The sequence below is a fragment of the Pistacia vera genome, unplaced genomic scaffold (assembly GCF_008641045.1).
Source record: "Pistacia vera cultivar Batoury unplaced genomic scaffold, PisVer_v2 Contig351, whole genome shotgun sequence".
Classification (NCBI taxonomy): domain Eukaryota; kingdom Viridiplantae; phylum Streptophyta; class Magnoliopsida; order Sapindales; family Anacardiaceae; genus Pistacia; species Pistacia vera.
Window position 1 is genome coordinate 846149 of NW_022196170.1, and position 72089 is coordinate 918237.

General features: G+C 34.6%; 3 protein-coding genes and 2 pseudogenes across 3 annotated transcripts; 3 read left to right on the forward strand and 2 right to left on the reverse strand.

Moving 5' to 3' along the window:
• The first annotated feature begins 6360 nt into the window (after positions 1-6360).
• Positions 6361-17245, forward strand: LOC116139482 (annotated as a pseudogene).
• Positions 17246-19416: 2171 nt separating this feature from the next.
• LOC116139518 (IAA-amino acid hydrolase ILR1-like 3) lies at positions 19417-21655 on the forward strand. The gene is made up of 5 exons (XM_031425180.1): positions 19417-19933; positions 20271-20396; positions 20482-20796; positions 20900-21028; positions 21153-21655. Exons 1-5 carry the CDS (start codon positions 19595-19597, stop codon positions 21528-21530), a joined length of 1287 nt encoding a protein of 428 aa, XP_031281040.1. The 5' UTR covers positions 19417-19594; the 3' UTR covers positions 21531-21655.
• Positions 21656-37115: 15460 nt separating this feature from the next.
• LOC116139524 lies at positions 37116-42358 on the forward strand. The gene is made up of 3 exons (XM_031425188.1): positions 37116-37521; positions 37614-37779; positions 41979-42358. Exons 1-3 carry the CDS (start codon positions 37369-37371, stop codon positions 42176-42178), a joined length of 519 nt encoding a protein of 172 aa, XP_031281048.1. The 5' UTR covers positions 37116-37368; the 3' UTR covers positions 42179-42358.
• A 1746-nt stretch (positions 42359-44104) lies between these two features.
• LOC116139484 lies at positions 44105-49385 on the reverse strand (annotated as a pseudogene).
• Positions 49386-55900: 6515 nt separating this feature from the next.
• On the reverse strand, positions 55901-60179 carry LOC116139485 (lysosomal Pro-X carboxypeptidase-like). The gene is made up of 8 exons (XM_031425147.1): positions 60024-60179; positions 59393-59505; positions 59196-59319; positions 58720-58875; positions 56459-56614; positions 56297-56376; positions 56166-56215; positions 55901-56079 (listed from the first exon to the last, which is right to left on the reverse strand). The coding sequence occupies exons 1-8, from the start codon at positions 60177-60179 to the stop codon at positions 55949-55951; spliced, it is 966 nt and encodes a 321-aa protein (XP_031281007.1). The 3' UTR covers positions 55901-55948.
• Between the last annotated feature and the right edge of the window lie 11910 nt (positions 60180-72089).

Sequence of the window (72089 nt, forward strand, 5' to 3'; positions counted from 1 at the left end):
TTGTCTTCCTTTCCCAGTCGAAATCCAGTAGCCGTAAGAGTGTTATAAGACTTAGATTCATGCATACCAGCTTTCACTAACAACTCTTGAGCATATTTGCTTTGTGTTAAAAACAATCCATTACTATTTGTATTGACCTCAAAACCAAGAAAATAGTTTACAGGACCAAGTGTTTTCAAGGCAAACTGATTATTCAAATCTGTCACCACTTGATCAATCAATTGCTTATTGTTCCCTGTCACCAAGATATCATCTACATAGACTAGTAGATAGACTATATGAGATTCTTTTCTATGAAAGAACAAGCTAACGTCAGAGATAGAGTTATAAAATCCCCAACTAATTAGAGCAGTTTTTAATTTCTCAAACCAAGCTCTTGGAGCTTGTTTAAGACCATATAAGTCCTTATGTAACTGACACACCTACCTAGGCTTAGACAAATCAAGGAAGCCTTCTTGTGGAGTTATAAAAACTTGTTCAGTCAATTCCCCATTAAGAAATGCATTATTAACATCAAGTTGTTGTATTTCCCATTCATTATACACAACTAGAGAAAAGATAATGCGGATGGTAGTTGCCTTAACTACAAGTGAAAAAATCTCAAAATAGTCAAGGCTAAGGGTTTTTTGAAACACCTTGGCCACTAACCTAGCCTTATACTTGGATAGGACGTCATCTGAGTGGAGTTTTGTTTTGAACACCCATTTGCAGTCAACAACATTCATTCCAGCTTTATAAGGTACTAGGGTCTAGGTTTGGTTCTTTAATAAGGCTTGATATTTAGCCTCCATAGCTGCCTTCCATTTAGGAGTTTGTAAGGCTTCAGCAATGGATTTTGGCTCAAACAATATATTATTTGTAGAGATAAGAGCTTGGGGTGTATTGGTAAGAGTACAACTCTTAGACCTGGTGATCATTGGGTAAAAATTTTCAGTTCTGATAAGAGCTGAAACCGAAGATGTAGAAGGTGTTATGGGAAGCACTACTTCAAGTTGAATTCCAAGGTTATTTTTTGCTGTAACAAAAACTTCAGAGATGCTCACAGGAGAATGACTGCTAGAAGAATTACTATTAGGAGAGACTACTTATGGAGAAGACAAGTTGCAATCCTAAACAGATGTTGTAAAGGGATTTGTTGATCTGAGAGCTGTGTTTGGATACAAAGCAGAATCTGGAGGATTGGGGTAATGGCCAGGTCTGGGAAATGATATTAAAATCAGGAGGTACAGTAGTGGAAGTGGTAGACACCGTAGGTTGAAATCCTGATTTAAAAGGGAAATCCGCCTCTTGAAACTTCACTTGTTTTACTATAAACACTCGGCCAGAGGAATTCATACACATATAACATTTATGATCAAGGTTGTATCCCAGGAACACATACTTCTTAGTATGAAAGGATAGCTTATGCTTTTAGTAAGGCTTAAGAAATGGATAGTACGAGTAGCCAAAGACTTTCAAATTTGTATAGCTTGGTGACTGTTTGAATAATGTTTCATAAGGTGAAACAAACTTTATAGCAGTTGAAGGAATCCTATTTAGTACTAAAGGTTGGCCACCAGAATTTCAAGGGCATGGCAGCATGAGCCAGCAGAGGCAACCCAAATTCAGTAATAGTTCTATGTTTTCTTTTCACTCTTTCATTCTGTTGATGAAGATATAGATAGGGATGCCTAAATCTAATGTCATATTTATGTAAGTAACCAAAAAAAGGTCTGAATTCTCCTCCCCAATCCATTTGCAAACACTTTAGTTTTGCATCCAATTGTTTCTCAACAAAACAGTGAAACTGACTACATGCACTAAATGCTTCAGATTTGAGCTTTAAACGGCAAAACCAAGTATATCTACTAAAATAATCAACAAATATAATATAATACTTATTGCGTTCAGTGGATAGGAGAGGTGTATGCCCCCATAGGTTAGAATAGACTATTTCTAATGGTCTAAGAGCTCTGGAAGTAGATGCTAGAAACTTACACTACTGTAGTTTCCCATATTGACAAGCTTCACAAAAAAAAAAAATAAAATAAAATAAAATAAAATAAAATTATTTCCAGTAATAGACTGCCTTGCATGCAGTATTTCAAGTACATTATGAAGAATATTATGACTAGGATGACCTAACCTCGCATGCCAAAGAAAAACATCATTCAATGACTCATCAAGTGTTGAATTATTAGGTGAAAGACATTCAACATCAGAGTTGTGACCACTGTCTGAGGAATGCTCTTTATTAGTCATAGGTGAAGTAACTGCATGAGAAGTAAAGGCTATGGAACTAGAATATCCAGGTTGTAATGTAGAACTAGCGGTGGAGCTATCAATTGTTGGCAAAGTAATTTGGTAGAGGCCATCCTTCACTATCCCTTGTAGAAGAACAACCTTGCTATGTTTATCCTTTATTAAACAACAATAAGCATGACACTCAACTATCACATGGTTATCCTTAGTGATTTGAGATATGGTTAATAGATTTTTTGCAATATGTGCCACACACAAAATGTTGTGAAGCTATAAAATCTTATTTGAATTAGTATAGGGCAGTAACAGCATACATGTGTGCGTGATAGGGATAGACTAACCATTGCCAACTTGGACTTGAGATCCTCCCTGATAATTGGACTTTAACAGCATGTTAGAGGCATCTGCAATCATGCAATTTGATGCCCCAGAGTCCATGTACTAGGACTTATCAGTTACTGTTTGTGGTGTAGCAATAGCCTGAGAATTAATGGTTGACATCACAGGTGCAGTGGGAAACTGTCCCACGGTTGAGTTGTTGGTAGAACCCATGTTGACAGGATGAGTTAAGGATTGAGATTCAGGTGCATGTGATTGATATCCTAGAGTAATGTAACTCAGTGAGGAACCTCTAGTAACACTAGCGGCTGAAAAATCATGAAATCCTTCATAGGAATTAAGAGCAAACTTTGGTTGTAGAAAGTTTGCTGCATAAAGGGCTTGAGCTTGAGTAGCAAGATCATGAGAGCTTCCAGGGCATGTCTAAGTGTTGGTAACGGGAGAAGATATAGGTGTGGTAAATAGCTGAGTTGAGGAGGAGTTATGAGTTTGAAAACCATGGTAATCATAGTCAAACCGATGGTAGCACTGCAAAATTGAATGGCCAGGTTTGCCACACACTTGACAAACTAGTCTAGGCCTACAATAACCTCTACCTCGACCTCTGCCTCTCATTCCACTATTATTAAACTGAAAAACACCAGTAGGAGGGTAATGAGTAGTGGCAGGGTGAGGTGATGCAGTAGTGTACATGGCTACATTAGGAAGTTGTTGAGGATACCCTTCATTATGTGCATAGTTCACCATATTTGGTTGAATCAAAGGAGCAAATCCAGTATTCTGAAAAGTGCCTCCTCTATGACCAGAATTCTATATTTTTGATATACTATTGAAATTCTAAATTTGTGACACATAATTGGGTCAATTGAGACTTGCTTAGCAGCCAGTAGTGTAGAGGTCATTTGCTCAAGGAAGTTAGACATTGCACTATTCTATTTTTCAATGCGTATCTCGTGCTTATGTAAAAGCAATTGAACTTCCTGAAGAGTGGTATTACTACTGTTGGCAATAAGATTTGCCACCATAGCATCAAATTCTGGACCTAAACCATCCAGAATATATAACAGCAATTCTTCTTCTTCAATTTGAACCCCACTAGTTACCAACTCATCACCTATTTCTTTCATTCTTAAAATGTTTTCATTAACACTCATGGACTCCTTTTTAGTATTTTGCAACAAAATTTGTAAATGCAATGTCCTAGCCTTGGAGAAAGATCGAAAATACAGTTCTAATGCATTCCAAATCTCATATGCACTTGTGCATTTGGCTACATGCCTAAACATGGATTTAGAAATAGAAGAAACCAACCAGCTTACTAAAAATTGATTTGTTTTCTTCCAATCAAAGTATTTTGGATTAGGTTTCTTAACAACTTGTTTAGAATCTATTATCTTCTCAATTATAAACATAGAGGTATATGTATTCATACTTGTTACAAAGCCCTCAAGCTCATATGAGGTCAGAGTAGGTAGAATTTGAGACCTCCTAGATAGAGACTAAAGCATATTACAAAATGGTGCATTTAAGCACTTACTTGCAAACTTTACAAAACACACCCTAAGCGCTACTTACAAACTTTACAAAAACACCCTTACTAACTCTTATTCCTAATGAGAAGGTGAGCTTGGAAAGTTGAATGATTTATTTTATATTTCTGATTGATAATGTAAAGAGAATGGCATATTAACAAACCATAGCTGTACTCTTATGTATTAAATTAATATGAATGAGAATTCCCATAAAAAATAAAATGATATATTAGCAGTGCCAAACAAATGAATTGATCACCTAATTCCACATGAAAGTGGGTTGTTTTATAATATGATAGTAGCACTCACTGATTATTCAGTACATAGTTTGTTGGGTGAATGCTCGAATCTAGGTCAAACTAGAACAGCTAATGGCGCTCCATGTGATCGATACGAACACTATTTGTCTCATATTAATAACAAGATTTATCATGTGGCCAGAATATCATAATAGTTTTATAAATGTGTCTATGTTTTTATAGTATTTTGATGCAGAGACAAAACACAAGATAAAGAATCACTTGTATTTGGTAGAGGGTATATTATTTGCTCGATTTAGACTCGATACGCACACAACAAACTTTGAATCCATCGTGGATTTGGGCATCTTTAAGGCGGTTTTTCAAGAGTGTTACTTAGATTGTTTAAATAATTTATCAAAATATGTAAAAGAAAAATTAGAAGTAAAGATAGAATGGTAAACATCCTCCTATGCGAACCTAATGGTAGGACACAAAAGTTAAATGTGATCAACCCATGTTGAGGTTCTTAATGCCACACACGTGTACTAATGAGTCTTAGGTGAAATATTGTTTTCAAATGTATGTTAATATAAAATCTTATTGTGTATACATTCATTTAAATATTCATCAAGAGTTATTAAATATATATTACACAATGAAATCTTATTGTAAAGTAAATTTGTTGGGAATTATTACTTTTAACAGATTATTATACTAGATAAGTTAGTAGAGTGTAATCAAAGAGATTGACATATTTGTAATGAATAAATGTCTAAAACATAAGGATTAATTATGTCTTCATGCATGTTTATTGTTAAATTTATAAAGACTTTGTTAATCCAAATTCATCACTCTTATTTTATCTCTATAATTTTTCGAATGAGGTCTACGTCCATATCATGAGGATCATATTTCTTTCAGCAGGAAATTGAGCTAATAAAAATTTCCTTCCAAGTTGACTAGCCCTCTCTTTATAAATTTCAATTAGAACATAAAAATTAATAGGATTGAAAAAAAAAAAAAAAAAGCCCAGCCCGACCCGATCGGGGCATATATAACACCCGGGCCTGGGTTCTGCCAGGAAAGCCCAGGCCTGGCCTGGCTGTGATATGCTATAGAAGTTTTGTAAAATTATTAACCGTACATAAATTATTGAAACCCCCTAATAGTCCCCTGAAAAACTTTTAAAAGCCCCCTTAAAGAATTCAGATACTTGTATAATACAACCTGCCAATAACCCCTTACAGAATTATAAAATACAAAAAATCTGTTCTTCATATCAATAGAAGCCGAGCCTGAAGCCCGGGTGCCTGGCCCGCGCTTGGATTTAATAAAAAGAAAAAATCGGGCCGAGCCCAAAGTTCTTACATCCTTAAGCATTAGTGTCAACAAAAGAGTAGATAATAAGTAATTCCACAAAGTAATTGCTTGGTACAGTAAAACCTCTCTATAATTATAATATTGGGATCAAACTAATTTATTACTATAAAGAGGTTATAACTTAATAGAGGTATAGTTACAAAAAAACTATTTTGATTTCTTATTTTATATTTCATGTTTTACTAGTATGTATTAGGACTTTAATTAATTGTTTTAGTAGTATTAGGATTTCTTATTTACTTTTAATATTACTTGTTTCTTATTTTATAATTTATGTTTTGGTAGTATTAGGATTTCCTATTTACTTCTAATATTACTTGATTTCCTATTTTAAAATTCATGTTTTGGTAGTACTAGGATTTTAATTCATGTTTTAGTATTAGTAGGATTTCAATTCATTGTTTTAGTAGTAGTATTAGAATTTCTTATTTACTTATCCTAGTAGAATTATGATTAGCCTGCTATAAATAGGGTTGTTATGTTTCAACTTATTCAATCAAGTTTTCAATAAAATCTTCCACCAATTCAAGTGATACATTTCTTCTTCCTCTAGCAAATCAATCATGTCATCCAAAGTTAATACACGAGCTCAATTGACTAAAAGTATTCATGTTGAATTGTGCAACATGAAAGAATCAAACCCTAGTTGGAAGCAGAAAGATCTTGTGAAGTGGTTAGAGGATACTCATGGTCTTAAGGTATCACAAGCAGCAATATCTAAGACACTCAAACGATCAGCTGACCTCCTTCAAGAAGAAGGATTGTTGAACCCAAACACAAAACATTCAAAGATGGTAAAGTACCCAGCAATAGAGTCTACCCTCTATGAATGGTTTGTATGCCATCAAGAGCATGTCGATATGAATGGTGAATTGTTAAAAGAGAAGGGAAATATTTTTCTAAGGAAACTTTATCCCGAAGCTACCTCGTTTGGATTTTCAAATGGATGGTTGGAAAAGTTCAAGCAACGACATGCAATTCATTCCTTTCGTCGTTTTGATGAAAGTGGTTTAGTTATTATGGAGAAAATTGAATCTAGTTTTCCATCAATAAGAGAGGAATTAGACAAATGGGCTTGGAAGGACATTTATAATATGGATGAAATTGGCTTATTTTATCGAATGCAAGCCGATAACTCTCTTGCAACAAAGCAATTGGAGGGTCGAAAGCAAAACAAAGAGAGGATTACAATTGTTATTTGTTGCAATGGCGATGGCTCTGACAAATTTCCGCTTTGGGTCATCGGTAAGTTTCTTAATCCAAGATGCTTTAATAATGTCAGCCGTGATAATCTCAATTGCAAGTATCGAGCGAATTCAAATGCATGGATGACATCTTTGTTTTTTATGGAATGGCTTAAGTGGTTTGATAGCCGTTTGGATAGAAATGTCTTGCTTATATTAGATAATTGTACCGCACATGGCAAAAAGGAGAATCTACCCCTAATTCCTCACACAACTGTTCTGTTCCTACCACCAGATAGCACTTCCAAAATCCAACCATGTGATGCAAGCATTATTAGAAATTTCAAATGTTATTATCGGCTGCGCTTTAATCGCTTACTTTTGAAACGGATAGAAGATCATGTATTGAAATCAGAAAAGATAAGTATCCTTGATGGAATTGTAAATGCAGTTGCTGCATGGTCAATTGATGTGAAGCCACAGACAATTATCAATTATTGCAAAGCCACAGACAATTATCAATTGTTTTAAGCATTGCAAAATTAGGACCTCCGATGTTGATGAATTGCAAGTTACAAATAAAGTGGATGAAGAGAATAGAAAAGTCATTGCAGAATTGAGTGATCAAATTCGATAACTTTACTACACTAATCGAATAGATATTAATGTCTTCCTCGATCATCCAAATGAGCAACAAGTCGTATATGCTTTAACTGAAGAAGAAATCATTGATGCAATTAGACAAGAAGAGAAAGGAAATAATCCTGAGGATGATAGTATGGAAATGCAAAAAGTTTCGTGTCATGAAGCTCTAAAGATGCTTGAGAAGCTAGAAATATTTTGGCTTCAACAAGAAGGTATTCATGCTAGTAAGTTATTATATACCTGCAAGTTAGAAGATTTGTTAACAACTCTAAAGCATAAATCATTGTCCCAAACAACTTTAAATAAATATTTTATTTCATCATAAACCTTTAATGTAACATAGCATATTATTTTTTTTGCAATATACAAATAATTATTACTATGTGGAGGCAATTTTCCTTAAGACGGGAATTAAAAAAATGATAACTTATTACAATGTGGAATTTATTCTTATTTATAACTATCCCAAATTGGGAATATAATTTTTTATGACTATGTAGAGTTTATTCCTATATAGAGTATCACTATATAGAGGTTTTACTGTACTTATTATAATAATGCTACGGACATTGATTATTGTCACCAACTTTTTATACCGACATACATAACATCCGGTCAGATGCAACCACGTTAAAAATATAACACTTCTTTCGTGAATGAACAGGCGTCCAACAATTATAGACGTTTGTTCATATTTGATAGATGGTCGTTTACTACGAATGGACGAGCGTCCACAAAAATAACAATAAACTCTCATCTTTATAATATGAACGAGAATCCATTTCCTCTGGATGGACGTCCACCTCATATGGATGCTTGTCTATAAATTTTTAAAAATAAAATAATGGATGATTGTCCGTATTATATGGACAGGCATCCATTTGAAATAGATCGCTGTCCATCTAAAATTGCCACAAATTAAAAAACTTTTTTGAAAAGAATTTTTTTTCTTAAGTTGAAACCACTTGAACACTCACGGCCAGAAAAAGAAGTCGAAGCTAGAATAAAACAATTTGTTTTAAAAGCACTATTTCTAAAGTCTACTTCTCCTCGAATAAAGGCATCCTGCCTTGGAAGTAACAACACCATTTCAACTGTTTCAGCAACTACTACACGCAACAATAATGGTGGTAAGCAAAACAGAAGATAAAGAAGAGGCAGCGATACACCCATTTACTTATTTTATTTAATATATATATATATATTTTTTGGTTTTTTCCTCCATTCATCAGGTTATTTCAGCCCACCATGGCACGTTATTGTCAATATGGATGGCCGTCCATTTTAGATGGATGAAAATCTATTGTTATTTTTATGGACGTTCATCCATTTGTAATGAATGGTCATCCATCAAATATAGACGAATGTCAATAATTGTTAAACGACCGTTCATTCACGGAAGATAGTGTTATATTTTTAACGTGACCGCATGTGACTTGATGTCACATACGTCGGTACAAAAATTTAGTGGCAATAATCGGTGTCCGTAGTATTATTGTAATAAGTAATTCCACAAAGTAATTACTTGGTACTTGCATGTTGTTTTAATTAGAATTCTATCTTTTCTATATATTATTTATAAACCTATAATTGTCTCTCCCAAAACTTGAAATATCCCGTACTTTTACGAAAAAAACATTTAATCTACCGCCTCAACAAGATAAGGGGGCAAATTTCCCCCTAAAATTTAAAAACTCCCAAAGAAACCTTATTCTTACATAATTGTATTGTGCCCCCTCAAAATTATTTTTTTTTATATAAATTTCACCTTTTAAAATATCATGCTTCTTAACTTTTGAATTTTATTTAGTTATTTTATTTCATTAAACTACTCCTATTTCTAAATTTTTTAGTAAAAATTTAATATGTCAATTTGATTATGATAAATCTTGTTAAAGCCCTGAAAACTTTTTATAATTATAAATAATTTATTTTTCTCTTTCTTATCTTCATTTTTTATTTCCTTGCTCATACTTGAGATTATTGATTATACTCAAAAGTTACTAGAACAATAAATATTATATATCTATATATATATTCTAGTATAAAATTTCAAATATAACATTTTGTAATATTAATAAAGAAAAAAAAATTATATCATTAATATTATTATATGATGGTACCTCCTCTCACATAATTTTTGGATCCGCTATATATAATTATATTTTTTTAACTCTAGGGGCAATTCAGGCTAGACCATAAATGATGAATCTCTTCTTGAACCTATTTGATTTGGCTACATCTGCTAGAAATAATACGCTCATCTATTATGGAGGTGTACTTTATCAATTAATTATGATTAGCCATATGTCATTCGTTTATCAAGCATAAATCCGTAATACCTAATTTAATCAAACTGATAAGATTAAATCCAACCCATCAATTCGGTTACATAGAAGTTGCCCTTTTCTATGTTGTTGGAGTATAATTATCTTTTCCGTTGGTTGTAAGTACAAATAATCCAAAATTCTAAAAGTAACAAAACCACTCCAAATTTATAATTGTTGTGAAATCCATCATGTCTTCTCTCTATCTTTTGTTCATCATATCGACAATCTTTTCAAGCCATGCAAGAATATGGGGCGGCTATGGCGACTCCAACTCGGGGGACGTCGGAGCAGCTGACTTCACTGACTGGGAGCTGATAAACGCCGCGAGGAGCGGAGTTCTTCCAGTGGTTAAAGAGGGTTAGGAGGAGAATACACGAGTATCCAGAGGTGGCTTTGAGGGTTCAAGACGAGTGAACTCATAAGATCAGAGCTTGACTCACTTGGATTGAGTACAGGTGGCCGGTAGCGAAGACTGGGGTGTGGCTTCCGTTGGGTCAGGGGTGCAGCCATGGTTCGGTCGGGCTGAGCATGGATGCTCTTCAAGTCAGTTCAAAACTTCAAATTCTTTCTTTTATTGTTTACGTAGTCAAAAGACTCAAAACCTAAATTGCCAATTTCATTATTTGTTATTTTATTATTATTTATTATAACTGGGTCATTATAGATCCGAAACTCTCTCTCCAAGAGGACAAAATCATATGAATAGGTTAAGATTATGTTTTTAAATTGCAGTTTCGAAGTAAGCTGAACTATAGTTTTAACGAAAACGAAGAATCTGTCAATTACATAAATGTAAAACTATCTCTTTATTACTTCTAAAATGGTTATTACGATAATGATATCGTAACAACAAAAGACATGCCGATGATAAATATAACATAATATAATTAATATCAAATAAGTTATTGTATAAAACATAAATCTTTATTACGACCTATGGGTGACTTAGTGGTTTGATAGAGACTTTTTGATATATTTTCAAGATTTTTTAAGTTGTCATCTCTCTTTCTAGGTGTTATAGGATAGCATTGGAGTTCTTACCGACCATAATCTAAATTCTCAAGGGATTAATTGAGCTATACATAAGTGTACCTGACACCCTCCGTAATTAAAAAAAAAAAAAAAAAAAAAAAAAAAATTCTTTATAAGAATATAGATATCTTTATATTTCAATAATATCCATTAATCTTCTTGCGTCACTTCTGTTTGAGTTGTATTTTGATATACTGATTAAGTTAACTCTATTGTTTTTGTCGAAAACCAAAGAAATAAATTAATGTACTTCACCTATAGGAATTGGTACAGTGGGAACATAAGAGCAAGGTCAAGGTAAGATGCATGCTTGTGGCCACATGTTCATGTCACAATGCTACTTGGAGCAGCTAAATTACTTCAATTGAGGAGACTAAATTAAAGGTAATTAATATTAAATTCATAATGAAATTTATAACTAATTCTTCTTATTTGTTTGTTTCTTGATATTTCATTTCAAAGGGCACGGTTAAGCTTGTCTTCCAACCTGCAGAGAGGGTTATGGTGGTGCATACCATATGATAAAAGAGGTGCTGTTGATAATTTCAGGGCATTTTTGGGTTACATATTAACAGAAATGTCCACCGGACAAATGGTTCGAGACCAGGTTCTATGCTTGCTTCTTCTGGGAGATTTGTCCATAATTAAAGAAAGGTGGACATGCGGCACGGCCTCAAGATACTAGAGATCCACTTCTTGCTGCATCTTTTGCCATTCTTGCACTCCAACAAATAATTCTCGAGAGACGATCCTCTTGCTGCAAGGGTAAAAACTTAAACAAGTTTCATACAAAAGCTGATATGGTTTATGAGCTCTTACTTCATGTGCTTTGAAGAGTGAAAAACGGCTCGAGTTTAAACACATATACAAATACTATCTTTGAGGACATCCCGAAATTAATTTTGCCATAATCATGTTTAAACTGTTTTAATCTCATCAGATTGAAATGATATGTTATGACTCGGATCCTGGTATAAATGTAGGATCCTGATAAAATTATATCTGAATGTTCTGATTAGAATTTTCTGTTTAACATTACTCATACATGTAAATGATAATGTTATATAGGTATCACGGTCGGACTCATTGAGGCAAGCCAGCAACAAATGTAATCCCAGAAACCGTGAGATTTGGAGGTACTCTCCGGAGCATGACTACAGAAGGTCTTTTTACCTTCAGAAAAGAATCAAAGAGGTAAAAAATCAGCAAACTTTTGTGCCAGTCTCTGAATAATGTTCTACATAGAAGGAGGGAGGGCATCAAGGGTGGTCGCTTGACCCCGTTAACTTTGGAAATCATCAAAATATATATAAATTAACTTATAAAATTTGAAATTTCAAACAACTCAATCATCAATATATCAAATAAATTCTTATTTTTTTACAAAATACCTCACAATACATTTAATAATTATATTATATATATTATATAAATCTTATATATCTAATAAATATATAAAATTTATTTGTCGCAAAAAGACACAAATGAATAAATTGTATACTTTTATATACTCTGTAAATAGATCATTTCTAATTAAAATTTGTTTGCAATAAACTACTGTAAATTGTTTTATTCTTAGTAATTCTTACTAAAAAAAAACTATCATAACGTTAAATGAGAAAAGAAAGATAAATATCAAGAACATCATGAATACCAAATTGTTAACAATTCAAAAATGTATTTGTGAATTTTATAGGTTGAATAATGAAGAATTAACACAGACAAAAGCATACAATAATGAAAAGTGAAAACTAGATAAATGGTTGAACTATTTTATAAAAATGTTAATGTATTTTATTTAGAGATGTTTGTATTTGTGTTGCTTAATAATTATCCATTACTTAATTTTCTTGATTTTGTTTTACCACTGTGAGCATTGAAGTTTTATTTATATGTAAACATAATTAAAATATATTTTAAAAGAACGCTATAAATATTTTCATATTTTAGTATATGTTTACCCAGTTATAGTCTTATTCAAATTTTTTTACAACTGTATTGTTAATTCACTAACGCTTGACCCGCTAGAATGAGTGTCTGACTATGTTCGGTGTTATATGGTAATTTTATTTTTGGTAATAACAGATCATAGAACTCAAGCAGCAGTTCATCGGTGTAGTGCTACAGTAATTATCATGAGGAGAAAATAGGCTTACCCCCCTTGTTAACGATGAAGAAATGTATGAACATGCAAAAGAGGTTGGGAGTCTTTGCGGGAACCAAGTGAATTAATTCCAATAGTAATGGGAGCAGAAGATTTCAGCTTCTATGCAGAGAAGATGGCAGCTGCATTTTTCATAATCGATCAAGAATGAAACAATTGAAGTGGATAACCATGCACTACCTACCTACTTGTTTTAATGAAGGAGTTCTTCCCATTGGCAGCTCTCCATGCTGCGGTGCCATCTCTTACTTGGATAACACGATGTTGAAACACAAGGAACATAGTAGAATCGATTGTGTGATGGAATCATAGAGAAAGGCGCACAAGATGCATCTAAATGTATTTATGATAAGACAGTTCGCGAAAACTATGGCGAATTGTGATATGTAGCAGTTTGATTCTTCCAAGCCAGAAAGCTTTGCAGAGCTAACTTTGAAAATGAAGTTATAGAAATAAGTTAAATGTGTTTGGTAAAATATTATATTAAAATATTGTGAATTTTGAATTTCAATATCGTTGTTTGGTTAATTAGATTTTTATATTGTTGCATGTATTGCACAAAAAAAAAAAAATCTAATTTATCTATATTATAATATATAATTGCCTTTTATAATTAATAATGTATTAAACTAAATTAATAATTTTATGTAAAGGGAATTTAAAAATAATATACTGTCACATTGTTGTCAAACCCTCCATCAACAGCAATAGCTGACCTCCATACTGAGTTCTGCAATACGACATTAGAATGATCACTGCAGATGATCTACAGATACAAGTTAATCTTCAGCTGCTATGAGACAGAAATATTCAATTTTAGTTTATTTAGCTTCTAAATAAAAACTCCACCGTAGTATAGTAATACTCAATTAATGATATTAATAAAGTCTTTACTCGAGAGCAGTACTTAACTTGCAAAGTGGGTGCACAGCCGAGGTGACTCTGCATTCTCATTCTTTTTAAATGGAAGTGGCTTCCCACATCTACTCTCGTCGGCTGGGAGCTGGTGATAATGGAGGGTCCTCCCAATCTTGATATGAGTTAACCTTTTATCCATACTTAAGCCAAATAATTATAGCCATACAATTTACCTCAAGCTGATGAGCTATAGTTAGTCACTTATTGACTTGGTTAAACGATTGGTGACACAAATCTGACGGTCCAGAATCAGGCACAGCAATATCCAACCAAATCAACTCTGTTGTGAATTCCTAAACAATAAACAACACAACTCCCACAATGCATCTATCCTATTTTGTTTGCTGGATAAGTTTTTTTCCCTTGTTTCAAAAAGCCACAAGGACACCCAAATTTTGAAAATCGTTTTGAAAGTGAGGGCGTTGAATTTTTTATTTTTTATCGCTCGTTATTCGATGATTTCCCTTCCATTTAAAACTTTCACTGACATTACATCTGTCATGAATTAAAACACCAATTTCACATTAATTAAATTAATTACAAACATCTCCTTCTCATTGTGTAGTGCCAATCCATCATGTCTTCTTATCTCTATCTTTTGATCATCATATGGGCACTATGGCGACTCCAACTCGGACGGGATCGGAGCAGCTAACTTCACTGACTCGGGAGCTGTTAAACTTAGCGAGGGAGCCGCAGTTCTTCGAGTGGTTAAGGTAAGGAGGAGATACACGAGTACCCAGCTGGCTTTTGAAGAGTTCAGACGAGTGAACTGATACGATCGGAGCTGACTCACTTGGGATTAAATACAGGTGGCCGGTGGCCAGACTGGCGTCGTGGCGCGGTTGGTCAGGGTGGAGCCGTGTGTTCGGTCTAGGGCTGACATGGATGCTCTTCCCATCAGTTCGAAAGTTCAACTTTCTTTCTTTCTCGTGTCGTGGTTACATGGTCAAACCAAATCCCATTTTATTTTTTATTTTATCGGGAATCTGCCAGTCAGATTTGCCTTTTTTCTTTTAATACCTGGTTCATTTTATGATTTGAATGCAGAAAACACCTTCTATAAAAGAAATGGTATAAAATAGGTAAATAGTTTTTGGTTTTTTATAGTTGTAGTTAAAGTTGGCTGAATTATATTTTTTTAATGAAAAAATAGGAATGTTGCTTTATATATATAATGTTGAATTATTTTATTTTAAATGTAGTTTGATAATTAATAATATGGTATATGAAGTAAACCATGTTTTAAACCCTTTTATTCTTTTTTTTTTTTTTTTATCGGAGTATTCAGCACTAATTTGCACGTACCTTAAAAATCCCCCGAGGTCTTAAAATTAACAACCGAGTAAATCCCCTCAGTGATTACCCCTATTAACAATCCAGGTACATCTAATTCAAAGCTTTGAGTTTATACCAAGAGTCCTTTTGTTACTGGGTCACCCAATGGTTGTTAATCCTTTTATTCTTTCCTTGCCCACACGGTAATGGAATTTCTTAGCTTGGGACAAGTATCTTAACTGATTAAAAGTGTAAATTATTCAAATTCAACCTTGTTATTTTGAAGGAATTGGTAGAATGGGAGCATAAGAAGAGAAACAAGGGAAAGATGCATGCTTGTGGCCCGATGCTCATGTCACAATGCTACTTGGGCTGCAAATTACTTCAATTAGGAGACATAAATTAAAGTACTCAATAACCAAATTCATCTTAAAAAATTCAGAATTATATAATCGATCTAATCTTTTCTATTTGTTTGTTCAATGAAATTTAATTTCAAAGGGCACAGTTAAGCTTGTCTTCCAACCTGCAGAAGAGGTTATAGCGGCGCATACCATAGTTAAAGAGGGTGCTCTTGAGATTTCAGGCGATTTTTGGTTACATATTTCACCAGAAATGTCCACTGGACAATTGTTCGAACCAGGTACTATTTTTGCTGCTTCGGGAGATTTGTGGCCATATTAAAGGAAAAGGTGGACATGCTGCATGCCTCAAGATTCTAGAGAGCCAGTTCTTGCTGCATCTTTTGCCATCCTTGCACTCCAACAAATAATTTCTCGAGAGACAAATCCTCTCGTGGCTAGAGTAATACTTCAACTAAGTCTCATACACAAAAGTTCAAAGAACAATTGTTTTATGTCCTCTATTGTGTGTTTGAGAGTTAAAGAGTCTCAAAAAGCATCAAACCCAATTTTAAGTACACATACAAATATCTATTTAGACGTTAAAATTTTGTCTTTTAACATTAATGGTAGATATATGTTACAATAATATTATACAGTACTCTTGGGTTCACTAGGCAGGAAAATCACTAAAGTAATTCCTGAGACTGTGAGATTTGGAGGCTCTCTTCGCAGCACAACTAAAGAGGTTTTTATTTCCTTCAACAAAGATCAAAGAGGTAAGAAATCAGAAATTTTTGAAGTCTCTAGATTTTCATGAAATCAGGAATGTACAATTAGAGCTTGTTTGGTTGATTTATTAACTGGTCAAAGAGCTTATTTGAAGCCATAATTACTATTAAAAGTTTTTCAGGCTGTTTGATTGCATTCAAAAGCGATTATAGGATTAAAATAAGTTATTTACAACTTATTTCTATAAGCTCTTTTGAGCTTATATAAAGTGTTAGAATTTTAAAAATGTCCTATTTTTATATTTGATTTGATTTATTTCTGTATATTAAACCTGCTTTTGGTAAATAAGCACTAGAAATTTCTTTTACATTTTCCTAACCGAACAACTAATTTTTTTTATAAAAGCTATATTTTCATAAGCTCTTTTTCGATAAACTCTATTCAAATAATCATACAAACGACCCTCACGTATCTGAAGAGTAAATGGTAATATTTTTTTGGTAAATAACAGATCATAGAAACTCAAGCAGGTTCATAAGTGTAGTGGCTACAGTGGATTTTAGGGAGGGAAAAATGAGACCCTATCCAGCACTTGTTAATGAGAATGACATGTATGACTGAAAGAGAGGGTCGGAGAGTCTTTGCTTGGAGAACCAAATGTGCATCTTGTTCCAGTGGCGATGTTAGCAGAAGATTTCAGCTTCTATTCAGAGAAGATGGCAGCTGCATTTTTCTATATCGGAACAAAGAATGAAACGATTGAAGAGGTTCACCGATTGCACTCACCCTATTTGGTTATTAATGAAGATGTTCTTCCCATTGGAGCAGCTCTCCATGCTGCGGTAGCCATCTCTTACTTGGATAACAATGTCGTTGAAACTCAGTAGGAACATGGTAGATGCTCATGAAAATTTTATACAAAAGACACACAAGATGCATTATAGTATTCGATTTGGCATCCTACATAAGAGGAATATTGTAGGGTATAACTGAGATTTTAAATGATAACCCGATTAGGGAAGATATCTCCAACTTTCCTAAGTATCCTACCGGCATCCTATCTTATCATGTGCTAATGAGAGAAGGAAATTGAGCATCCTATTGAGATCCTGACATATAATTAATTCAAATAAGCCTTAATTCCAAATTTCCATATAATCCTTTTACCTTTTACTGTTTTTTACTTTCTTCTGGCATTCTCCTGTTAATTAGAATTTAGACCTATCAAACACGTTGAAATTAACTCATCATATTTTAACATCTATTAGAATAAATTACAAAAGATCAACTAATTAATAAATAAAAATTGATTATAAAAAAAATGTTTTTAGCTATTTATTAAATATTTTTGCCCCTGTTTGTTTTACTCTTCTTAATCATTTTTATGTTATCCTATTTAGATTAAAAAACAAAATATGTGTTTGTTTACTTACTAAGATCATTATTATGAAAATTAATCCGAATCAAATAACATTTTTTCTATTGAAAATGAAAAGAGGGAGACTTGTTTCTATTATCATATTCCATTCAACTCAAAACATTTAGATTATTTTAACCCTCTATATTTGTTAATTTAGCTAAACACCGCCTACAATAAAAATTTAAAAATTAACTAAAGCACCTCAGCCAGCAATCACTATCTGTCGTCGGCTACTACCGCCGGTGGCCGACGTCGATCTTGTCATTTCCTACCAAATCCACCATAGATTTAGCCAAAAACTATCAGATCTACTGCCAAAGATTCGACCATTGACGGTCAAATCGCCATTGACAACAACTTCATTTTTGGGGAGGCGTTTTTGTTAATTTTTAAAGTTTTTTATTTATTTATTTTGGGGTGTGTGCGTGTGCGTGTTGTTGTGGGGGGTGGTGGTCGTGGCCGTGGCCGGGGGGTTTTGTGGGGTTAACAAATGTAAAATGTAGGGAGTTAAAAATAGTTTAAATATTTTTAGGAGTTAAAAATAGTCTAAATATTTTCAGAAAATATTTACAAAAAAATGTACCAAACAACAATTCAACATTTTATCTAACTCTGATATAATTTTCAAATATTATACTAAATACATTGTCAGAGTCATATGATATTATATTTAATCTATCTTAACTCAACTTAAAATAGTTTTTCAAAATATCATATTTCAAATAATCTACTAAACAGACCATTTATTATTATCAATCAATTTCTTATTATACTTGTCAAATGTCACCTTCTTAAATCTTTGGATAAGTAAACAACCTTTTCCCATCCAAGGTTTGCCTTGATGACCATTTTCCACTCAAAAAATTTCAAAATATCACTTTCCCACCCAACATTTATATTTTATTAATACCCAAAATTCACTTCACTTTCTCAGCCGGCCTTCAGCAAGTTACCAGGAGCCAAGGTGAGAGAGTTTTTATAGAGTAGAGATCAGTGGATCGAATAGTGGTAATCAATTGAATATTTATTGCCGGAATCAACCGAAAATCATCTAAAAACAGGAAACCTTAGCTTTGCAATAGTCGATAATTGATGAGAAATCAAGTACGGTTTTGTAGAGAGGAGACCAGAGATTCAAATGGTAGTGATGGAGAGAACTTTTGCTGCCAAAATCAGCTTTAGGAAGTAACAAAATATTAACTTTGAGCGGGAAAGTGGTATTTTGAAACTTTTTTAGTGGAAAATTGTCATTAAAGCAAACCTTGGGTGGAAAAAAGTCGTTTACTCAGCTTTAGACGCATTTGTAGGGGTGTTTAAAACTAGTTATCCATTTTTTGAACCGAACCGGTTTTTCGATTCAGGAATTTTTCTGAACCGAAATCGAACTGGTTTAGAAGAAAACCGGCTAACCGGCCCCTTAAGGCTTAAACTAATTTTTTTTTTTTTAATTTTTTCTGATTTAAATTGTAAACATCATCGATACAAATCCAAACAAAAATTAAATATTTATACATATATAAAGCGGATTTAAGTTTAGGGTTTTTTTATATTTTAATTTAATATATATATTATAAACCGGTTAATAAAATCGGTTTCGCTTAACCCGTTTGCATTTCCTCACAAACTGGGAAGTGGTAACTGAATCGAAAATGTGATTTTTCAATTTCTATTAACAGAACCGAACCGGTTACGCATTTGTTCTTTTCATAATACGGCCAAATCGCAATCGTCACACTTTCACCTTTAAGCACCAAAATTTCTCATGAATTAAAATCCAGGCAAACATCTCCTTCTCCTTTTGTTGTGCCAATCAGTCATGTCTTATCTCTATCTTGTGGTCATCATATGGGCAGCTATGGCGACTCCGACCCGGACGGAATCGGAGCAGCTGAGTTCGCTGACTCGGGAGCTGCTAAACTCAGCTAGGGAGCCACAGTTCTTCGAGTGGTTGAAGAGGGTCAGGAGGAGAGTACACGAGTACCCAGAGCTAGCTTTTGAAGAGTTCAACACGAGTGAACTGATAAGATCGGAGCTTGACTCACTTGGAATTGAGTACAGGTGGCCGGTGGCCAAGACTGGCATCGTGGCGTCGGTTGGGTCAGGGGTGGAGCCGTGGTTCGGTCTAAGGGCTGACATGGATGCTCTTCCCATTCAGGTTTGAAACTGCAACTTTCTTTCTTGTTGCTTTCGTGGTCAACTTTATTTGTCGTTTTATGACATGTCAGCTCCATGAAGTTCGATTGTAACTGGATCATTTTATTGAATTTGGGATTGCAGAAAAAAGAGATTATATAAAATATGGATAATAGTTTATTGTTTTATAAAATGAAATTGAAGAATATGTTACTTATACAACTTTTTAATGTAGTTTTAATTTCTAAAAATAAATTGTATATGGCATGTTTCTATAAGAAAATAGGTCTTTTTATTTATCTTGTAAATTTATTTGATTAAACTGTACATTTAATGAAATTCAACCTTGGTATTTGAAGGAATTGGTAGAGTGGGAGCATAAGAGCAAGCACAAGGGAAAGATGCATGCTTGTGGCCACGATGTTCATACCACAATGCTACTTGGAGCAGCTAAATTACTTCAGTACAGAAGACATAAATTAAAGGTAATTAATAATTAAATTCATAATGAGAAATTATATAAATCTAATCTCTTTTTATTTATTTGTTCTATGAATTTTCATTTCAAAGGGCACAGTTAAGCTTGTCTTCCAACCTGCAGAAGAGGGTTATGGTGGCGCATACCATATGTTAAAAGAGGGCGGTTTTCACAAGTTTCAGGGCATTTTTGGGTTACATATTTCACCGGCAATGCCCACTGGTGAAATTGGTTCAAGACCAGGTCCTATTCTAGCTGCTGCTGGGAGGTTTATAGCCATTATTAAAGGAAAATGTGGAGATGCTGCATTGCCTCAACATACTAGAGATCCAGTTGTTGCTGCATCTTCTGCCATCCTTGCTCTTCAACAGATAATTTCTCGAGAGACAGATCCTCTTGTTGCCAGGGTAAAACTTTTGCAAGTTTCTTACAAAAATTTGAGATGGTTCCAAGACCTTCTAAATATCTAGACTTAGAAAGTTGGATCCATTTTAATGTAATCCTGTATAGGTCATCTCACTCGGGTTCATTGAGACGGGCCAAGCACTAAATGTAATCCCAGAGACCGTGAGATTTGGAGGCACTCTTCGGAGCATGACTACAGAAGGTTTAATTTACCTTCAGCAAAGAATCAAAGAGGTAAGTGATAAAACTTTCTGTAGAGTTTCTTGATAATGTCCAAGCTGAATTCCTTGACCAATCAAGCCCGTAGAATTAGATATCTGAAAGAGTATATGGTAATATTTTTTTGGTTAAATAACAGATCATAGAAACTCAAGCGGTAGTTCATCGATGTAGTGCCACAATAGATTTCATGGAGGAAAAAATGAGGCCTTATCCAGCAGTTGTTAATGATGAAGTATTGTATGAACATGCAAAGAGGGTTGGGGAGTCTTTGCTTGGAAAACCAAATGTGCATTTAGTTCCAGTGGCAATGGGAGCAGAAGATTTCAGCTTCTATTCAGAGAAGATGGCAGCTGCATTTTTCAGTATCGGAACAAAAAATGAAACGAATGAAGCGGTGAACCGATTGCATTCACCCTACTTGGTTATTGATGAAGATGTTCTTCCCATTGGAGCTGCTCTCCATGCTGCGGTAGCCATCTCTTACTTGGACAACAATGTTGTTGAAACACAATAGAAATCTTCATCAATAACCATAGATTCAATTGTTCTGATGAAATTCGTAGGGAAAAGGCACACAAGAAACATCTCAAATAATGAGACAGTTGTTGATTTTGTTCTTTAAGTGTATGCACAGTGCAATTGAATCTTCCCCTTTTCAATAGAAATCTTGCATGATATACCTCATCAGGTATTCCAAAGAAAATAAAATGGGAAACGAGGGAGTTTATGAGGTGAGAGTGGATTTTTTGGAGATGAGTTTGAAGTTTGGAGGATTTCAAGAGGGTTATGATGGAAGGAAGAGAAAAAGGCTTGAAGTTCCTCTGATGAGGTGAAAATGTTCTCCGAAATTATAGCTTGTAAATGTGGATCATCCCACCATTCTATGTACTTCTCATACTTCTCTTTTCTTCTATTACTTTGTTTAATAATTAATTTACTTAAGATTAAAATTACATAACATTACTTAAATTATATTTGTGCACTATTATATTTGACATAATGCACTAGACCGAGCATATCTTTCTCGGCAAATTTGTTAGCCTAATTTAGCTCCGCACCCAACTCATCGACATTAGAATAGAATCAAGCATATATTTTGTTACTTGTGTGGAACTAAAAATTTGGAATTATTCTATTCTATTGAATCCCCTCTAAATCCTGGTTTAATTGGACATGCAAATGTTGGTTATCTCTCTTACCCTCATAAAGCCGGCTCGCAGATGACATATGTCTTTACTTACTATGATATGACAATATCATGGCAATCCACAAAACAAACTCTAGTCGTTACATCTTCCAAACACTCAAAAATACTTGCACTCCACGAAGGCAGTAAAAAATTGCATATGGTTGCACTCTGTCATATACCATATCTAGAACACATGTAAACTATCATCCACTATAAAATCACCAACCATTATATTTAAAGATAATGTTGTGCGTTTTGCCAAGTGACAGTAGGATATAACAAGGGAGACATAACCAAATATATCTCACCAAAGTTTTTCTACACACATGAACTTCAATAGAGTTAAAAAATTGATGTCAAACAGATACGTTCAAGTGACAACCTTGTTGATTATTTACTAAAACCTTGCTGACATTAACGTTTGAGAAATTGGTGTATGACATTTGTTATGCCTAAAAAATCAGAGTTGGCATAAGCTTACATCAGTAAGCACCAACCAGAGTTCAAGAAGGCTTTGCACTATCCAAAATCTGCCACATCGCCCCAAGACAGAGGAATGCGACTGTCACCAATCTAGCAGATTCAGGTTTTTGTCTACATGTAAATGGGGACTGCACACCTGTCCAAGCCCCATATAATTTGAGGATATGTCCTAAATTATCAGCTAATGAGAGGCAAGGAAGGACTTGTCCGGCACCTACCCACTTGCAGACTTGTAATCATCACCTTGAATTTAGCAACTATAAATAGAGGGCTCCCTCTCACGAATTTGAGATCGATCTCTGATTTCATAACAATCAAAAGCAAAGACAACCTACGAGATAGAGACTAGCTTAATATTCTCTCTAAATATACAGTCTTGTACATTTGTTCGCTGTTCGCTATACGCGACCTCTTGTAATACCTTTATATAAAAGAAACAGTGGATGTAGGAATTGCTTTAAGCATCCAAACCACTATAAAGTTCTCACCATCTTGTTTATTATTAAGTCTTTGCATTCAACTATGTTTATAATCTGTTCATAACTCACAAATCATATCACGTGTAATTTCTAAGACATGCTTAGCACTTTGCACGTACGAGGTCGTTGGTGTCAAAATTAAGCATCAACAGTTTGACGGTAGAAGGAGGGCAGAGTTTCACATCAACTCTTCATCTAGTATTTCTAACTGATCAGTTAGTTCTACCTATAAACTTATGGCTCGAGGTCTTAAAACCAAGTGTGCTAACACCAACAACGAGGAGACCCCCTGAGTTCAGGAGATTACTCCTCCCGAAGTAACTCTACCTCCCCAAAGTACTATGGTGGGCATCCCCTCGACCTCTTAGCCAGACTCTGCTATATTGGATTATCTGAAAAAGTTTAACAACACCTTCCAAACAATGAGCCAAAGGCTAGATTGTTTGGATCAGCTCATGCCGCCTAATTATGATAAGGCGGTGCCACCTCCGAAAACGCCTATAGGTCGTGCTAAAGTGCAGAAACGAGCAATAGGGCGTAAAGATAAGAGAAAGCAGGTGGCTGAGCATGGGCCAAAAGGCTCTAAAGGGCCAGCGAATACTGGTCGCAAAACAGGAAGAATACTTGTAGCTTTGCGACTTGGCAATATGTCGCATCCTGAGCCATCTCACACCACATCGCAGAGGCACTCCCACAAGAGTGCTCGGTAGGGAGATTCCCACTATTGTCGGAATTATGGTCCCGACCATCACCGCGGGAGAAAAACCCACCGTCCGCGGGTCGGTTTTGACCACCGCGAAGGTAGGGAGAACTCCTTAAGCCATTCAATACCTTCACATGGCTCCAACTAGCATGTGTCAAGGTATGTCAAAGGCTCCGGCCAAGGCAGGGAAGATTTCGACCTGCGGTCCTTCCTTGATCACAATCGTAAGGAGTGTACCTACATTGCGGAAAGCGATCCCCAGAGGGCTTCACTTCCTCAAATAGAGGAGTTACAACGAGCTTTGGATCAGCTTAGAGCTTAACAAAATGAGCAGGGGCAAGTCGATGAGGTGTCTCCCTTTTCTCCAACAGTTCTGATTGCTCCTCTCCCGTCAAGATTTAGAAGGCCCGACATGAGAGCATTTGATGGGAATTCTGATATGTAGGATCTTCTCTATGAGTTTAATGACCTTATGGAGCTTCACTAAGTTTCCAACTTAGCAAAATGTCGCTGCTTAGTAGTGACTCTAACTGCCCACGCCAAACATTAGTTTAGATCGCTTCCACCAATGTCTATCAACTCGTGGCAACAGATGAGTTCATTATTTTTGAAACACTTATAGGCCAATCAAAAGTTCTCAATGCCATTAAGCTACCTCAACAACATAAGACAGGAAACGAATGAATCTCTCCAATCCTATATTGATAGGTTTTACAAGGAGCTGAATAAAGTGGCTAATACACCCAAAGATTCAGTTCAAACTCTAATTATTGCTGGAGTTCACCCACAAATCGACCTGTGGAAGAAACTGTAATTTGAGGACGATATTTCCCCACTCGCTTTCACAACCTCATAGAAAAATATCTAAAAATAGAGAATTCAGTGCCAACTTTAAATCACCACGACCCTTGACCTTCGACTAGCGCTCCTAATCAAAGGGAGGAAAACCGAGGAGAGAGTAGTAAAAGATCTGATCACAAATGGGCTAATGACGATCAGAGAATAGGAAAGAAACAGCAGTTTGAGCCCAAGAAATCCTATGCCCAAGTTCCGCGTCATGATTGCAACCGAGATCTATTTACTTCACTCAATGCATCAGTTTCAGCTATTCTGGACAATTCAGAAGAAGCTAATCTGTTGGAAGAGCCAAAGCCTATGAAAAATCCCGCTTCTAAAAGAAACAACAAGAAGTATTGCCGTTATCATCGGGATAATGGGCACCATATTGATAAATGTCGAGCTCTTAAGCAGGCAATTGAAGACCTTATTCAAAAGGGGTACTTCAAGAGTATGTTAATGGTCTAACTCCCACTAGGGAGAAGGATCAAAAGGGTAATGGAAAGAAGCGCCAAGTCGTAAGTGTCTCTATGTGGTAAGGACTATCTTTGGAGGACCACACATCACGGGAAACTCTCGAGGTGCTCATGAGAAGTACGCTTGAAAGGCTCGGCATGAGCCTGTGAATATCCTAAGCATAGCACCGTGACCTAGCAAGGTATGCAAAGAATAAGAGATTACTTTCTCTGAAAGAGACGCGGTACGATTGCATCACCTTCATCAAGATGCCCTCATCATTGCAGCTGAGATAGGAAGGTACGAAGTCCACAGAATGTTGGTGGATAATGAGAGCACTGTGAATATCCTATTTCAGCGAGCATTCGAGGAAATACAGTTAGAGAAGAAAAACTAAAACCAGTCTCCATTCCTCTTTATGGCTTTACCGGGGATCATCTGATTCCCAGAGGAACAATTGCACATTCGATCACTTTGGGAGAGACCTACAAAATGACCAAGACGACAGAATTTCTTGTAGTGGATTGTCTGTCAGCTTTCAATGGCATCTTGGGACGACCTCTACTATGGAACTTTAAAGATGTCACCTCCATTTACCATCTGAAGATGAAGTTTTCCACTCTGATAGGATGTGGAGAAGTCAAGGGGTCTCAGCGTCAATCTCGCGACTACTATGTTAAAGCAGTGCAAATGGCATGCAAAGGGAAAGGGAAGCCTGTGGGCATTCCCGAATAGACAATGGTGATAAGCAAGATCGAACCATAGCTTGGTCCAATGGAAGTCAATATTGATCCTCGTGTTCAGGAGGAGTATTCCCACAGTGGGCTGGTTGAGACTTTATCTGAGGTTTCCATCGACTAGAATGAGTCAACTCATATGTTGAGAATTGGAAACAATCTCAGCCCTCAACTCGCAACTGATTTAATGAGCTTCCTTAGACATAATATAGATGTTTTTACATGGACTCATGCCGACATAATCGGGATCAGCCCGAATTTTATACGTCATGCACTTAACATCGATAGTGAATTCAGACCAGTTTGCCAAAAGAGAAGAGCTATGGACCTCAAGCGCTATATGGCTCTTATGGTTGAGGTGGACAAGCTCCTCTCAATAGGGTTCATTCGAGAAGCTTATTATCCTAGTTGGGTCATCAATCCTATTTTGGTGAAAAAGCCCAACGGTAAGTGGCGAACTTGTACTGATTTCATAGATCTCAACAAAGCCTATCCAAAAGACAATTTCCTTCTACCAAGAATTGATCAGCTCGTTGATGCTACTTCCGGGTACGAGCTATTAAGCTTCATAAATGCCTATTCGAGGGATAATCAGATCTCGATGTTCATGTCTAACGAGGAGCATACCTTATTTTTCATAGATCGAGGACTATACTATTACAAAGTTATGCCCTTTGATCTGAAGAACACTAGAGCTACCTACCAGCATTTGGTTAACCGTATGTTTTCTGAGCAGATTGGAAAATCAATGGAAGTCTATGTTGATGATATATTGGTCAAGTCGCATGTCACTTTAGATTACATGGATAACTTGGCAGAAATGTTTGATATATTCCAAAGATATAGAATGAAACTTAATCGTCTTAAGTGTTCATTCGGAGTATCCTTAGGAAAATTCCTAGGGTATATGGTTAACCATCGGGGAATTGAAGTCAACTCTGAGAAGATCCAAACTTTTCTAGATATGAAAAGTCCCGACAATCGTAAACAAGTCCAAAGCTTGATGGGAGAATAGAGGCTTTCAGTCGCTTCATATCAAAAGCAACCAATCATTGTTTGCCATTCTTCAATATACTCAAAGCCAATAAGAGATTTGAATGGACTCTGGAGTGTGAGCAAGCCTTCCAGAGCGTAAAAGAGCATCTTGAAAAATTACCTCTTTTGTCCAAGCCTCTTCCTAAGGAAAATTTATTTCTTTACCTGTTCGTCTCTCAGTATGCAGTCAGTGCAGCTCTCATTCAGGAAGTGAACAAAATTCAATGGTCAGTGCATTACACAAGAAAACGACTACTGGATGTCGAGTCAAGGTATCTAGAAATGGAACGATTAGTTTATGCCTTGCTGATCGCTTCCAAGAAACTACAACCTTACTTTCATGCCCACACCATTCATGTTTTGACAAATTATCCACTCAAGCAAGTCCTTCAAAAGCTAGAGGCTTTGGGTAAATTGCTCATGTAGATTATGGAACTGAGTCAGTTCGATCTACATTATAGACCGAAAGTAGCTATCAAAGGGCAAGTTGTTGCTAATTTTATTTTGAAGTTTTCTTATCAGCCAGATAAAGAACCCGAACAGCTAACTAGTAAAGTCATCTAAGAAACTATTCAAAACTTGTCAACTTGGAGTCTCTATGTTGATAGGTCTTCTAACAAAAGAAGAACCAGAGTTGGTCTTCTGCTTATTAGTCCTAAGGGAACTCGTATTTATAGAGTCCTTAAGTTTGGATTCAAAGCTACTAATAATGAGGTCAAGTATGAAACGTTATTTGCTAGTCTATGACTAGCAAGAGATATGGGGTCAGATATGATCGACATCAATAGCGACTCTCAGTTGGTAGTTAATCAGATATTGGGAGAGTATCAAGTCAAAGAAGAGAATATGATCAATTACTTAAAGAAAGCCAAGGCCTCAGTCGAGCCCTTCAAGCATTATATGATCAGGCAAATTCTGAGAAATAGTAATTCAATTGCAGATGCTTTGGCAAAGATAGCCTCATCACCAGACTCTGATACGCCGAATAGTATCCCGATCAAATACATCGAAGTTTCCAACATCAACTCACCCGACCAGGTAGTAGCTACAATGAATTCGTGTCTTGGATGACTCAAATCATTTAGTATCTCAAAGATGGGGTTCTTCCTAACAGCAAGACTGAGGCAAGACTCCTACAGACTAGAGCTACTCGTTACACTCTCATTGAAGACCAATTGTATAAATGAGGGTTTAGCACTTCCCTCCTCCGATGTGTAACAAATGAAGAAGCAGATTATATCATGAGAGAGATACATAAAAGGATCTGTGGTAATCACACTGCTACAAGATCTCTCGCCAATAAAATTATCCGCCAAGGATATTATTGGTCTCTGCTTCATGAAGATACTTACAACTTTGTGAAAAAGTGTGACAAATGCCAGACATTCGTGAACATCCTGCGAGTTCCTCATACACTCATCTCTGATAATAGGAAAGAGTTCGACAATGAGGATTGCAAGCAGTTTTGCAAAGAGTTGGGGATTCATAAGAAATTCGCCTCAGTAGCAAGACCACGAGCTAATGGTCAAGTTGAAGTTGTCAACAAAACTATCAAGCACACACTGAAGTCCAAGCTTGGTGCAACCAAGGGCAATTGGGTTGATGACCTCCCAGAAGTTCTATGGGCATATAGAAAAACTCTAAGGACCTATACTTCAAAAACACTTTTCTCGCTAGCATATGACTGCAAGGCAATGGTCCCAGTGGAAATAGGAACTGGTTCACTTCGAAGAGAATTCTACAATGAAACACTTCTGCATGCAAGTCTAGACTTAGTTGAAGAACACCACAACAAAGTTCGATTAAGGATAACTTCCTACCAGCAACGAGCAAAAAGATTCTTCAACTCTAAAGTCAAGAAAAGCGACTTCCAGATTGGTGACCTGGTTCCAAAAAAAGTCCTTCTCGGTACCAAAGAACCGAGTGCAAAGGTATTGGGACCTAACTGGGAAAGCCCATATCGTGTCGTTAAGGTGATACGACCTGAAACGTATCATATTAAGAGGCTTAATGATTTTGAAGTACCGTAAGCTTGGAATGCTGAGCATCTAAGCTTTTATTATCAATAATTCCAAACTCTTGTATAGTTTAAACGATCAGTTTTACTTGTAATTTTTCTTGTTATAAAGGCCATGAATAAGATTATCTTATTTCTTCTTCAAGAATTACTTGTGTCGTAATCTCAAGTTTTAATAATCTTATTATTTACAATGTTTTACAAGTTTTATGATCAGAAAAGCTATATTAGTCTTGTGAAGTACTTAAATTATAAAAGTGCTATCACAAATGGTCAAAAGTCTATTTATATATTGCAACAATATGTACAATGGACAACCAAGAGCTACAATTAAAAGCAAAAATAGAAAAGACTCTTTGCGAGCAGACAAATGAACAACTAAAAAAGAGGTCGATCATTTGTCTTGGGCCTTAGAATCCCTGACTCCGGGCATTACAACCTCGGGGTCATTTGCTTGATCTTCAAGGACTTCTGTTTCTTGTTGATCTTCCTCTGGGCTGATTCCTAATCTTCTTGCTCTTCAGCAGACAACATTGAAGTAAGAGTTACTTGATACTGCTCAGGGAGGTTGGAAATGTCTAAGTTGGGATTGTTCGATCGCAAGTTGTGAATGACTTGCAGCGCCCAATGAGCAACCTTCCTTTCCACCTTGAGATTCAGTTGCTTAATCTGCTCTGTCAACGAAGTGATCCGCCTATGAGCTATCTCAAGATCTATTTCTCTTGCCCTTCTGTCTCTTTCCGAGTTTTCCCACAACTCAACTCGGGTCTTTTCTATCGCCTTTTCTCGCTGTATGCTCTCTTGCAACTCTTTTTCTCTTTGACCTAGCTCTTTATTGAGCTTCGTTATTGTTATCTGAAGCTCTTTGGTATTGTATTCCTTTTTCTGAAGCTCATTCTTCTGAAATTCTACTGTTCACAGAGCACAATTCCTTTCTATCAAGTATATGTTCGCTTGAACCTGAGCATTATTTGCAGCTTCATTCGAAGTTGCAAGAGCTTGATTCAACTTGGCAACCTCCTCCTTCATTTCATGAAGCTTTCCAGAGGAGTTGTTCTTCATTTTATTGTGAGCAACATTCAAAGCGAGCAAAGACTATAAGGAAATGGATAAAGGGTTAGTTTTTTAAACTAAGGAATTGACTTGTATCTAAAAGTTCGCAAAGAGAAAGAGTTGTCTTACCTGACTTTGCATTTGAAGAGTAGTGGCCACCAGGTCGGAAAGTCGCAAGGCCACGTACCTCTCAAAGGTTAATGCCAGTTGGCATTCCAGAAGGGTAAAGACCACCAGCATTAGATGGTTTGACATTTGCCCTAGGAGGTCCAATACGGACTGGTTGTGCTCCCTGTGGTAGGGACCTCTTTGGCTTGTTCTTCGCCAATTCCCTCCTGAGAGGTCACACCCTCATTTCCTTACAAAGACCCTAAGGTGTGCGAAGTCCCTGGAGCATCCTTTGAGGTGGCCCTCGAAGTGGAAATTGGGTAGGGCTGTAGCCTACCTGGTAGTATCCCAAAGCCTTCTGACTCAGAATCAGATGCTTCGGTCGTCAATGTTTTCCTCTTTTTCGAGGCCGTGGTTTTCTTCCTTGTCAGATAAGTAGTAGAGGCTGGGGACCTTCTTCATGTCACTCTGTAGTTGGTTACCTTTTGGCACTAGCTTGTGTCCCCTTTACAAGGACACCGCTGGAGGTCACTTTAGCAATTCCAATCGGATTTAGTCTTGGAAAAGTGAATCCCGTAGACTTCTTCGATGACTTTGACTTCTTTGGTTGCATGGCTATTACATGGCATACGAACACATCAGCAAAAAGAGTCTAATTTTATAAAAAAGACTTGGGTTTTTATGTTTAAGAAATACTTACGAGCTGAATTGTCTAAGTATGCGTTGTGAGGAAAAAATCTATAGTTCTGGAGATTTCTAGTTGTCATAAGTAGTCTTTTATCGCGACTTTGGTCGGGCAGTCGACCAAATGTTTCGATATGACTACAATTAGCTAGCACTGACAACCTAGTCATTTTGTTTTCTGCAAAGAAAAAAGAGTTCGTTAGCTTATTGTCTAAAAAAGAATTAAAGTTAAAGGGCAAATGGCCTGAAAGTTAAAAGGAAGACCTACCCAGTTCTTTACATTTACAGACATCGTCATAGTTGAAGAAAAAATATTTGGTTTTGTAAGCCCCCACGTTGCTAGGATAACCAATTATCCCTCCCTCGATCGTTGATTATTTGGAGAGGTAGTACGAGTCATTGTCCTTACTCTTCTTTAGAATGTAGGCACAAGCGAGCTCCTGCGCCGTTGGCTCCCCGAGGTTGTGCTCATCAAATGTTGTTATATACATGGCAATAGCTATCATATACGCATTCGGTGTCAGTTAGAATAGCGCAACTTGAAAGTGGTCGACAATCAACCTGATGTAGGGATGGAGAGGTATCTCACTTCACATTTGAAAATGACTTCCGAGATTGTAGTCATTCCCTCAGGAGGATCTTGAGCAGTGTGAGACCTATGTTGATACACATCCATGTTGATTGCGTATTGATCTATTGCACTCTGGATCTCATTTGCTGTGGCGGTAGATCGTATCACCTTTTCGGGACCTGTCGAGGTGCCCAGTGGTTGTGAGCTCCCCTCTCCAGTTGTTCTTGTCTTAAGGACCTCCATTGCCCTTTGAGTCTATAAAGGTGTGACATGTAGGGGTGACTCAAACCCTAAATAATCTACCTCGTACGATGACTCAGAAGAGTAAAAGAACCCTGGTTTCTCTTCCATAGTCGTCAAAGCTCCTAAAAACCCTAAAAACTCTTAAGAATGATCTTCTAAGGCTTTTTACCTTAAGTTTTAAATCTTCAACGTGTTTCTTTTGAACACAACCCATAAATGCTCACCATTTAAACCCACTAGACGCTTATAGTGTTAGTGTATGCCCTAGGAACCAATCGTGTCTTCGGTTCCAAGGCATTATGTTTTGTATATATATGTGAATGTATATAGTTTGTATATACATTTTATCTTATCAATAGAAGAAAGTGTTCTTATTTCACATGTGGTTTATTGCTTCATTTATATATATGTATTACATGTGAAATGTCCGGATGATACAAATCTTTAGAAAATCAAAATCATCAAAGTATTCCCTACATAGGTAATATTAATTGGGCAATAATATTACATAGTAGGCATGCTGAATGCCTCCGTAGAATATCATGTGATGGTATTGGTGTGGGTGATTATAAAAGTTATATCACTAGGGCATTAGCATGGATACGCGGTTAGTGAACTGTTTATCGAATATGGCCATTTATGATGAATCACATGGACATTTAAAATGTAGTCAATGATTTATCATAAGATCATACTAGGGTATTTTTAATCCTTAGACCTGAGATATCACGGTTGGATTCTGCATAAACGCATATGGTTCATATGGTGTATAAACATGAGGCTAATCATGCCATGTGTTAATAAGCCGATTTGGCCATGTGTTGTTTATGTGTGAGGACAAGTGATAGTCAAGATGGGATCCGTTGACTTGGTATAGATTGATATCAAGTTCCAAGACAAATGTCAAGATACATTGGAAAAGGGAAATCTCCGGCCGGGGTATATAAAATGTTACATGAAAGGTTGTTTCATGGTGACACGTTCCGTATGTATTGAATTAAAATTAAGATAAGGATTTTGACATACCATGAATCCATTCTTAATTGGGATTAGACAACGGAAGGATTTGATTATACAACATGTATGATTGTAAAAGGTTCGTTGGAGTATATCTTCATTGTGACTTAGGGGTTATGGAGCATTGCTAGATGCCTACCATAATCAGTGGGAGTTTTGTTCATAAAGAGTTATGACAAAACATATCGAAATAGTCTGTGATATTGGGCCCACGGCTAGGCCACAGTGAACCTAAGAGGTCACACATAAAAACTAAGGAGAATGAAGAAATAGCCAAAGAGAGTTGATTATCCAAGGTTGGCTAGCACCTACCAAAGGTAATAAAGTTATTTATATTAATCATTTTCTTTATATTAAATTGGATTTTACAAGGGGTTGTAATTGTAAACAATTTAAGGGTTAAATTGTTATGTAAACAATTTAAGAGTTAAATTGTTAATTGTGATTAAATGTTAATCCAATGTTATCATTTAAAGAAGTTTAACAACTTCATAACAATTATGGAATTGTTTAAGGAAGTCCAAAACAATTATTGAATTGTTTACAAGGATTCCTATATAAAGAAAATGATATATCAATTTTTGTGTAGAGAAAAAAAATCTCTAAGAACCCTAAACCTTTCTCTTGGTCAAATTTCTTCTTCCCTTGGTGTGGATACTCTTTTGCTTAATTTCTCTTGAAATTAAGAAGCTCCAAGGTTGCTAAGGGCTTAAGGTAACATGTTCTACCTTACTTATTTCAATTTGATTGAATTTTTTTTTAAACTATGACTATACTTGTTATAGTATGATATGTTTGATTCTTCATGCATCCATCTTTCATATAGCCCCCATGACTGTGAAAGGTAAGCTTTTGTAGAAATGGAAAAAAGAGAAAAATGGAGAAATTTCCTTACCTCTTGGTTGCTAGGAATGGGTGCTCTGTCGTAGCGTTAAATTCGCATTAATTGGAAGAAGAAGAATAGATTTTTGGAGCTTGAAAACGTTGTTTTTCTCTCTGAAGAATCTGAGTTCTCTGAAAACTTAGGGTAAGCCTAGGGTTTTATAAGGTGGATGGCGACACTTGGTTTCTTTTATAAGCGAAGTTTGGGCGAGAACGCACTCCTAGCCATTGATTGCAACCATGTGTCGTCAATCCGCGATAAGAGTAATCCTCATGCTTTGTGAAAATCAACCGGCGTATTTCTTTATCGAAATTGCCAAGTGTCGGCATGATTATCTCCTTCATATTAAATGCGCTCTCATCCACATTTAATTCTTCAAAAGGGAATGTCGTTTCAGCATGGCTTGCATTTAATGCTCATGGCTAATACTCATTAAGCGCAGAGACACGTATGTCATATAAGGTTTGTCTTATTGACCGAGCCAACTGTCAAGCGCAATAGATAACATCTAAAGATGTCGTTCGAAAAAGACATTTGGTCAAATGTCAGACTCGAACACCGAACAAGATGGTTCTCAATTTTCAACAGCAAAATGTTCTAAGTGTTTTCAGGTCGTGCATGACAATTGGGGTTAAAAACACATCTTGATAGCACAAGACAAGATCAAACTCAGGTCGACAGACCTCTATAAACGATCACGTCAGGCCACTAGTGTTACTCTCAAGGTCTAGATCATGACCTACACTTAGTTTGTTGGTCATGTCAAGGTCTAGATCATGACCTACACTTAGTTTGTTGGTCATGTCAAGCATTCAGCTTCAGATCGCCTGAAACGATGTGACTATTCTTAGCTTTCAGCTCGAGCAAACATTTCTGAAGACAAGTCAAGTCGCAACATAATCATGAAGTTCTCAAGATCCAATTCCTTGAATCTTAAGAACTGGAGAGCTTCTGTTATGCCTAAAAAATCAGGGCTAACGTAAGCTTACATCAACAAGCACCAATCAGAGTTCAAGAAGGCTTTACACCGTCCAGAATCGACCACGTCGCCCCAAGACAGAGAGAATATGGTTGTCACCAACCTAGCAGATTCAAGTTTTGTCTACAAGTAAATAGGGATTGCACATCTGTTCAAGCCCCAGATAATTTGAGGATATTTCTTAAGTTATCAGCCAATGGGAGGCAATAAAGGACTTGTCCGACACCTACCCACTTGCAGACTTGTGATCATCACCTTGAATTTAGCAACTACAAATAGAGGGCTCCCTCTCACAAATTCGGGATCGATCTCTAATTTTCATAACAATTAAAAGCAAAGACAACCTACGAGATAGAGACTAGCTTAATATTCTCTCTAAATATACAGTCTTGTACCTCTGTTCGCTGTTTGCTATACGTGACCTCTTGTAATACATTTATATAAAAAAAATAGTGGATGTAGGAATCGCTTTAAGCATCCGAACTTCAATGAAATTCTCACCGTCTTGTTTATTACTAAGTCTTTGCATTCAATTATGTTTATAACCTTGTCCTAACTCACAAATCATATCACATGTAATTTCTAAAACTTGTTTAGCACTTTGCATATGCGAGGTCATTGGTATCAAAATCAAGTATTAACAACATTAGCATACAACAGCTCAAGAGCATTCAATGTAACGTGTGATTTCCTATTGTGATTAAGGGGAGTAAATTTTATAAAAGGTTATTGTACTGGACATGTATGCAGGGGCGGATTCAGCTCCAGGCCTACCCTCAGATTTGAAAAAAAAATTATTAATATACAGGCCATAAAAAATTGTTAATTAACATATATACTCAGCGCACTTTCAAATTTTAAAAAAATAAGAATTATTATACATACTGTATATCTAGGTCTACAAAAAAACTTGTTAGTAATATATATATATATATATATTCCAAGCCCACATCATATTAAAAGTTTAAAACTCTCTCCAGTGTTTTTCTACACAGTTTTACCTGTTTTTTATGATTTTATCCGCAAATTCTTTACTCTCTCTTTCTTTTTCTCATGTTATTCTCTCTTAAAATTTTTGAAGAGTGAAATTGTTAAATTTTCACTACTCAAGGTGTCGTAATTAGCTCCGTTTTCTGTTTTATAGATTTTAGGTATGTGTATTGTTCATTTCAATTTAGTTTATTTAAGGATTGAATCATTTTTTTTCTTTTTGAAGTTTTTTTTTCTAATTTGAGAGAAAAAGATATTAATCTTGTGAGTTTATTTTTTATTTTCTATCTAAGAATGAACCTACTTTCTCAAATTAAAATATTAACTATATTTTAAAGGACGTTATTCTTCATCTTTCACCCACCACTTTCCTATATATTAAATGTCACCGTTCAGTTATTCAAAATTATTAAAGAAATTTGCGTTATTATCTATGTTTATATTAAAAAAAAAAATCCCCTTTTTTATTAATTCATATTAAAAGTCAACGTAACGTTGATTTGATTTAAGTTTTGGTTGACTTTAGCTTAATTAGACTAGGTTTGATCAACGCTATGAAAATTTATATTATTATATTTGAAAGCCAAACATAAAAATATTAAAAGAAGGTTTTGTTCAAGGTTTACTCAACACTTTTACTCAAAATTTTGTTTCTCATATATTTATTCAAATAAGAAAATATTGTGTTAATGTATATTCTTTTTTCTCAAGTTCTTAATATTGTATTATTTTTTTTATTAAAGTTTGGTGATTTTTTTAAGTTTTCACTAATTATTTGACAAATAATGGCCAAGCCGCAGAGACTCCCCCTAAATAAAAATCCTGGATCCGCCACTGCATGTATGCATTGTCCCATTGGTTATTTTGACAAAGTTTCTAACGAGACAATTTAAGCACACCCAACACTATTTTAATTTTGCCTGATTTTTACCCCGTTTGGCTTTTCCTAGTAAAGTCAAATACAGTTTATCGATAGTATCCAATGGACAGTGTCGTGAATGAGAACCCCACCAAGACGGTTTGATGGCTCCTTGCCTCAAATCCGTAGTGCTCGATCTCCTTATATTGATTTGCTTCTTTTCTTACATTTTACGGGTCTGAAGTGCTCAAATCCCCTTTTATTGATTTGCTTTTTTTCTTACATTTAATGGGTGGTGGCTCATTAATTGAAATTATTCCCTTTTGAGCCTATAAATATGGGCTTGTGACAGTGGAAGAAATACAACAAAATCAAGCTTTCTCTCCTTTCATTTCTCTGACGACTCATTCTATATACTTTCTTATACTTCTTATTTGATCCATAACTCTGTTCAATAATTAATTTACTTAAGACTAAAATTACATAACATTACTAAAATTATATCATAACCTTCTTTTTTTTCTTTTTTTCTTTTTTATGCGTTTTTGAAACTTTGGTTAATGATTTATTACTGTCTTTTTCTTTATACCAATTCATCCTTGAAATAAACCATATGTTTGGTTATTTTACCCCTGAAAGTTGAAAGTTGAAACCGATACTTTTCTCAAACATCGACCATGAAATGGCCATAAGTGTGACTTTTTGAAACCTGTGGGTCTCCCTATAGTTTTCCCTACAGGTAAGAGGTGCTAATGAAACAAAAATCCCTGGAGCTCATTTCTAAGCACAAACTCTTTCGTTATTCGTATGGTGTTGTGTTTCTCACATGAAATTACTCAATTAGTGAACACTAGCTAGAGCACAACAAAACAATGGGCATCCAAGACACTTACGAAAATTGTCATTTCTCACCCTGGAAGTCGCACTGATGGATGCTGAATTCGGTTTTTTTGAAAAAGGTTTTATGAGTTTATGGATTAAGGTATTTTTGTGAATGCGTTCCAACTGTTTGTCAATTTGTCCAAGTGAATGATTGCAGAGAGAATGAAGGTGAAAGTAGTGTGTAGAAAAGTGTACGATTACATTCGCTATGACTTGAAAGAAATTGCGTTTCCTTCTTCACTTCCCGACCCTCCTCACATTAAAAAGCGTCGCAAATTGACTTGGAACGAGCGTTTTCTAGTAACTCCTCTTTTCATTTAATTTTTTTTCGTCTTTTTTGCAGAACATGTTTTTAAAATAAGTTTAACCCGTATGAGATTTTTTTTGTCTAGGTGTTGAAGGAGGCCTCAAGGCTTTATGCTGCTAGCTGGGTACGAGATATTGGTCCTGATCTTCGCCCAAATGATTATAAGAAGGATGACGAGACTGATGATGATAGAGCTAATGGTGCTAAAAGTGCAACTAATGAGAAAGAACCATCTACGCTTGAAGATCTTGGTGAGCAATTTCTGTCTCATATATGCTATGTTCAAGTATTTAACTGTTGTTCTTTGATAGTTTATAGTGCTTCTGAGTGCGGGTCCAACTTTATTTTAAAACGGTTGTTTTGTGGTTGTAGAGATTTTCGATTTTTCTGTTAATTTTGATGTTTGATTGGGGTATTTTTGGAGCAACATTTGATAAGTGATGTTTTGAAAAGCATTTTCACCACGAACAAGCACAAGATTTAGAAATCCACCTTTGTAGGTGAGAAATTTCGTCATTATACTAACGTAGTTTACAAGTAACCTAATTAGTGTTTTCTGATGATTTATAGTGAATTTGTTTTGTTAAATAGTTAAAGAGATTTACTAATAATTTCGAAGTGTTTTGTTTAAGTGCTTTTTGAAGAATCATTTGATGAGCTTTTTTTCAAAATCCGTTTATAGCTAAGAGAAGCACTATAAGTTTTTAATAGAAAAGCACTTCATAGGTGCTTTTCCCAAAAAAAAAAAAAACCAGTTATTAGTGCTTCTGTAGAAGCACTTCCAAGCACACCCTTTCTTTATTTTCTTAGCTATTATATGAGGCAGATTATTTTAGTGGCTAACAACTGTAACTGATGTTCATATTAGCCTAGTCCACATAAGGTTGTGTGTAAATGCTTGAACATTAATTTTGCAGCATGTGCGCTTCAGATACACTTGACTCTGAAGAATATAGTAAATTGATGTATATGTGCTTCCTTAAAGAATATTGCTTGTTTTAGAGAGAAAAAACCATCAAAATTTCCTAGAAGAAGAATGGCTAAAGAAATTGAAAGAATAACATAAGTTTTCACTCATTATCCAGTGATGTGCTCTCACCTGTGAGGGAAAGGCCTATTGTGTGGTGTTTCCTTAATTTTTTCTTTGCTGTTTGCAATATAATTGTTTGATTCATCATGTAGAGGCTAGTTAGTCATCATCATATTAGGTATTCTACCTATTAGTTTCTATAAATGAAGCTAAGGATTTGTGTGAGTCGTTTGGTGCTTTGAATTAATTTTGCAAAGGGGTATGATCATCGGTTTGTTTTAGGTATGGAAGAAAGAATTGCAGTTATCAACTAGTTTTGGATTTGGTTCGGTTGGTTGAAAAACTAGGCTTGCATGACCATTAAGAATTTTAAAGCATTGTTTATATTCCTGCCTAACAACAAAACTTGTAACCCTAAATTGCTGCCTTCCATAACTTTTCTCGGGCATATGCATTGACGATGCTGTGCGGAGATCATGGAGGTGCATAAGCTTTTTGTTCTGTAGTTAATTGGCTTAGGCAATTGTCTCAAGGCAAAAGCTTTTTTCTATGGATGAGACTATTTTCACTCTTAAAACTACCGTATACACCTATTTTTCTAAGTACACACATTATTAAAAATTTAAGAATGATTTCTAATATACTTTCAACAAAAATTTTGGTTTTTTTTCTTTTGAGGTGCGTACAAGCTGGTCTGAACACCCCGATCACCAAAAAAAAAAATTGGTTTTTGTTGTATTTTTTATTCAATTAAGCATTAATCTATTATTTTATATTGAAATTATATTAACATGTGAAGTAAAAATCTAACTTTTAAAATTTTGGCTGTGGTTGTGCTTGAAAATGGGTGTTGAGAATCGTTTTTCATTGGAGTTTAAGAGAGGTGTTTTTAGTAGTTATAAAGGGCTTTTTATGGAAGGAATTTAGTAAATGTTAGTCAAGAATTGCAGGTCAATTCGAGAGACATTTTTGTCTGTTTGTTAAGGTTCATGTCTCATATATGGTGTTTGGCTGTCATACATTTTTGCATTTTCTTTGTTCTTAATATTGATAGTTATAACCAGACTCTTTTCTTAATAGAGGAGTCACTCAACGAGAAATTTCCAGCTTGTATTCTTTCTGGATTCTGTGTTTTCTTGGGTAATCTTTGGAAAGTGGTATTCATATTTTCTGCTTTTGCTTTGTTTGCCTCCTTCTTGTTATTTTGATTTAGAGCACATCATTTGCTGTATTTCCTTTGCTTTTGTTCAAACATTTTTGTAAATATTGTTAATTGTTGTCAGAAAGCATTATTTCAGATTGTTTTATGCTCCATCATAAGTTGTGGGAAATATAATAATATGCTATGGCCTGAAAAAGCCTCTGCACTGTTAATGAAGTGCAAGCTGTTCTGCTATTTGCCTCCAAAATGTTCCTACTTGAAAGGTGTAACTTCTTTCTAAGTGCACTAAAGATGATTATCTATTGGATGGTAAATTGAACTTAGAACATCAAACAGTTCATCATGGGAGCCTGACTTTTGTATTTTATAAAATAGTGGTAAACAAAAAATTAAACCTATATGAACCACCCACATGTGGCCGGATGGATAGAGGGGCGCATGGTTGCAAGCGGCCCCTCGATCTTGAGTTCAAGTTGTACCAAGGGGTGGCTAATTACCTTACCTTAAAAAAAATTAAACCTATATGGTGAGAAAAGGCAGTGATGAAGTTCAATCAGTTAATCTCAAATGATGAAAAAGTAGTGGACTGAAAAGGTTTGTTGATTTATATGAAGAAACTAATGCAAAAAGTAACCATGGGAAAGAAGGTGTACAAAATGGCCCAACGACTTGCGCATACCCAAGGTTTGCCATAACGACAAGTTGGTACCCAAAAGGTTTTGAAATGACAAACAGGTACCTTCCGTTATGTGCTGTTAGTGATTTTTGTTTGTTAACAGTGAAAAGACTAAAATGCCTTTGAAAATTTGATATTTTAGTTTTTTATAAATTTCTAAAAAACCCCCTAGGTTTGCTAATTTAACTAAACACCCCCATATATAAAAAGTTTGTTAAATGACAAAAACACCCCCACACATGCAGTGTTAGATTTCAGCCATCACCGTCGGAATCTGGCCGGAAATTGTGTTACGACACAGACCCTGTCGGATCTGTGTCTTAACGCGTCGATCTAGCCTTTTCCGACCAGATCTACAGCCTGATCTGGCCAGAAAAGGCCAGATCTACAGCCAGATCTGGCCGTCGACGCTGCAGATTGAGTTTTGCGGCCACGACAACCAAATCTAGCCGTAGATCTGGCCTTTTCTGGCCAGATCAGCTACGGATCTGGCCAAAAAAGGCCAGATCGACACGTTACGACACAGATCCGACGGGTCTATGTCGTAACGCAATTTCCCGGCCAGTTTCCGGCGGTGGTGGCCGGAATCTGGCACTGCGGGTGGTGGGGGTGTCTTTGTCATTTGATCTGGCCGGAAAAGGCCAGATCTACAGCCAGATCTGGCCGTCGACGCCGCAGATGGAGTTTTGCGGCCACGACAGCCAGATCTAGCCATAGATCTGGCCTTTTCCAGCCAGATCAGCCACGGATCTGGCCGAAAAAGGCCAGATCGACATGTTATGACACAGATCCGACAGGTCTATGTGGTAACGCAATTTTCTGACCAGTTTCCGGCGGTGTTGGCCAGAATCTGGCACTGCAGGTGGTGGGGGTGTTTTTGTCATTTAACAAACTTTTTATATATGGGGGTGTTTAGTTAAATTAGCAAACCTAGGGGGTTTTTTAGAAATTTTTAAATTTATTAAAATCTAAAATATCAAACTTTTAAGGGCATTTTAGTCTTTTCACTATACATAAACAGAAATTACTAACAGCACATGACGGAAGGTACTTGTTTGTCGTTTCAAAACCTTTTGGGTATCAACTTGTCGTTTCGGACCTTGGGTATGCGTAAGTCGTTCGGTCGTACAGAATTTCTATTTGCTAGGTGATTTTAATGCAACTTTGGTCTTTACTGTCAGAATCATATTTCAAATTGCTGTTAGTTTATGTAGATTTGTTTTTGGAAAAACATTGAGCCATAATGAAGATGACAAATTGACACAGTAATGAAATTCCTGCTAGGATTTTTACACAAGTGCGATTAAAGCCGTGTTTACTTGTTTGTTGTTGGTTTTGAAGATTTCACTTCCAGTCATCATAACTGCTGATTCGTTTTATGATTGTCAAGATTAATGTTACATTTTCTTGTGCTAATGAACTCGCATCATAGTGGAAATGTAACAGAACTTAGTCTTTATCCCTGTTAAATAATGACTATGGCTGGATAAACTGTTTTGCTGTTTGCAATTCTTTAAATTTGTAGTTTACTCTGTTAAATTCTGACCCTGGTTGGACAATATTTGCTGGTATAAAATATTAGCGGTGGCTGCTAGAGGAGGAATGGAGACATTAAGGCCAGCTTTGCAGCGAGTCTACATGACAAGAGCTTCTGCATATAAAGATGCTCTCAAAAGTTTCATAGCAGGGTATCAAGAAGGGATCCAGCAAGTCATGGAGAAGAAGGAGGATGCTAAAACAAAAGAAGAAGGCGATATCCCCAAAAACTCTACTAGTCACTAATCTATACTAGGCAGTATATGCGAGTATTACTCCAGCAATGTACTATTGAGAACAAATTAAGAGCTCTCCTGCAGCTGGGTTTGCTAGAATTTACTAGTGTAATCTATCCAATTTGAGGGTTCTACTCTGCTGTAAACAAATCTATGAAGGATATGAATATAATTGAATTTTTATATCTAATTTCTTTTGGAATCTATTTTTCCATTCCTTATACGGAATCCTTTCCTTGCTATCTATTTATGTTTCACACAAGTAATTTTTGGTTTATTGCCAGTGATCACATCTGTTCTGTATTATTATTATTCTTATTATTATTATTATTATTATTTTTTTTTTTTTTTTTTTTTTTTAATAACCATAGACCAAAATTACTTCATGGGACTCCATTGCCCAATTGTTGTATCTAGAATCAATCCCAACAATACCAGAGCACTGCCAACTGTAGTTCAATGGCACAGGTTGCTTGTAACATGATTTAAGGTTTTATGTTGAGGAAAATGAGCAATAAAATTTTTAAAATACATGAGATTGCCGATGATGGTGTGGATTTCTTCAACTCCTTTCCAGATGTTGATGTAAGCATTACTTTTGTGGGAACTAATTATCATTTAATCTCTCTTTCTCCCTCCTTGTTCTAATGTTTGTTGCTCTTTCTGCTGAACAGACTAATGCTCATGGAAATAGCGGAGCATTCAGGAGACAAAGTCTGAACTTTAATGGTGAAAGAAAAAGTGGTGATTCTCTAAATTTTCTTATTTTGCTAGAGTTTTATAACTAAAGATACAATTATATGGGCATAAGCTGGAAAATATAATTTAAGCTTTGTTTATTGTGTACTTCTTATCAGCTTTTTCTTTTATTATTGGAAATAGAGTCAGACATTTTTGGTTCCACTGGGATTATCCCTCAACATTTAATGGGTAGAATTTTCTCACTGATTCTCTCAGCTTAAAATCTTTTTGTTCTTCACGGTGTTTTTTGGAATCTGGTAGTCCTGGACTTTTCTGTAAAACTACCTATTTAAGATAGAATCATATATATGGAGGAGATGATCTTTAGTTTTGTAAAAATATTTGTGGCCGAAAATATGTGTCATCAAATGCAAGGGTGAAGCTAATACAGTACATGGTGGGAGGAGGATCTTGCATAGTTTGAACAACTTTATAGAGCTTAAGGCCTCAGAAATAGAAGTTGACTCTTACTATTGACTGCTAATTCTCTTGCACAAATTGCATTTCCGCTTTTTAACAAAGTAGCTCTTACTATTTCAAGGAAGAGCTCTATTACTGGGAGACTGTTTGTGGGCTTCTTTGTCAGGTTATATCTTTGCATTGGTGGCGTTTCCAAATACCAGCATCTACCTCATGACTGGGACTTTCTTGGAGTCTTTCTAGCACTTGGGCCTTGCTTTTAGGTAATCTTAGGAACATGAAATTAAGATTCATTTGCATGACCAGTAGCACATTTTGTTGCAAATTGCCAGGGAACCTTTTGTACAAGGACTCAAGATTAGGTTGTCCTGCAGATACTGCATATTTTTTCTCCATATCAGGTGGATTTTTAGTGGTTATTTGGTGTTACTCCAACAGATATACCTGTATCGGAATTTGGAACAGTTTTGATTTCTCAAGTTATCAAGCTAGTTTTTACAAAAGTAAGGTTCTACTCAACATCATTTTTCACTTTTCTGTGACTATCTCAATGATGTCAAGCCTTTTTCTTAATATCAGTTGGATTTTTAGTAGTTATTTGGAGTTTACTCCATATTGATGTATCTCTTCCTGAATTTGTTACTTTTTTGGTTTCTTATATTTCTAGCTAAGTTTTACATAAGTATCTATTGACATCGTTTTTTGCTTTTCGTGGCTATTTTAATGGTGTCAAGGCACATATCAACATCATTTTTTTTTTTGGCTCCTGAGGTGATTAAAGGGAAAAGAGTTCCTTTTCCTTGACAGGGGCAGGAGGTGAAGGTAAGGTTGACCAATAAGCCCCAATTGCAAAAGCGCAGATGGGCTGATAAGACAAAAAGGCAAGTGGGATAAAGTAATCACATGGTTTTTCTATATTTGTACTGTACTGAGTCATGCATGATTGAATTATTCTCGCAGGACAAATCAATTACACAGGAGGAGCCCCTAAATGCCTTTGATTGGCCACTATCTTAAGGCCAATGATAACAACACATATCCGGGGACCTCCCACTAGCAGATTCACTAAACATTAGAGCCATCAGCAGCAGAGGTCAATGGACAAGTCTCTTGTCTGAATCTATATGGGCCACGATAATCACTTGGCAGAGGTAATGTATAAAATCTGTACATCTTGTCACTTTATTCATCTGTCTATATTGTTGTCTTTTGATTCACTTGAGAGGTATAGATAACATGTTCACACAAGCTAAAGCCTGTAGCCACTATCCTACCCAGAATGATAAGTAGTACTAGTTTTGTTTTAGTTCAAGTTGCTAAACTTTTGTTAGTTGGTGCGCTGCATCATTGATTAATATGAGTCATTGATGGGTCACATCTAGCATTGGCCACTGATAGAAATTGTCATTTAGAAGGGCATGATGTTGATTTGAAATAAACAATATGCAAGTTCTATCAAATACTGTGTGAACACCCTTCTTGGGCTCTAAGCCTCAAATGGTTCCAATTGTGTCTTGGATTCTGTTATTTTCTATTTGTATCAATTACTGGTCAGTGTGTTTCAACACTCTGCATGGACATAGAATCCGGAAGAGTTCACTTGGTGGGTTCGGCACTTGAGCTGGATTTCAGACTACAGAACTTTGAATGAACCAATGGTTTTAGGATTTCGGATTTTAGTTCTGGTCTGAGACTTTGAGGCCGTGTCAATATATCTGGTTGTGGGATGTTTGTTGGGATTTCCATGTCCCAACTGGTCTCTTGCACTGATTAGAAGTTCAGCTTTGTCGCCCCCACTAATCAAATACAATACAAATGCTGTTAAGTTCGATTTTTCAAGTCTGTAATACTATAATTTAGGTATAACAAAACTCATTTTTAGCCTTGTGTCAGTTAACAAGAGTTGAACATTGCCTGATGTTTATGCTTTGGTTTCATGAATCTCTATATTTTGAATTACTTTCTTGTTATTTGTTTTTAGGGTTATACATATAGTATCGATAACCTAACTTTTGACTTGTAACATTTAACCATTATATATGTTTTCATATTACATATGTCTGTCATTTTATTTTATAATTTATGTTATCATTTATGATTTTTGTAAAATCTTAGAAATTTAACGATTCACGTTATAAGTTTGACATTCTTGTGATACGATAATGAAAACTTTCTATTAGGGATAAAAAGATAAGGGGTTCTTCTGGTGTCCCTTACACGAAGCCAATGTCAAGGCAGATTTATAAGTTTTCATTATAAGGTCATTATCCTTAACATTCACTCTTAGGGATAAGTTTTCAACCATAGGAAGGGAGGTCTGTTACATAACTTTACGAGGCTTATTTTATTTTCCCCTCATACGAGATTGCTTAAAATGAACTACATCCATTTTACTCAGACAATATTAATCGAAATTTGGTGAGGAGGTGTTGATATTTTCTAGTAGGACTTTTGATAATTATAGAGGGGTTTTTGATATTTTGTGAAGGATATGTTTCATTCTAGGCCATCTCATTGGGGAAAATGAAATAAACCCTAATTTTACCATTCACAAAACAGATTTTTAGATGATTTTGCTCAAGTTAATTGCTAAATTGAACATAGATCCATTGTTGATAAAAAAGATGAAAGAATGAGAGATGATATTGAGTAAAATTGAGCCATTTTTTTTTTTTTTTTTTTTTTTTTTTTTTTTTTTTTTTTTTTTTTTTTTTTTAGAACAATAAGAATTACAGTAAACAGAAAACAAAAAATGATGATAATAATAGAATTGAAAAATTAAGTTTGCTCTCTCCTTTTCTAAAACCTTTCATCTTCTTCCTCTCACTTTTGAAAATTACAAGAAAAAAAAAAAAGAGGAATGGGCTTGGACAACTGGGCTGTCACCCATCTATTCAAAGTCACCTCCACCCACCCCACCACCACCACATTCACCGTCACCAATCACCACCCACCTTAATCAATTTCTTCATGAAAAATCTTCAGACAGAATCTCAACAGTCCCAAATGGATTCCTCTCTTCTCATCTCATCATCTTCTGGGGCATGGGCCCCCCACTGCCCTACCCCTCGCATAATCAGGTTTTTTTTAACTTTTTATAATCTTTTTTTCTTTTTCTTTTTTTTTCTTTTTCCTCATAAAATATTATAAAAATTTTTTGACCTTCCAAGTGGGGTTTCAATTGAAGTCAAATCCTGAACGTCACATCCTCCAGATCTTATCCTTGGCGATTCTCATCATCTGTTGACATCTTGGAGAAAGTGATATCCTTTACAATTACACACATAATAACATTATTTCATTAATCTAAAAAAAAATCACTTCAAATCAAACTTAATCCAGCAAAAAAACAAAATTTGTAAATATTTTTGTTTAGTCTCCAGTGTTGTTGTAATAAATTTAGGCCCCATCATTTTTAATTACAATCTTATACCCCCGACAGTATTAACAACATGGATTTGCTTAAAACAAAAAACGTGGATTTTAAGATCAAGGACAGTTGTGGATTTTTTTATTTCATTCATAATTTAATTTTACCCTTAAACAGATAGAGATTAAGTTAATGACAAACTATAATTTATCCCTGAATCAGCTACCTAATCTTATTTAAATTTAATTTAATTAAAAATTACACATTTGCCATGTGTTAAGCTCACCCTTAATTCTTGGCCTCACTAATTAATTATCAATCATATTATTAAATTAATCTGTCTCGTTAGAAGAAACAACTATATCACTCACAGCTTATCTAACATTTAAACTTTGCCTTAAAAAAATTAATAAAAATGGAGCTGCCTCCATCTGATTGACGGTTTGAAGAATATGCCTGAGAGTAATTAAACTGCTCTGCTCTGCTGCTGCTGCCGTAACCGCGGGCTTGACATGGCTCGACTCGATGAATCATCGAGGGTCGATGGCTCAACCCATCGAGCTGGCACTCCATGTTCACCCCAAATAGCCTTAAAGTCTTCGAATTTCCAACTGGGTTCTGCACCACAGACCCTAAAATGGCACAATGCGTGCATGTAACAATTGATAAAATTTATTACCCTAGAGGTATTTTTTTGTTTTTACGAATAGGGCTAAATGGGAATAAAGAATAATAATAATAAGATTAAGAAATACAAACCTGCATGAAGACAGTCAGGTTGGTGTGGCACAGTAATTCCATGGGGTTGAGCAGGTAAGGATGTGGGAGCCTGAATACAACCCTGTGCTCCACCCACCGCCACCGCCGCTACCACCACCACCACCACTACACTGCCGCTAGTAGAATCCGGGCCACCGTACGCCGCGTCGTCTCCACCCTATAAACAACCTTTGGCCATCGGTTCTGTGGCCTCGAAAAGAATTATATCGCCGGCATCTAATCTCTTCTCCTTCACGTATCGGCTCCACCTTTCGTCAACACTAGCTCTGGCTACTGTTCCAATACGAGTATCGAAAACTCCACCCTTCCCGGACTCATCCTCAAAACTCGTAACAACCCTTTGTCCCCTGCGTCGCCACCGCCGCCGAGTGAAAGTATTTCTCCGCGTGTTGTTTGGGTATCACCAGACGGTTGAGTTCCCCCCGTCGCTCGGAGTTAAGGGCTTCTCAACATGGGTTTCTCTCTCAACCGGCTTCCCGTTCTTGGCTGGTGCCAGCAGGGCATCTGCCTCATCCTGCCCCTCTGTTCTTGTCCACAGTAGTTCTCCTGGTTAAATTAAGTTGAAACCTTGATGATGGCTGAGGATGGTGATGTGGAAGAATTGTTGATGTGAAGGCCAAGAATTGAATTGTTGTTGTTGCTTTGAAAAGAGTTGGATGTTGATGAGTTGATTCCATATTTAAGGTTGTTGTTGTTGGGAGGCCACCAGGGGGTTTCTTGTAAGTCAGTGGAGAATGGTTGATGGACATGATTGGAAGGCGAGAAAGTAGAAGGAAAATAAATTGGAGAAATGGGAGGATTGGAGGGGCAAAGGATGACTTATTATGAAGAAGAAAGTGTGGGGATATTTGATGGAGCAAAGAGAAGAGATATGACAAAATGAGAGAGAGAAGAAGAGATTGTGATTAAGTACGAGAGTACTTTAAGGTTTTGCGTGATAAAAATTCAATCATTATTTTCAGTGTAATTTCATGTACTTGTTTTTTCACTTTAAGATTTTGAAGATATTAAAATAAATATTCCGTTTAAATAATTTTACTGAATTGGGGAGAACACTACATGAATCTTGAGAAAGAAAGAGAGTTAAATATTTATTAATTGATTTTTTTTATTTTTATTGGCAAATTAAAGAACACCGCATGTTACTATACATTGACAACAAATCAATTGGGGGAGGGTCCAACCTGACACTTCCATCCAACGCGCTGTGCTATCTTTTGGGTTGTCCAGATCTTCATTTTAGCCACCAATTGGAAAATAACTTGTCAATCATTAACTAAATTCCATATCTAATTAACAACTTACATGTGGGTTTCTCTTGCTCTCATCTTTTATTCACCAATTGGGTAACTTCTTTTTCTGGTTTTTTTTTTTTTTTTTTTTTTTTTTTTTTTTAAATAACAACGCATTTTTTTATTACAAAACAATTTTCTAATTTAATGTAAGAATATGGTTTATAAATCAACAACGTTGTTCTTTTTCTTTCTTCGATAAATAAAAAAAAAGATTAATCACTCTCTCTCTAAGAGGGCGAGATACTTTGGTAATCTTTATCAAATTTTATTAAGAATATCCTCCCTCTTTTGCGTAAAATTTGAATGAGATAGATTGTCTTACAGTAAACATCTTTTCCACCCAAAGGTTTGCCTTAATGAATTTTTTCACCAAAAAGTTTCAAAATACCATTCTCCCACCAAATTAATATTTCGTTACTACCCAAAGTGATTTTGATCGTTCATGCGGCAAAAATTCTCTTCTCACCACTATTGAACCTCTAGTCTCCTCTCTACAAAATCTCTCTTCCTTCGTATAATTTTTCACCACCGCAAAACTAGTTTTTTATGTTTTAGCTGATTTCCAACTAACTTCGTGGTGATATTAAATTGTCATCACCATTTCGACTCATTACTTCCACTCTACAAACACCTTTTACCTTGCTCTTGGTAACTCACTGAACACCGACTGAGAAAGTAAGTATATTTTAGGTATTAAGAATATAAACTTTGGGTGGAAAGTGTATTTTAAAACTTTATAGTGGAAGTGTCATTAAGGCAACTTGGGTGGGAAAAAGTTGTTTCCTCATTATCTTATATTCAAACTAGTAATTTAAGTACACAAATAGAAACCTTAGTTTCACTAGTAAATTTCAAACATTCTCCATTACTTTGGAGATTGATGGTAGGGTACATTTACAAGCATGTGTAGAGATAACAAATATCCTTGAAAAAAAAAAAAAAAAAAGAAAGAACAATGGATGTGTAACTTAATATATAAAATGAATTTGAGGAAATATTATTTATATATGAATATGAATGAAGAGAATAGTATAAAGTCACGTGCTACAGCATTATTGATGTTTGGCCATTCCTAGTTTTAAAAAGAGAGAACAATGAAACGATTGGGGAGTTCTGAAATAAAATCCCATAGATCCCTTTCCTTTTCCTTTTCCAATAAGCAGAAAGATGAGATAAGATTTGTCCAATTGGAAACCCTTTAGTTTTAGGCCATTTTTATTAAGTCGTGTTTCAATCCTCTCCTCACACCTACATTTCTCTCTCTCTCTCTCAGATTTATATTTATATTATATATTCTTCTTCTTCTTCATCAATCTTCATGTCAAGTTTTATTTATTTATTTAGTCATTGAGATATGTCTGTTTCAGACAAAACCCACCTTAATTTCCAGGTAGATTCAGACACCCTTTTCAACCCTACAAAAGGTTGGACTAGTTACAATTATAGAGCTTTACATCATTCCTCTAATAAAAACAACTAGTCACCTCATTCTTATCTATTTCCATATCTAAAACTGACTCTTAATCAACACCCCTGGCCCTAATAATTATTCACTTTCATTTTAATATTATCTTTTCTTGTATAATTTATTACAACTTTAGAAGAAGGGTTTATTATATTAGATCTCTTAAGAAAAATCCCTCTAGTATTAATTTACTAGAAAAAGTTTTAATAAATTAAATCAAGTTTATAAAATAAAGTTATTTTTCTGCTTCTCTCATAAGCCGTAGAATAGATATAAACAGGCTAATGACAATAAATTCATTCGACCAATCAAATAGGCTTTGACCGTATTTTAATTTGGTGTTTGTGTGATGAACTGTAAACTTTTCCCCCTCCTGGGTGGATGCATATATGAATAAAAACAAGACCCATTAATACAAATTCGTAAGCAGTTTTATGTTTTATTGGTGCAAGAGTTTTTTCTCATTTAAAAAACCCATATGTCTCCATATTCCACCTAAGTCTCTCTTATTAATTTGCATACACATCGAGGGCCAAAAACAAAAAGTGTCTAAATTCAACATGTAAATGTTCCACCACCTAAGACTTGTTATTAATTTGCACATTTTCAGGGATTGCACCCAGATACAAATTTGCTTCCATCATACAAAAAGTTTAATTATGGACATCATGTGCACCACCCTGCAATCCATCTCAACCATAGATTACTTATTGGACTAACCCCTTCAGTCCAAAACCTTTCTTCCATGCATATTTATATACATACATGTGTTGGGATACGCAATCAAAACCTGAAATTTTCTTAAACTTTCTGAAATATATCTGTTTGGCCAAGTAAAGGAATCCTTGACCGTAAAGAAAACTAAACTAAACCAGGTTGGGAATAGGAATCTTCATCCATCTGCCATCCAATTCGTGGAGGTCTTTTCTGTGTTTCGGGAAATTTATATTTAAAGAAGACAACGTCATTAGATTATTATGGAAAGTTGGTGAGATACTATTGTTATAAAATAAAAAATAAAAAATAATTTATTTCTATATTTGGTTCTTCCTCAGTTCCCAAGGAAAACACCCACCTGGCTAGCTTGTAGCCATTGTTAGACCAATTTACTGAGACTTTTTCATTAAAGTCCACCACCCTCTTTTTGCAATCAATTCATATTTTATCATGAATAGTATACACACTTGTTTTCGAGAAATATTAATATTATTTTAGATGGATTATTAAATTAAGGGTGTTAGGTATTTTTATTTTACAATATAAAAAAAAAATATCATCAATGATTCTCACCAGGGATAACCTCATCCTGATATTTTAGTGATTTCTTGAGAGTTCAACTAGTAGATCCATATTGAATAATAGTCGTAAATATAAACCACCTCTAGGTGATTAGGTACGACGATAAAGACTCTTTGATATATTATTTAAAAGTGATTGAGTATAAATTCTCCTCAATAACAAATATGGGTAGTCACTGGAGGATTTACAAGGTCATTAACTTAAGACTTCAGGGAATTGGTCGAGATATGCGCAAGTTGATCTGAACACTTCCAAACGTCAGGGTATATATATATATCATTGTTTTTCAGTTATCTAACAATCTTCTAACTAGATTTGATGTTGTTATTGTTGATAAATAGATCTCGAGTAAGAATCAGTAATACAAAAACATCCCTTGTAGGAGATTACTATGATGATTATTGAAAGCATTAAATGGAAGTTGATATGTGGTAAATGCATTGAAAAGGATCTGTGTTATACTAATATTGGTAATGGAAAGTCTGGTGGAAAAGTGGTAAAACATATATTCTGTTCAAAAGACTTCAACAATGATAACTTTGCCGATCCCTTTCAAACTTACTGTATAAATGCTTCTTTTCGGAGGTTCCTTGTATGAGAGTTACGTCTCTCCATTTGAACCGTATTCTATTTATAACAATATAATTAAAAAAAAAATATAGCTGTAAAGCCGATATCTTAGACTTAATAATAATGTAGTGGGGGCTTAAAAAAAGATTAGATAGTGAAGAAATGGATAAGGAAATTGCGGCTTAAAACAAATTTCAGATTAGTTCAGGTTTTGTTTACACTTTGCTATTTGGCAACCCATCTCACACCCACTCTTTACGACTTTTTCCCACCCAGGTTTGCCTTGATCACATTTTCCACTCAAAAAGTTTTAAAATACTACTTTTCCAAAGTTTATATTTTGTTAATACTTAAAATAGACTCCACTTTCTCAGTCCGCATTCAGTAAGTTACAAGGAGTCAGGGTAACAGGGGTTTTATATAGTGGAGGCTGGTGGATCAAATTGTGGTAATTGATTGAATATTCGCCATAGGAGTCAATTGGAAATTAACAGGTAATTGACAAGAAATCGGGTGTCATAGTGAGAGAGATTTTGTAGAGAGAAAACTGAAAGTTCAAATGGTGGTGAATGAGAGAATTTTTGCCGTCAGAATCGACTTTAGCTAGTAACGGAATATTAACTTTAAGTGAAAAAATGGTATTTTGAAACTTTTGGAATGAGAAGTGTCGTTAAAACAAACCTTGGGTGGAAAAAAGTCGTCTACTCCTCTTTACATATATCAATTTAACTTGTTTAATCAAGATTACGACCTCAAATTTTGGCCATTTTTATGAGAAGTGTTAGAGAAGTTAGGAAATTTATTGGACTTTGGTTTGACTCATCTTGCATTTGCTTTTTAAAACTCAGTCACATTCCCATAACTTATGGATTTAAATATATTTTGTGGAACACATTTCATATATTAACAAAAAGATTATCTTAAAAATAATTAAAATTTTCTTAGACTAAGTGAGACCCTTCTGTTTATTTTCTTTTATAATTGAGAATATGATTAAAGGTTGCTTCAATTTCATTTTCAATTTACCAAAACACAGCAAAATCTGTCACATTGAAATAATGAAAAATTGTTCCTGCAAAGACAAAGAATTTTAATTTCATGGACACCGGATTTCCTAATAATCTGGCCTACTCCAGTCTCTCATACACTAATTTCTGGCATTTGTCATAATCTTTTATTAAAAAAAAAAAAACCCAATAATATCAATTAAATAGTTAAAAAAAAAAAAAAAAAAAAAACAAGAACAAATAACAATTCCCCAAGGCATGTGTATGAGTATCAGAATGAATCCAGTTTCCATTGAGAAGCAACATCTGAATTTGTTTGAGCCACAAATTGTTTTAAGTTAAAAAATTTAAACCCAAAACAGAATAGAGAGGCCACGTCCTGTTTTTTCTGGCAGTTTGGCCTGGCTGTAAAGGCTCATGAAATCAATCAAAATCGAATCAATCAGAGGGCCAGGCATGCGTGGGCATAACTTAATATAATACAAATATTAGCAGAATGGGATGGGAAGGGGGAGGGGTCCACAATAAAAATTTTAAAAATTAAAAACAAAGGGTTGAGATTGGGCTTGGAGTTTACTGTTGCCAGGCTGCTTCGTTTTAAACAGATGATGTGCAATTGGGTCATTGACACGTGGCAATTGAGGTGTAGGGCTGTGATGGTGATTGTGGAGGACCATCAATCAAATAGTATGGTCCCTGTGAATTTCATCCCAAATTTGCTAAGTAAATAGCCAATCTTCTCACGTTTCTGAAAACATACTATTGACTTACCATTCCTTTTTACATATTCAAGAAATATTTTTTTAATAAAATTTTAATTTAAAAGAATTTAATATAAATTCATTAATGTAATATACTACACTATTGTCTAACTATAGAGTAATGCTATGTATACTGACCAAAGAGTAATGTTACATATACAAACAAGTCTTACAAAGATTTGTGTATAAACTGATGTGACACAAAATAAATAGAAGAGTGAATATGATGAGTTTGACTTTTTATATTCACTCATCCATTCATATTATACCACATCAGTTTGTACACAAATTTTTGTAAGATTTGTTTGTACATCTAATATTATTGTATAATAATAGGAAGACATAATATTGATTAAGATGAACAAAAGAAAAACTAATACATATATAATATGGATTAATTTAAATTAACATATCTATTATACTTAGGACTTGAAGTTAACTAAATCTTTGGGGATCCTAAAGTTAACGATAAGATAAATCCTCCAATGGTCATTCTTATTAGCAACTGAGGTGACTCAAATTCAGAATTTCTTGAGTAATACATCAAAGAATCAATGTCTAAACACTTAGTCACCCACATGTTATAAACTTCAAAATTGAGATTAATTAATATAAGTGTACATTTTCTCTCATATTTATGGTTTAATCATAAAAATAAATGGAATCATTGGTTATTTAAAGAGTTGAGAAACATGATAATGAAAATACGAAAATACGGAGAAGGTGCATGTTTTGTAGTCAACTACATTTGTCCACTCAATCACAATCCACAAACACACTTTCCTATAGTTTTGAATAATGGACCGACCAGTCTCATTCATGGCCTAACTTTGAAAATAAAGCTTATACTTAATATTTATTATTAATTTCAACACAATTCATATTCCCCTTAGCCTAACACTTTATTATCGAATCTTTCATGCCTCTTTATTTACCAACATTAAAAACGTTATAAGCTTCATTCAAAGACGTCTTTCTTTGGGTTTTGTCAAAACAATTTCATGCTTGTTTTAGTCAAACTTTGTTTGTTAGGTTGATAGGGCAACCTCATTCTGTGTGCTGCCCTAATTAATAGTTTTTATTGTTGCTTTGGACAAAATTTCAATCCAAGATTGACCACATTTTTATTTGGCAATCATTTAATTCAAAACATATTTAATTTAGAGTCACTTTTGATAATAATCCAAAGAAAAATTAAGAGAGCTACGANCTTCATTCAAAGACGTCTTTCTTTGGCTTTTGTCAAAATAATTTCATGCTTGTTTTAGTCAAACTTTGTTTGTTAGGTGTATGGGGTAACCTCATTCTGTGTGCTGCCCTAATTAATAGTTTGTATAATGTATTGTTGCTTTGGACAAAATTTCAATCCCAGATTGACCACATTTTTATTTGGCAATCATTTAATTCAAAACATATTTAATTTAGAGTCACTTTTGATAATAATCCAAAGAAAAATTAAGAGAGCTACAACAAGTGCAACGGTCTCCACCCTCCTCATGCTATGTGTTCACTTTTAATTAATCTAAAATAAATAATGCTAAGTCTATAATTTAACCTCACAATCCATAATCAAATTTCGTAACTTCTTCTCACAATCTTTGAGTAGTTTGTGAATTCGTAAATGAGCAGGAAGCCTGCATTTATAAACTAATGAATTGAGAGTTCTGAGGGAGACGATGAGATTGGACCTTGACCATCCAAGATTTGGGACAAGTGTTTTCGTGTATGATTTGAGGTCATGTCAAAATTACAGTGAAAGAAACACCCTTTAACTTAAGCGGCAGGAATCTCTTGACAATTTTCAATCAATAAATTCAATAACACAAGACAATCTTAAATTGGGTGAATCAAATCTTATCAATCAGACGTGCTTTTCCATTACAACTCCTAAAAGGCCCAAACAAAGAGCCTCTCTTGGCCCAAAATAACCACATGATTCAATTATGTCAAAGACTTCAATTTGTGCCCTCACTCAAATTGTTTTTTAGCAGATATGAGCACAGATAAACAAAAAAGAAAAAAAAAAAAAAAAAAAAAAAAAAAAAAAAAAAAAAAAGGGTTTATGTTTATCTCTAAAGATGAGCCAAGTCATGGTAGTATTGAGAAATCCAATTTGCAATAATGTTCGCTTCTGTTTTCCTCACATCCTGAAGCCATTTTGGATCTTCACTTGTTGAAAATCTCAGGTCTACATGGTGAGCTCCTGAACCAGTAATTCTAACATTAGAGACATTAAAGGATGTTTTTAACTTATCTATTTGTGTAACTTTACCGACAAGATTTACTAACCTTCTTCGGCAACAATGGCAATTATAGTCTTGGAAACATTCTTGAGAACCCTGAAACCATAAATAATTTTGAATGAGAGAGCATCTAATTTGAATGATGGAGAAATAGAGAGAGGGAGATGAAATTCATACCCGCCACCACTCCAAGGATCTCTTAAGCCATTAAAGAAGATGATATTGCTTCCAAATCTTTTCAAAGCCCTCTCAATATTCTGTTCATTTTTTAATACAAAAATAATGTTTATATACAAACGAAAATACAAAAAATGGAAAATGAAAAGGTTACCCACATACATGGCCAACAAAATGAGTGGTAATCCAATTGGGTCTTGGCTGAGCATCAAAAACATATTTGCAGAAATTGACTCTGTTAGTGTAATTCCATTCAGAAGCTGGAAATATACTCTCCTTATTGTTCCCACTTGTTGGCATTATCATCTCTGTGCATGCCTGCCCAATGACCAATAAAAGTTTCATAAATCAATGATGGGCTTTACCCCAATAATCTTATACTTTATCAATAACATTATGACATTAGTCATTTGAATTTATTTTCAAAATTTGAGGTTAAAAGTAAAACGATTTCCCAAAACTAAAGCACATAAATCATGAGATCAAAGGTGAAAAGAAGTGTTACCATCATGGACACTCAAACTTGTGTTGGATAAAAATTGAAAGAGGGTGGGAGAAATTTGTTTTGTATTTTACGTTAAAGGCTCCAAATCCAAAAGAAGTAATGATGTTAAACGAACACTTAAACTTTAGCATGTGACTTTGAATATATATCTCACATTTCTTGGATTCTTCCTTTTCCCACTTGCTCTTTCTTTACTCAACGCACAGTAAACTTTGAAAACTTTGGCTTCTTCACTTGTTTCCACAACCCTTAATTGGCCTAAGACTAGAATCTCTAATAACAGTTAGGTCCTTGTCGTGTTTCAGTTTTTTAAATTTTCTTTTGTACAAGTCTAAAATACCCCTAATCTTTTCATTAAGGTTATTCTAGACTTTTTTTTTTTTTAAAAGTTACTTCCTTAGAAGTACCTAAATATTACTATTGTTTTCTAGTGAACTTTCTTTAACCTAGGCCAAACCTAAAGGACTAAAATGTATTTAACTCCTTTTGAAAAACAAAACACAATATTTAATGTTGATTATATAAATAATTAGTGTCATTTCAATAAGTTCAATTAAATTAATGGTCAAACCCCCATTGGGTACTCCTTATGTGTCGTTTCTAAACTTATATCCTTTAACGTATTTATTTGTTTTTCTAGTAAAGGTGAATTATTGTTGCCCCCATTAAAGTCAGATGGCATGATAATTGGTAGACCATTAATTAAGTTTGTGGTTGGCAAAATTCAAACACAAAACCAATTCAAAAGCAACTCAACTGTACTATTAGAATCAATCTAACAAATTATTATAATTTAATTCAGCCTCACCTGTGAAGTTTCAATAACTTCTTTCGATTATCTGTATTTTCATTGAATATTATCTGATTTTTAATTTCATATTGGAGTAATTTTTTAAGGTTGTATTATAAGCATTTCAGCTATCTACATTTTATAAGAATTCCTGTGTTTTAAACCTTAAAAAATTTATAAAAAGGAATTATTATTTTTTGACACCTTAGGATTGGTTCCTTAAATCATGATCCAAAGGGTGAGAATAGAGGATAACATTATTCTCCTTTATTATAATAGTTTCCATTACATTTAAATCTTAAACCAAACGAGATATAATTATCTTCTAGTAAAGTTATTGTAAACATCTATTAAAACTATTATTTTTTTACCATTAATTTAATATTATTCAATAAAGAGAAGCAATTTTTAGCTCTCATCTAATTGATCAGTATCTCCCATTGCTAAACACGCATCTTTTATAATTAAAAAACATTTGTTTAAATCTTATTTAATACCAAAAATAGCACTCTAAATTTAATTAGGTTTATTCTTCTAAATTTAAAACTTAATTAGATTTTTTATTCTACACAATTTTCCACAAATCTCAAACTTAATTAGGTTTTTTATTTACAATATTTTCCTCTCAATTTACTAATTTCAAATTTGAAACTTATTTTCTATTTTTCAGATTTAGATTTATTCTGTTGTATAATTACTTTTCCCATAGTTTTAGTACTATATTTTTTGGCCAATAATAAAGGCAAAGGAAAGAGGTGGGAAAAGAGGGGTCTTCTTTTTTATTTATTAATTCTTTTATGAAATAAAATGTTTTTTTACTAATAACACGAGTGATACCATTTCTTTTTTGAAATAAAATGCTTTTTAGGAATAATAGGGGTAAAAATGGTATTTAGATGCTCTGCAGATGTCAGGTGACAGGTTTGGATAACTCTCACAAACTGCTGGGGATTGAAAATATTCATAACTAGAGGGGGTTTATAAATTTAACTTTTACCTCAGGGTGTTTAAAGATTAATAGTAAAGTGGGCAGGTGCCACGTGGTGGTAAGAAATAGACAGTAAAACTATAAGGTTGAAACCTAGAATTAGATACTCAGAAAAAGTGGAGAACCTTTTAGAATTGTACCTGCCATGACCATTCTCCCAGACCATGAGGATCAGAATCATCGTCCAGATCAAAACACGTGGCACTCCCACTGTAGTTATAGTAAATGTTGGCTGCACCATACAACTTCGCAAACGTGTCATTTCCTGTCGTCGGATCATCAATCGCTTTACACATCTGCATCCTCGTATTCATAGTGAAAGGTCAGCATCTAAGTCAACACGCTTCTTCTTTCAAATTTTATATTACAATTAATATATATAATTGAATATATAAACAGATAAAAAATTAAGAATAAAATAATTATTTTATATAATATTTATCTGTTTGTATAATTTAATTATACAATTCAATTATAAACAAAATATTATTATTTTTGGAATCATATGAAAAACGACACTGATAATCCCATTCAATTTTCAAAATATAATAATTAAATAATTAATTAAAACAAGTCATATTATAATGATATTAAAAAGTAAAATTAAGAAGCGCACCTGTTTGACTGGATGAGCTGGCAAGGGACTGAGAAAATTTGAAGGAGTTGGATAATCAGTCATGGCTGCGTAAATATAAGCAGTATAAAGCCAACCATGTAGGGCATTACCACTGATATAATTTCTGCAATTAAGAAAGAAATTAAATAAATAATTTATGGACATCTTAAAATAAAAGGAAATGTTCGTGATCTTACTTGCATATTCTAAAAGATTTTCTGAGTTGTTTAAGACCCCCATGTTGGCTTGCTTTCTCTTCAATCTTCAGCCACGATCCTTTTATCACTTTGTAACAATTTTCGCTCTCACTCTGATTTTATTTTCACAATAAATTAAATTAATTCAGAATTATAACTATATGTATATTAAGTAAAGGGTGAGTCCAAAATTTAAAATTAGACAAGTTGTGGAATCTCTTATCACCTTCTTTTCTTGAAAAACACAATTGGACGCCTCTATTTACAGAAACTTTCCAGAGGTCCATACTTTAATGTTGATGTTTTCAAAATATATATTTCTTTCTCTTACATTAAAATAAAAAAAATAAAAAAATAAATAATGATATTTCAACTTTGATGATGAAAGTAATTGATTTGAGGGCCCTATAGAAATCAGTATGCCTCAAGGATCCCAACAATTTTGAATATTATCCTAAAATCATCAAAAACCTACTTGTAAATATAAAATACGGATATATAAAAGAAAACCCAAATAAAGAATATTTACTAGTCTTAGAAAATAGGTTGAAACTGGCATGAGTGATGTCATTTAGGACAGACAAAAAGGAAAATAAAAGTAGTGACAGCTAAGAAAGAAAAAGAAAGATACCCTGAAGTCTTTGGTGACAATGGCATTGAAGGTATATGGCGAAACCATATTTTCAAAGTTGAGGATTGGAGCAGAAGACGCCAAAGCTCCAATGGCTACATGTGGATATTTCAACCTAAACCACGCTGCCAGCACTGCATTCCAAATCATTGCCATTTTTATTTAATTTCACAATTAAAAAAAAATACTTACATAAGACGGTTTTATCACCTCATTTGATTGTCCAATTAAATAAAGACCCGTATTATTAACTTGGAAAATTTAACAAATATCTGACTGGATGATATCACCAGGTCAGTCAACTGAGATGTATACATATGAGCTAGTCACATTTTCATCCCTGAGATTTAATGAAAGTATCAATCAGGCCCAATAAAGTCAGAAAAATGTCATTTTATTTAGTTCTTGTCGGTCCAAACTGTTATGTTTCATTAGATGATGCAAGGTTATTCTATCCTTCTATATAAATAACTTATGAAATTTTTAACTATAATTCTTAAATTCAATAATAAAAAAATAAAAATAAAGTAACAGTTAAAAATGCCTAACACTTTATTCGAACTTTCAGCCTATTTATTTACCAACATTAAAACGTTATAAGTTCATTCAAAGACGTCTTTCTTTGGCTTTTGTCAAATAATTTCATGCTTGTTTTAGTCAAACTTGTTTGTTAGGTGTATGGGTAACCTCATTCTGTGTGCTGCCCTAATTAATAGTTTGTTAATTATGTTGCTTGGACAAATTTCAATCCCAGATTGACCACATTTTTATTTGGGCAATCATTTAATTCAAAACATATTTAATTTAGAGTCACTTTTGATATAATCCAAAGAAAAATTAAGAGAGCTACAACAAGTGCAACGGTCTCCACCCTCCTCATGTATGTTCACTTTTAATTAATCTAAAATAAATAATGCTAAGTCTATAATTAACCTCACAATCCATAATCAAATTTCGTAACTTCTTCTCACAATCTTTGAGTAGTTTGTGAATTCGTAAATGAGCAGGAAGCCTGCATTTAAAACTAATGATTGAGAGTTCTGAGGGAGACGAGAGATGGACCTGACCATCCAAGATTTGGGACAAGTGTTTTCGTGTATGATTTGAGGTCATGTCAAAATTACAGTGAAAGAAACACCCTTTAACTTAAGCGGCAGGAATCTCTTGACAATTTTCAATCAATAAATTCAATAACACAAGACAATCTTAAATTGGGTGAATCAAATCTTATCAATCAGACGTGCTTTTCCATTACAACTCCTAAAAGGCCCAAACAAAGAGCCTCTCTTGGCCCAATAACCACTGATTCATATGTCAAAGACTTCAATTTGTGCCCTCACTCAAATTGTTTTTTAGCAGATATGAGCACAGATAAACAAAAAGAAAAAAAAAAAAAAAAAAAAAAAAAAAAAAAAAAAAAAAAAGGGTTTATGTTTATCTCTAAAGATGGAGCAAGTCATGGTAGTATTGAGAAATCCATTTGCAATAATGTTCGCTTCTGTTTCTCACATCCTGAAGCCATTTTGGATCTTCTCTGTTGAAAATCTCAGGTCTACATGGTGAGCTCCTGAACCAGTAATTCTAACATTAGAGACATTAAGAGTGTTTTAACTTATCTATTTGTGTAACTTTACCGACAAGATTTACTAACCTTCTTCTGCAACAATGGCAATTAGTCTTGGAAACATTCTTGAGAACCCTGAAACCAAATAATTTTGAATGAGAGAGCATATAATTTGAATGATGGAGAAATAGAGAGAGGGAGATGAAAGTCATACCCCACCACCCAAGGATCTCAAGCCATTAAAGAAGATGATATTGCTTCCAAATCTTTTCAAAGCCCTCTGAATATCTGTTCATTTTAATACAAAAATAATGTTTATATACAAACGAAAATACAAAAAATGGAAAATGAAAAGGTTACCCACATACATGGCCAACAAAATGAGTGGTAATCCAATTGGGTCTTGGCTGAGCACAAAAAAAAATTTGCAGAAATTGGCTCTGTTAGTGTAATTCCATTCAGAAGCTGGAAATATACTCTCCTTATGTTCACTTGTTGGCATTATCATCTCTGTGCATGCCTGCCCAATGACCAATAAAGTTTCATAAATCAATGATGGGCTTTACCCAATAATTATACTTATCAATAACATTATGACATAGTCATTTGAATTTATTTTCAAATTTGAGGTTAAAAGTAAAACGATTTCCCAAAAACTAAAGCACATAAATCATGAGATAAAGGTGAAAAGAAGTGTTACCATCATGGACACTCAAACTTGTGTTGGATAAAATTGAAAGAGGGGGGAGAAATTTGTTTTGTATTTTACGTTAAAGGTCCAATCCAAAAGAAGTAATGATGTTAAACGAACACTTAAACTTTAGCATGTGACTTTGAATATATATCTCACATTTCTTGGATTCTTTTTTCCCACTTGCTCTTTCTTACTCAACGCACAGTAAACTTTGAAAACTTTGGCTTCTTCACTGTTTCCACACCCTTAATTGGCCAAGACTAGAATCTCTAATAACAGTTAGGTCTTGTCGTGTTTCAGTTTTTTAAATTTCTTTGTACAAGTCTAAAATACCCCTAATCTTTCATAAGGTTTTTCTGACTTTTTTTTTTTAAAAGTTACTTCCTTAGAAGTACTAAATATTACTATTGTTTTCTAGTGAACTTTCTTTAACCTAGGCCAAACCTAAAGGACTAAAAGTATTTAATCTTTTGAAAAACAAAACACAATATTTAATGTTGATTATTATAATTAGTGTCATTTCAATAAGTTCAATTAAATTAATGGTCAAAACCCATTGGGTACTCTTATGTTCGTTTCTAACTTATATCCTTTACGTATTTATTTGTTTTTCTAGTAAAGGTGAATTATTGTTGCCCCCATTAAAGTCAGATGGCATGATAATTGGTAGACCATTAATTAAGTTGTGGTTGGCAAAATTCAAACACAAAACCAATTCAAAAGCAACTCAACTGTACTATTAGAATCAATCTAACAAATTTTATAATTTAATTCAGCCTCACCTGTGAAGTTTCAATAACTTCTTTCGATATATCTGTATTTTCATTGAATATTATCGATTTTTAATTTCATATTGGAGGAATTTTTAAGGTTGTATTATAGCATTTCAGCTATCACATTTTATAAGAATTCCTGTGTTTTAAACCTTAAAAAATTTTATAAAAGGAATTATTATTTTTTGACACCTTAGGATTGGTTCCTTAAATCATGATCCAAAGGGTGAGAATAGAGGATAACATTATTCTCCTTATTATAATAGTTTCCATTAATTTAAATCTTAAACCAACGAGATATAATTATCTTCTAGTAAAGTTTGTAAACATCTATAAAACTATTATTTTTTACCATTAATTTAATATTATTCAATAAAGAGAAGCAATTTTTAGCTTCATCAATGATCAGTATCTCCCATTGCTAAACACGCATTTTTATAATAAAAACATTTGTTTAAATCTATTTTAATACCAAAAAACCAGAGGGCCAGGCATGCGTGGGCATAACTTAATATAATACAAATATTAGCAGAATGGGATGGGAAGGAGGAGGGGTCCACAATAAAAATTTTAAAAAATAAAAACAAAGGGTTGAGATTGGGCTTGGAGTTTACTGTTGCCAGGCTGCTTCGTTTTAAACAGATGATGATGCAATTGGGTCGTTGACACGTGGCAATTGAGGTGTAGGGCTATGATGGTGATTGTGGAGGACCATCAATCAAATAGTATGGTCCCTGTGAATTTCATCTCAAATTTGCCAAGTAAATAGCCAATCTTCTCACGTTCCTGAAAGGGAACGAACTTACATATATCCAAAGTTTGTTGTATAGATAAAGTAATACCCAAAAGGTTTAGAAATGATAAATACTCACTTTTCGTCATGTTCTGTTAAGAATTTCCATCTGCTAAAAGACAAAAATGGTAAAAAGATTAGAATACTCACCGATCTTCATTCTCAACGCACGCGCCAACAAGGGTTAGTGCCACTGTTTATCACCGAAATTTGCAGAAAAATACTAAATCCAATAAAAAAATCGATCAATGACGCAAAAGGGCTATGCAAACGGGCTTGGGGTGAGAATAGATACGGAGAAAAAGATTTAAAATTTAAAAATTTTGTGATTGTAGATGAAATTACTATACTGTCTTTTAGCAGACAGAAATCTCTAACAGAATATGACAGAAAGTATTTGTTTATCATTTCCAAACCTTTTGGGTATCAATCTGTCTTTATGCCAAACTTTGGGTAAGTGGAAGTCGTTCGGCCTTTCTGAAAACATACTATTGACTTACCATTTCCTTTTCCATATTCAAGAAATATTTTTTTTAATAAAATTTTAATTTAAAAAAATTTAATATAAATTCATTAATGTAATGTACCACACTATTGTCTAATTATAATAATGATATAATAATAGTAAGACATGATATTGATTAAGATGAACAAAAGAAAAACTAATACATATATAATATGAATTAATTTAAATTAACATATCTATTGTCTTATTAGCAATCGAGGTGATTCAAATTCAGAATTTCTTGAATAATACATCAAAAAATTATTGTCTAACCACTCACTCACCCATATGTTATAAACTTCAAAACTGAGATTAATTAATATAAGTGTACAGTTTCTCTCATATTTATGGTTTAATCATAAAAATAAATGGAATCATTGGTTATATAAAGAGTTGAGAAACATGATAATGAAAATACGAAAATACGGAGAAGGTGCATGTTTTGTAGTCAACTACATTTGTCCACTCAATCACAATCCACAAACACACTTTCCTATAGTTTTGAATAATGGACCGACCTGTCTCATTCATTGCCTAACTTTGAAAATAAAGCTTATACTTAATATTTATTATTAATTTCAACACAATTCATATTCCCCTTANTTAATTAAATGATTAACAATTTAATTAATTATAATATTACATTATAATTAAACCCTAAACCCAAATAGTATATTTGTTAGGGGTGTATTTGTAAACTTTTAAGGTATTTTTATCATTTTTTAAACTAACAGGGAGGTAATTAATTTTTTATAGTATACCCCGGAAAGGAACCGGAACCTGCATTTTAGGTTCCGGTTCCTTGAATTGAAAAACCTGCACTGTGCGGTTCCAGTTCCGGTTCCCCCGGAAAATGGAGGGTACCCAGAACCGCTCACTCCTACCCACGACTTCAAATCTTTTGTTTCAGATTGATGATGTTAGATTTGGATACCTTATATCTAAAAATACTATATAAATTCATGATGTCTCTGATACAAAATTAGAATTTTAGATCAATAAAAAATAATGTAAATAAAATAAATGATAGCTTCTCATTTACGGTTCTCTGCCGTATTAACTTAAATATATAATTAAAGGTTTATAATTTTAATATTAAAACTGAAGGTTTACTTCTTAAAACAAACACTTATATAGAAATTGAAGCACTTGATATGGTATTTTAATCAAGTAGTCCATAAAATTGTTAAAACTAAGATTGATATTACTGTATTTTTCAAAATGTATTATTGATAATGTACCATATTAAACCTGTATATACCTATACCGTATTTTTCTTGTATCCAAATTTTATAACCGAATTTTTATAAACGTATTTTTTACCGTTTGCTGTATTATACTCGTAAAATTTCCATACCTTTTTTTGTCGTACCCGTATTTACTAAGTAAGGTTGCTCCAATCTAGAAAAGTTTGATGTCTTAAATCTAAACCCCCTCTCATATTGTCTATTATTGTTGACCCTTAAAATTTTACCGTTAGCTTTTAAAGAGTAGGGTTAAAAGAGTAAGTGACAATTAACTAAAAATAAGTAATAAAATAAACCCTAAAATAAAAAAAAAATAAAAAATCCCACTTAACTCCTCCATCTGTCCAACCCGCCACCGTTGCCTCCACCTCCACCCGCACAGTGCGTGCCCAAATTGCATCTTATCCCCGTACGTCGACCCAGCCATCGAGTTGAAACCTCCTACACCTTCATACCAAACACCGCAACAATCACCTCGCTGATGTGTTTGGGTAGCCTATTCTCAGCTTTGTTTCCTGAATATTATTTATTTTGTTTTTGCTTTTGCTTTTGTCCATGGTAATGGTGAATTCTTAATTTCTTTTATGGATGAACCTGAAGATTTTGTTGTTGAAATGATGTGGAATTTTGATGTGATATGGTATTTAGATTTCTTGGGTTTGTCGAAAATGAGAACAGGGCTACTGGGTTGCTGGTTGTCGAGGTTAGGGAGGAGGCAGGCTGAGATTTCGGAGTATAAGAGTGGTGGTGCACAAGCCGTGGGGATGGAGGATATTGGGCGCATGGAAAATGGCGAGTTCAAGGCTGTGGTCTCATGGTTTTTTAAATTTGGATTTAATTTTTTTTATGTTGCCGGATTTTTCGTATCAAGAGGAGACTGCCGGGTTTTTTTTTTTGGCTAATAATTAAGGGATTTTCAGTGGATGGGCTAGGTGGTGGAAGAAGGAGATTGCAGGATTTTTTTTTTTTTTTTTTAAATCTTCTTTTGCCAACAATGAGCGTGGGAAAGAGATGGAAAGGATCGAAGGAGTGTTAAAGTTTGTTTTTAATAAATAGCTGACGTCCTATTCTACGAGATGTCCTATTCTACAAGAGGTAGTTTAGTTGATTACCTATTCTTTAGGGTCTGTTTGAGAGTTTTTTTTTTCACTGGTTTTGGGGAGTTTTTAATTAAACTGGTTTTAAGGTGTTTAAAAACCTCCACTTGCCAAATTTTTAATAGGTTGGTTTTGAGGGGTTTAAAAACCCCCCAAAACCAGTGTAGTGTATTTTGGAGGGGTTTATAAAACACCCTAAATCGGGGTGTTTTCACTGGTTTAAAAATTTTATCCCCAAAAAACCCCATTCCACTCTCTTTTACAAATCTGTCGCTGCTGTAGATTCTCTCTAGCACACAAATCTCTCAAATCTGTCATTGTTGTTCACTTCTCTCTAGCACACAATTCTCTTGCTGCTGCACACAAAGCCCTTTGCCGCACATGAGTGGTTTTAATCTGTCATTGTTGTTCACTTCTCTCTAGCACACAAGTTGGATTGTAGTGTAAACTTTAACAGTGTCCTCGAAAGAATGAGCAAAATAAAGAGCATTGAGAATCAAAAATTTGCGTGGAAGAGAGCAAGTGATGGAATTAGTAATAAGATAATCGCCAAAAAGGAAGATAGGCTTTCTCTTTTCATGTTTTTATACACGGCAAAAGGGTAGACAAACAAAAAGGATCCAAAGAGAGATAGATGTTAACTAATGCACAAAAGAATGAATTTATAATTCTTTCGCAAATTATATCTTAGCTAAATATATTACTTATGGCTCACATGTTTTACTTTTGATGTAGGAATTGAATTAATTATAAAGTTAATAAAAGCTGTTGTGTGAAAATTGAATTAAGCAAATGTTTTAAAGTTGAGCCAAAATGTAGGCATTATTTGTATTTATCAAAGTTAATTCAGCAAAAGAGAGTGTTTTAACTTTATGGGCATATATGTAAATTTATCATTTTAAAAAACTGTCAAAACCGTTGGAAAATAAACTCCCAAGCACAGGTTGGATGTTTTAAAAACCGCTACTAAAAACCCCTCAAAACCACTACGGTGGTTTACCCTCAAAACCGCTATGATGGTTTACTCTCATAACCGCTACCCTGAAACTCCCAAGCAGACCCTTAGGAGAATTTCAGCCGTAGAAGAGTTTGTTATTCATGGATTTAGTGGTCTTATTTTTCTAATATGCACGTTGTTTACAATTCCCATTTAAGACTATATTCAGCTAATGAATAAAAGTGGTTATTTTCACCTCTCGAAGTCTTCAATATTTTCCTCTATTTTTCTTTCACAATTGGTATCAGAGCCATTTGAGTGAAACACGTGAGGTGTGAAAGACAGCAGTTAGAGAGCTGAAACTCTTCTTTCCTCATAATTGCCGCAACGATCACATATGGCATATGAAAGTTTCATGCAACCCGCAATATCTCGTTTTGATGGTCATTGTGACCATTGGAGCATGTTAATGGAAAACTTTTCTGAGATCCAAAGAATACTGGAATCTTATAGAAGATGGTATTACTGAACCTAAAAGAGAAGCATCGACAGAGGCACAAAGAAAGGTATTTGAAGACCAAAAGTTAAAGGATCTTAAAGCAAAGAACTACCTGTTTTCAGCAATTGATCGCTTAATAGTTGGAGACTATTCTTCAAAAAGATACATCCAAACAGATTTGGGATTCCATGAAGAAAAAGTATCAAGGCACAACAAAGGTGAAACGACAACATCTTCAAGGACTCCGCAGAGATTTTGAGACTCTTTAAATGAAGCCAGGAGAATCTGTAGATGACTATTTCTCCAGGACAATGGTGATAACTAGTAAAATGAGGCTGCATGGTGAAAAGATAGAATATGTTACACTGGTAGAAAAAATTATTTGATCAATGACGGTGAAGTTCAATTACATCATTTGTTCAATTGAGAAGTCCAAAGATATTGATGAGCTTTCAATTGATGAATTGCATAGCTCCCTACTGATTCATGAGCAGAAAATCAAGAATCAAGATACCACATCTGAAGAGCAAGCTTTACAATCTACCACCCCTCAAGGTCGAAGATGGGGCCGAGGCCAAGGACGAGGATGAGGTAGAGGAGATAATCATTCTGACTTTTAGGGCAGAGGTCGAGGTTCCTTTAATCAAGTGCGAAAGTTTGATAAGTCAAAAGTTAAATGCTTTCACTGTGATAAGTATGGGCATTATCACTCTGAATGTTACCCTAACATGTCAAAAGCAAAGACCGAAAAGGCAAATTTTGCAGAGAAAAAGGAGGAAGATGAGGAAGAAGCCACTCTGTTAATGGTGTGTCAAAACATGGAGGAGCCAAATCATAATTTGTGGTACTTGGACACTAGCTGCAGCAATCACATGTGTGGAGACAAGACAATGTTCTCCTACTCAGATGAATCATACCGAACTATTGTGAGGATTGGAGATGACTCCAAAGTTTATGTTATGGGAAAAGGAAACATCAAAATTCATATAAAAAATAACACCCTACATACCATCTCGGGTGTTTTCTATGTTCCAAAATTGAAAAGCAATCTTCTTAGTCTGGGCCAACTTCATGAGAAGGGTTATTCCATCATTATTAAAGAAGGAGCTTGACAAATTTAAGATCAACAAAAAGGTCCAATTACAAAGGCCTTCATGACAACAAATAGGATGTTTTCTTTACACATCCAGAGTGACATTCAAACTTGTTTCTCTGCAAGGGAGAATGATTCAACATGGTAATGACATGCTCACTATGGTCATCTGAATTTCAGATGTTTAAAGACACTTCATGATAAAAAGATAGTTGTTGGACTTCTTCAAATCAATTGCCCTGACAAAATTTGCGAAGAATGTGCTGTTGGCAAGCAACACCGAGAGTCTTTCCCAAAAGGAAAGGCATGGAGAGCTGGTAAACCACTGGAGCTAATCCATTCTGATATTTGCAGACCGATCAATCCGGTATCTAATGGAAAAAAGAGATATTTTATTTCTTTTATTGATGACTTTTGCAGACAAATGTGGGTGTATTTTTTATAGGAAAAGTCAGAAGCTCTAGCAACATTTAAAACATTTAAAGTCCTTGTTGAGAATGAAACAGGGTCAACAATTAAGATTCTTCGAAATGATCGGGGTGGTGAATACAATTCAGAAGAATTTGTTAACTTTTGTGCCTTGCATGGTATTTGGAAAGCAACTTACAACATCCTATACACCGCAGCAGAATGTATGTCCGAAAAGAGGAATCGTACCATTTTAAATATGGTTCAAAGCATGCTAGCCAATGACAGAATTCCAAAGACTTTTTGGCTTGAAGTAGTTAATTAGAGTATTCATATTTTGAATAGAAGTCCTACATTTGTTGTCCAAAATATGACACTTGCTGAAGCTTGGAGTGGTCACAAACCTGATGTAGATCATTTTAGAATTTTTGGGTGTCTTCGCCTATGCACGCATTCCAGATCAAATAAGAAAGAAGCTTGATGACAAGGGTGAAAGGTGTGTCTTTCTTGGTGTAAGTGAATCTTCCAAAGCTTACAGGTTATTTAATCCCATTACTAAGAAAATTGTTATTATTCGTGATGTTATTTTTTATGAAAAAAAGTTGTGGAATTGGACTAATAACAATTTGGAGCAGCAACCCAATCATATTTCTGTAAGTTTTGATGAAGAAGAATAAGAATGCTTAGAATCTGGACATCTACAACAATCAACAGTTCCTTTTGAAGTTACATCTGAAATTTTAGCAGCTCCTCCTAAAATTACATCTGAAATTTCATCATGGGAAGTCCAGCCATCAAGCTTGTCAAGTCCAAGAGAGTCACATCCAAGGAGGAGACCAACTTGTATGATGGACTATGTAAGTGGAGATGAATTATTTGATGAAGATACAATTGTTCATTTGGCTCTATTTGTAGAGAGTGATCCTATAGCATTTCACGATGTTATCAAAGAAGTAAAGTGGCAAAAGGCGATGGAGGAAGAGATTAATGCAATTGAAAGAAATCAGACTTGAGAGTTAACGAATCTTCCAAAGGGGCAAAAAGTGATCTGTGTCAAATGGGTCTACAAGACCAAATTAAATGAGAAGGGTGCAGTGGAGAAACATAAAGCACGTCTAGTGGCAAAAGGCTATAAGCAAGAATTCGGAGTTGATTACAAAGAAGTGTTTGCTCCAGTTGTAAGGCATGACACCATTCGACTGGTTCTTTTTGTTGCAGCACGAAACTCATGGCCTATTTTTCAATTGGACATGAAGTCAGCTTTTCTACATGGTGACTTACATGAGCATGTATATGTTAAGCAACCTCCAAGTTATGTGAAAAAAAAAAAGGAGATGAGAACAAGGTGTACAAATTGAAAAAGGCGTTATATAGACTGAAACAAGCGCCCAGAGCTTGGTACAATTGCATAGAGTCTTATTTTCTGAGAGAAGGCTTTCAAAAATGTCCTTATGAGCGTACTTTTTTCATAAAAACTGGAAATGGAGGGAAGATACTTCTAGTGTGCTTGCATGTGGATGATATGATCTTCACAGGTAATGATCAGGACATGATTTCTGATTTTAAGAGGTCAATGATGACAGAATTTGACATGACAGACTTGGGATTAATGTGTTATTTTTTGGGCATTGAAGTAGTTCAATCACCTAGTGGCATATTTATCACATAGAAGAAATATGTCCAAGAAATTCTAGATAGATTTTAGATGAAAGATTGCAACTTACTCAACACCCCAGCAGATCCTATTGTGAAGCTCAAGAAGAATTCTAAAGGAAAGAAAGTGAATGCTACTCTCTATAAGCAGATTATAGAGAGTTTGATGTATCTAACCACAACCAGGCCAAACATCATGCATGCAGTAAGTCTCATAAGCAGATATATGGAATGCCCAACGGAGCTTCATCTCTCTGCAGCAAAGAGAATTTTTCGATATTTGAAGGGGACAGTTGATTTTGGCATGCTGTATAGAAAGAAAAAAAGGTCAAGTGTGTTTTTGGATTTATACGGCTTTGCTAATAGTGACTATGCTGGTGATGTAGATGACAGAAAAAGTACATTTGGTTATGTGTTCATGATGGGCTGGAGCTATTTCATGGTCATCTAAAAAACAATCAATCGTGACTTTGTCCACAACTGAAGCTAAATTCATTGTTGCAACATCTTGTGCATATCAAGCAATTTGGCTAAAAAGATTACTTGAAGTATTGGGTTATGATCAAAAAGATCCAACAACAGTTTATTGTGATAACATTTCTACAATCAAACTCTCAAAAAATCCTGTTTTTCATGGTAGAAGCAAGCATATAGATGTACGGTATTATTTTATGCGTGATCTCTGCAAAGATGAGGTAATTGATGTGGTTTACTGCAGAAGTGAAGACCAAATTGCAGATATTATGACAAAGCCTCTTAAGCAAGCAGTCTTTATAAAGCTTCGGAATTTGCTTGGAGTCTAT

Bases quoted from the DNA above. Each gene is read 5' to 3' on its own strand.
- LOC116139518 (XM_031425180.1), top strand. From the start codon at position 19,595: ATGTCTTATCTCTATCTTGTGGTCATCATATGGGCAGCTATGGCGACT. The intron at 19,934-20,270 runs GTTTGAAACTGC...TGGTATTTGAAG, and splicing joins TGGATGCTCTTCCCATTCAG to GAATTGGTAGAGTGGGAGCA. The intron at 20,397-20,481 runs GTAATTAATAAT...TTCATTTCAAAG, and splicing joins ACAGAAGACATAAATTAAAG to GGCACAGTTAAGCTTGTCTT.
- LOC116139524 (XM_031425188.1), top strand. From the start codon at position 37,369: ATGATTGCAGAGAGAATGAAGGTGAAAGTAGTGTGTAGAAAAGTGTAC. The intron at 37,522-37,613 runs GTAACTCCTCTT...TTTTTTGTCTAG, and splicing joins CTTGGAACGAGCGTTTTCTA to GTGTTGAAGGAGGCCTCAAG. The intron at 37,780-41,978 runs GTGAGCAATTTC...ATAAAATATTAG, and splicing joins ATCTACGCTTGAAGATCTTG to CGGTGGCTGCTAGAGGAGGA.
- LOC116139485 (XM_031425147.1), bottom strand. From the start codon at position 60,179: ATGGCAATGATTTGGAATGCAGTGCTGGCAGCGTGGTTTAGGTTGAAA. The intron at 56,377-56,458 runs GTATGTGGGTAA...AAAAATGAACAG, and splicing joins CCACTCATTTTGTTGGCCAT to AATATTGAGAGGGCTTTGAA. The intron at 56,216-56,296 runs GTATGAATTTCA...TTATGGTTTCAG, and splicing joins GATCCTTGGAGTGGTGGCGG to GGTTCTCAAGAATGTTTCCA.